Here is a 72,089-nt window from a genome sequence, read left to right as displayed (position 1 = left end):
AATTCCAGATCAGTTCTCAGACCTATAGTGGCTCCCCTTATATGGTATCTCTCATCCTGCCATCTCTCCTCTATTCTTCCGCCAACTCAATATTTCTGCTCCTACATTTCCTTTCCTCCACTCAGCTTCTCCTGCTCTTATTGTGGCAGCTCCCTCTCCTCTACCCTCATGCTCCCAGTTAGCTCAGGAGTTCATGCCACTTCCCATTCCTGGCGTCCATTTATCCCTCAGAGTCCTTCATGTTTCCTAGTTTCTTTGGTGAAGAGGATTATAGGCTGGTAATCATTTGCTCTATTTCTAAAATTCATATATGAGTGAGTACATACCATGTTTGTCTTTTTGTGACTGGGTTACCTCACTCAGCATGGTTTCTTCTAGTTCCATCCATTTGCCTCAGAATTTCAAGATTCCATTGCTTTTTTCTGCTGAGTAGTACTCCATTGTATAAATTTACCACATTTTCTCTATCCATTCTTCAGTTGAGAGGCATCTAGGTTGCTTCCAGGTTCTGGCTATTACAAACAATGCTGATATGAACATGGTTGAACATATGTCCTTGTTATGAACATGCACTATTTGCGTATATACCCAAGAGAGGAATGCCTGGATCTTGAGGTAGACTGATTCCCGTTTTTCTGAGCAACCACCATATTGTTTTCCAGAGTGGTCTTAGAATTCACACTCCCACCAGCAATGGAGGAGTGTTCCTTTTTCTCCACATACTCTCCAGCTTAGATTGTCATTGGTATTTTTTATTTTAGCCATTCTGACAGGTATGAGGTGGGATCGGTGAAGATCTTTTCCCATTATGTGGGTGGTCATTTTGTCTTACTGACTGTGTCCTTTGCCTTGCAGAAGCTTCTCAGTTTCAGGAGGACCCATTTACTAATTGTAGACCTCAAGGTCTGTGCTACTGGCTTAATGTTCAGGAAGTGGTCTCCTATACCAGTTTGTTCAAGGGTAATTCCCAATTTCTCTTCTAGAAGATTCAGTGTGGCTGGATTTATGGAGAGATCTTTGATCCATTTGCACTTAAGTTTTGTTCATGGTGACAGGTATGGATCAATCTGCAATCTTCTGCATGTCTGAATCCAATTGTGCCAGCACCATTTGTTGAAGATGTTATCTTTTTTCCATTGTATAGATTTAGCACCTTTGTCAAAAATAAGGTGTTAGTAGGTGCATGGGTTAATATCAGGGTTTTCGATTCGATTCCATTGGTCTATCTGTCTATTTTTGTGACAATAACAAACTGTTTTCAGAACTATGGCTCTATAGTAAAGCTTAAGTCAGGAATGGTGATGCCTCCAGAAATTCCTTTATTGTAAAGAGTTGTTTTGGCTATCCTGTTTTTTTTTTCAATATAATATTGAATATTGTTCTTTCAATTTCTGTGAAAAACTGTGTTGGGATTTTGACGGGGATTGCGTTGAATCTGTAGATTGCTTTTGGCAGGATTGCCATTTTTACCATGTTAATTCTACCTATCCAAGAGCATGGGGGATCTTTCCATTTTCTGGAATCTTCTTTAATTTCTTTCTTTAAAGTCTCAAAGTTCTTATTGTACAGGTCTTTCACTTTTTTGGTTAGTGTTACACCAAGATATTTTATGTTGTTTGTGATATTGTGAAAGGTGATGTTTCTCTGATTTCTTTCTAATTAGATTTATCATCTGTATATTGTAGGGCTACTGATTTTTTGAGTTAATTTTGTATCCTGCTACCTTAATGAAGGTTTTTATAAGCTGTAGATGTTCCCTGGTAGAGTTTTTTGGGTCACTAATGTACACTACCATGTCATCTGCAAATAGTGAAAGTTTGACTTCTTCCTTTCCAATTTGTATCCATTTGATCCCCTTTTCTTGTCTTATTGCTCTAGCTTGAATTTCAAGTACAATATTAAGAGATATGGAGAGAGTGGACAGCATTGTCTTTTTCCTGATGTTAGAGGAAATGCTTTGAGTTTCTCTCCATTCCGTTTGATGTTGACTATTGGTTTGGTGTATATCATGTTTAGATATGTTCCTGTTATTCCTGTTCTCTCCAAGATCTTTATCATGAAGGGATGATGGATTTTTTCAAAGGCTTTTTCAGCGTCTAGTGAGAAGATCATGTGGTTTTTCTTTTTCAGTTTGTTTATATAATGGATTACATTGATGGATTTTTGTATGTTGATCCTTCCTTGCATCCCTGGGATGAAGCCTACTTGATCGTGGTGGATGATTTTTCTGATATGTTCTGGCATTCGATTCACCAATATTTTATTCAGTATTTTAGCATCGATGTTCATTAGTGATATTGGTCTGTAGTTCTCTTTCTTAGTCATATTTTTGTGTGGCTTGGGTATCAAAGTGATTGTATCCTCATAGAAAGAGTTTGGTTTAAAGTCTAATTTGTTAGTTATTAGGATTGCTACACCAGCTTGTTTCTTGTGCCCATTTGATTGGAAAATCTTTTCCCATCCTTTTAATCTGAGGTATCGCCTGTCTTTGAAGTTGAGATGTTTTTCTTGTAAACAGCAGAAAGATGATTTCTGTCTTCGTATCCATTCTGTTAGCCTATATCTTTTTATCGGTAAGTTAAGATCATTGTCATTTAAGGATATTAATTACTATTGTTTGTTGGTTCTTGTTTGTTTTGGATTTATTGTTGGTATTGTCATTCTGTGTGGATTTTGCCCTCCTGTTTCTTTTTTGTTTGATAAAATTAGATTATCTATTGCCTGTGTTTTTGTTAGTGTAGTTAAGTCAGTAGGGTTGGAGTTTTCCTTCCAGAACCTTCTGTAGTGCTGGATTTGTGGATATGTATTGTTTAAATCTGTTTTTGTGATGGAATATCTTGTTTTCTCCATCTATAGAGATTGAAAGTTTTGCTGGGTACAGTAGTCTGGGTTGACATCCATGCTCCCTTAGTGCTTATAGGGTATCTATCCAAGACCTCCTGGCTTTCAGAGTTTCCGTTGAGAAATCAGGTGTGATTCCGATTGGTTTGCCTTTATATGTTACTTGGCCTTTTCCTTTGCTCCTCTTAATATTTTCTCTTTATTCTGTAGATTTCTTGGTTTGATTATTATGTGTCGGGGGGGGGGGAGACTTCTTTTTGTGGTCCAGTCTGTTTGGTGTTCTGTAAGCTTCTTGTACTTTCATATGCATATCCTTCTGTAGGTTGGCAAAATTTTCTTCTGTTTTTCTTGAATATGTTTTCTGTACCTTTGAGCAATGTTTTTTCACCTTCTTCTATACCTGTTATTCTTAGGTTTGGTCTTTTCACGGTGTCCCATATTTCCTGGATATTTTGTGTTAGGGATTTGTTGGACTTGAGGTTTTCTTTGGTTGATGAATGTATATCCACTAGCGAGTCTTCAATAGCTGAGATTCTCTCTTCCATCTCTTGAATTCTAATAGTTATACTCACATCTTTAATCCTTTTCATTTATCCAGCCTTTGCATTTCCAGCATCCACTCATTCTGTATTTTCTTTATTGTGTCTATTTCAGCTTTCATGCTTTGAACTGTTTCAAGAGCTTCCTTCACTTGTTTGGTTGTTTTTTCTTGGGATTCTTTAGATTTTTAAGAGATTTGTTTATTTCTTGAATTTTTTGGTTTGTCTTTTTCTCCATTATGGGTAATTTTTTGCTTGCTTTTTCTTCTATTTCTTTAGTAGATTTTCTTGTTTCCTCTTTAAAGGTCTCTATCATCTTGCAGAGATAATTTTTGAGGTTCATCTCTTCTTCGTGCTCTGTGTTGGGCTTTTCAGATCTTGCTTGAGTGGAGACCCTAGATTCTGGTGGTTTCATATTGGTCTTTCTGTTGTTGAGCGAGTTCTTATTCTGTCTTCTTCCCATATCTTCTTCCAGTGGCTGCAGATGGGTACTCTCTATCTTGTCTTGTGACCCAGTGGTGTGTGTGTGTCAGGAATTCAGTGTCTACAGCTCTGGATGGTCTTGCTTCTCCTGGTAGTCTCCTCACTCTGAAGGAGTTAGGCCTCCATAGGGGTCAGGTCAGCAAGATGGAAAGGAAGAGTGTGTTGTTTCCAGATTCAGGGAGCTCCTCCCTGCCTGGATGTGTCTACCCCAAGCAGACACAGGCCAGGGGATATCGGAGTGAATTGGACTCATTATGGATCAGGTCAGCAGAAAAGCAGGCTTTAGTTTTCCTAGTGTTTATTTTAAGTTCACCTTGATTGTTTCATTATTGTGGATGATAAAATATTGGATATAATACTGGAAGAAGAGTAGTATTATAAGAAAAATAATACAATTATAGTGTGAACATTTCATATTCTGGGGAATCCACTGCCTCCAGCTTCTGCTGGTACCTACATAAATGTTCACCCCCTCCACATGAAAGACACATTACAGATAATTATAAATAATAAAAAATAAATTTAGAATAAAGCAGAATCAGTTAAATTTTAGACAGTCAAAGTCTGTATATTAGGACAATCCTACCTGGTGGCCTATGTCTGGTAAGTACTTCATAACTTTATATTTAAAATTTCTTTTTCTGTTGCCAATACATACAGAAATTTTGGGTAGAGATAGTAAATGCCAAATGTGGACAAGAATGACATTTCCACTCTGATTATAATTTCTCCTTAAATGATTTCTCCAATAGTTATGAAAAGCATTGTGATTCATATTTTTGACTGGTGCTTAATTTGTAGAAATGCAACAGCCTTGCCAGAATTAAAATGAGAGTAAAGAATAACTTTGAATTGTTAAGCATGGTGTATAGAACATTATTTATTGCTTTAAATGTATTCTAGTTTGACAAAGAATAAAAAGTAGTGAAAATTATTATCCATGATTTGAATATTTAAATCAGAAATTCTGAATATTTCATTGACATCTGAAGCAGTTACTTAGTAATTTAGTGACTTATTAAATTTAAGAACTTATGCATTTTAATTTGGGCTTCTTTAGTGAGAGAAACACTTAATTGTCATTATAAGAAATAGCCGAAACCTGAAAATTTAATGGTACTCTTTTATTTATCACACCCTATTGGGTACTTAGGAAAGAAAATATTTTCATTCATTAATAAATAAATAAGTTTTATAACAATATCATTATCTAAAGAATTGTTTGAAAAAAAAAAAAACAAAAAACCCGGGCAGTTGCGGTGCACACCTCTATTCCCAGCAGTAGGGAGGCAGAGGCAGGTGGATCTCTGTGAGTTCAAGACCAGACAGGTCTACAAGAGCTAGTTTAAGGACAGACTCCAAAGCCACAGAAAAACCCTGTCTCAAAAAACCAAAAAAAAAAAAAAAGAAAAGAAAAGAAGAAGAATTGTTTCATGCAATGTCTGCATAGCAATTTACTATCAGCTACATTTTAAATTTCCAAGTTGATACTTGGTGACACTTTACCCTTGCTGGTCATGATGTAGAGCTGGTCTGTAACATGTGGTAGTTTTACTATCTAAAATGAGTGTACAAACACCAATATTCCATATTCTAAAGAAAATAAAGGGTACAGGTCCTTGGTGTAAAGTGCACTTTATACTTGTCAAAATCTACTTATTTAGTATTACTAATCTGTAATTTTGAACTTCAGTTTACTTTATGTTAGAATTTTACACATCAGGTTTTTAATATATTCCATGGGGTGCTTTTGTCAAGTGTCAATCAACTTTAGAAACTCACAATAGAATTGGATGAAAATAATTGGGGGAAGATTAAATACCAACAAATGAATAGGTATATATTCTGGCTTCAGTTTAAATGAAAAAAAATTAGTCTTCAATAATTTTCTTTTATATTTTAAGTGAAAGATTTTATTTCATATACAAAATTAGAAATGTTAATTACTAACACATTTAAGAGAAATAAAATGTAATTATTTCTTGTCCTACTGCACTAAGATTTGTTAAATGAAAGACCTTGTTAATTTAAAAGCTATTACAAGTTATGGCTAATCTTAATAGCTATAATTTTTATAGAGAATAAGTTACTTAAACCTGTTATTAAAAGTTGAATAATCATTAAAACTATGTAATTTGGAAAGAAAAGGGCACCAAGTTCAAATACTTTCTGATTTAACAGTAATCCTGTCAAAATATAAGCATCACTATCTTCCAGTGTACCATTTTCAAGTATCAGTTGCAATACGGTTCTGATTTTCCTACTTACATACTGAAGAAAATCAAGCCAAGAATGATCTTTAGGTAAATGATACCTGTAAACTGCAATGATGGGAACTTACCTGTGTTCAACAGAAACACATTTCCTGGTCCTAGGTGGGTCCTTGGTAAGATTTTCTTTGGATGGGGTGGAAGTAAAGAAGGAATATTCATGCTTAAGGAAATATCCCATAACAAAGACCAGCAGTTAGAACATCAAAGAGTCTTCAAAATCAATATAGTGTTTACCAGAACTCAAGCAAGAGCTGTATTAAACTGAAGCCCTGTTTGCTTCCAGGTTCTCCTCCTCTGTTATCCTCAATTGGTTCATCTTTCTGAGTGTCTGTGCTGTATCCTAAATGATGGTGTAACTTTGAGTTTGAAGACTAGCAGATAAAATGAAATGTACAGTATAAATTAGGAATTTGATATTTCCATATATCCCTTCTTTTTATGGGTTGTGTTGCATATCACAGAAAATTTAATTAGGGACCATATTAGAGGTCCTTGCTAATCTCTGTAGCAACTGTGATCCAATTTAATTTTTAGTAGTCACACAAACACAACCTCTTTCAAGCTACTGTCATCCTCACATCATGCTTATGATCTCATCTTTCTCAGGATTCCAACACACTATTCTATCAGGAGTTTGAATTTTTTACTCTAGGAATTTAAGAATTATTTTTAAAGTTAATTTTAATTATAATTCAGAAAGATTGTCAAGGTGTATACTTGTAAACACATTAAAATATTTTTTTTAGATTTTTCTTTGGAGACCCTGGCATAATATTAATTTACCCCTTATGGCTAAGATGGTAAAACAAATTGTAATCTGTTCTTTAAAATTACAATATAAATAAAAATCAGTCACGTTTTGTAGAATTTGAACCTACAATATGATATTAAATTTGAAGTTAATTACTCAGAAAGTAAAATACTAAATTATTTCTGAATATGACTATTAGGTGGGTAAATGACCATGATACTGAGTTCTTCTCAAAACCATTTACAAAGAATTCTAGAGGCAAAAACCAAAAATGTGTATATCAAAGATCTCAAACAAATCCTACAGACATGTGTTAACCTGTGAGATTCAGAGTTATATCTCATTCATATAGATTTGATGGACAGACACAGTAAATGGGGCAAACCCTCAACAGACTGTGACCAGGAAGAAGACAGTTAATAATAATGGAAATATTCAGAGCTGTCTACTTTGCCTTAATATTTTCTTTAAGCTCTATACAAATATATTTTAGGAAATCCTAAGGTGACATTCTGTAGCCTGGTTGCCCAGTGACTTCTCTGGCTCACAGTGGCTCACATGCTTATCTAATTTATAAGCCTTCCATAGTCCATACTGCCTAAAAAGAGTTGCCTTGGCATTTCCCTGGGCAGAGCAGGGAGTGTGTACGAAATCACGAGGCTGTTGGTATAGTCAATGCTGCTAAAAGCAGCTGGCTGGCTAATTGTTAGCACTTCAGCTGGAATATATACAACACTGGTGACCTTTTTCTTCTAGGGAATGCACCTACATGCTGATGGACACCTCATACTGTGAGAAGAACTTGGAAGGACGATAGGTACCTTTGGAAGTGAAGAATCTGTACAGTGGGTGAAGAATGCCAGGGGCCCTTTGCTTTCCTTGTCCCTAATGACCAAATTGTATTATGGTTCAGTATTGAATCTGAGAGGAAGGACAAAGAGTTTCTCTGTCTTTTGTTTCTTCTATATGCAGCTGTCCTGTTGCTTTACATACTGTCATGTTTGCCATATCCCTACTACACTTCAGTTATCAGATTCAAATGTTCTAGAGAAATTTCTGTTGCTTCTTTTTTTCTTATTTTGGGACCTTTTCTGGGGCAGGAAGCTAAACACATATCTATAGCCATCTAACGTACTCTTCTCATAGATTTCGCCAACCAAAATGCAGTGGTGGCATTGCTTCTTCAGTGGGAGGGGTGTAGTAAAAAGGGGCAACAGAAGAGTAAAAGGTAAAGAAAATAGAGATTATCGAAAGTGCTAGAGTTCTGAGGAGTCATTTAGGAATATAGGATTTTTAGTTAATAGTCTTTGGATATATTTGTGCTCTTTCCTTAAAAGCCCTTCAAAAATTAGCATGTGTCTTATGCCTGTGGTTTTTGTACTTAAAACACTTAGATAGGATGAACATTGTGAGGTGGAGGTAAGCCTAACCTGAATAGTAGACTCTAGGCCAGCTTAGGTTAGAGAGGGCACTATATAAGAAAACAGCTAAAATAACAACAAACACTTTTTAAATTAATCTTTTCAGAAATTACAGCAGTTAAGAGAAGAGATGGCATTAGGCCTAAAGGTCATGAGCAACAATTTGAAAGCCATTCCTGTTCAAGAACAGCTCTTTCCAATGGGACTTAGAAAGTACAATGCAAAACAAGCCATCCATGGATAATATTTGTGTATTTGACAAGAGTTCATGATGTTGACATTCTATAACCTCTATGGTATAATTATTCTGTCTAGTTCTATAGCTAGACATTTAAAAAGTCTATAAATTTCTTCTAAGAAAAAAATTCATCTTTTTGTACCTTTCAAAACTGCCTTGCTACATATGCAATATATAAGTTCTTTGCAGTTATTCAGTACATTTTTCTTGACTATCTACTACATGCATTTATGTTTACCCTTCTTAGCTTCTTCCACCCTTTCTGAAACTCAGTTCTGTACTTCCTGCTCAGTATCTTTGTCTAGTTACTCACCACAGGACACTGCTTTCCTTTCAGGGCAGATAACATTCACTCGTGAAGAGCCTCCTCCCTCCAGGTCACCTTTGGTCATACTTGCTTAAGTTATAAAATTTCAACCATTCTCCATGACTGGGTGCTATTTTCTTTTAATTCCATGCCATTACTGGCCAGTTTCATTCTGTACTCACAACACTGAACCAGATTGCTTATCTGACTCAGATTCATAGACTACCTCTATCCTCAGCAAAATGCACCATCAGTAAATGTTAAAACATTGCTACATTTAATTTGAAAAGGATATTTTCCTCCAGGAAATTTCCTAGATAAATATCAAATTGATCTCATGCAAACCTTCTGAATGAATGTGTTCCTTCTCACAGTCTGCTCATCATCACTGCCAAGAACTTGGAGAGGTTCAACAGGAATAAATTAATAGCAATTTACCTCAGCCATGCCTTCTGAATCCATGTATAATTAATAAGAACACAACATCTATAAAGAACAGAATCTATAAATGTAGTGGGAAAAGAGATGACACAACCAAGAGAGCTTTCTAGAGCTGGAGTCGATGTTTTAAAAGATTAGGCAAGGCTGTAGAGTGTAAATAAGCAACCATTGCAGAGCTAAAAATAAAAACAAAATGCTGCCCTGACCCCTGAAATCTGAGTATCTTTAGACTTCTTTTATGACTGCATCCCTCTTCTTGCATAGAAATGGCTATTTCCTTCAAATGCCTATACCCTCCCTTGCCTTTAATAATTTGCATGCTGCCTCATCCGTTTATTTTTACATATTCATTTACTAAGTACTTTCTGTTTTGTCTGAGATGTGTAAAGTATTATATAACCATGACAGAAATCATAATGAATATTTCCTAAGGAATCTCAACATTCATTTTGGAGACAGTCCTTTAATGTGTACCGCAAAGCTGTAACTTCTATGTCCTCAATTCCTGATGACTGAACATTCTGGTCACAAGCTTTCACATGCTAAAATATTTAAGTTAAATAAATACTGCCTTCCTAAACTAGAATCATTATGATAAATGATAAATATTTTAAAAGGAAGCACATATATTTATGCTAAATTCAAATACTCATATATACTACATCTCACTCTCATATATACTGCAAAGGCTGAATTGGAAGGCAAGAAATCTGAACAGGCCAATAAGGAGTGATGAGTTGAAATAAATAAGGCTTTATGTAAAAAATTCATGTGTTGATGGATTTATGTCTGAATGTAATGTAAATCAGGGTTCTCTAGAGGAACATAATTGAAAAATGAATATATACATACACACATATGTGTATGAACATATATACATAAATATATACATGTATGCATGTATATACATAGAGATTCACACAAACACACACACACACACACACACACACACACACACACACACACAGAGAGGTGTTATTAGAGTGGCTCCCAGGCTGTGGACCAAGAAGTCCAAGAAGCATTGTTTGCCAACAGAAATTCTAAGAATACAGTTCTTGTTCAGTCCAAGGGGCTCAATGTCTGGGGAAATTATGAAATAGTCTCTATTAAAGTGAACATACTGGGAAGAGTGAGGGCAAGCAGGCAAAAAGAGTAAAGCTTCTTCCTCTCATGCACATTATAAGGCTGCCAGAAGAAAGTGTGGCCTGGATTAAAGTTTGGAATTCTTATATCAAAAGATTTAGATAAAGGGGGAGGGAGGAGTCTTTTCACGAAAAATCATTTAATTAAGAAAATCTCAAAGGTATAACCAGCTTCTTGGGTTTTAATTAATTCCACATGTAGTCAACTGACAACTAACAATAGTCATCACAATCCTGCTATTCATTTAAAAACAGATAATCACTATATTCTCAAAGTTTTCAAACATTTTATAAAAAGAATGAACCATGTCAAACTCATCTTATCAGTCTAGTTTAATAGGAGAATATGATAGACGTAACAAAATAAAAACTGCAGGCCACTTCTTTGATATTGTAAAATACCCAGTAAATTACTAAGAAACAATAGAATATCACAACAAAGAAATCAGTTACTCATCTAAGTAGAATATTCCCCAAAGATGCATGAATGGACCCATATGTAGAAATTAATAAACACAACAGAATTGTGAAGAATAAAACTGCAAGATCATAACAGTTGTTATGGAAAAGGTATAAATAAGATTCAATACATTTGTCCAACAAATTATCAATATATAAAGTATAAAACAGACTGCATACAACCTTGGCTGCACATACTTAACAGCTTCAAGCATAATAAGCACAAAATATGGCAGTGGTTTTTTGAATATTGGAAGGGAGAGGGATGACACTTACCACTCATATTTAGTATAGTTGTATAAGTTTTAGAATGACTAATTGGTCAAGGGATGAAAAGAAGATAAAGGGTCTCCAAGTTGGAAGAAACACAGTGCAGTTATTCATGCTTATCCATCCTGTGCTTTTATGTATAATATAACATTTATCCAACATCAAAATTTGTTAATAAATTCAGAAATGTAAAAAAGTTTTAGGATGCTAAATCATCACAGGAAATACAAACCATTAACAGCACTAACAAATTTCCTTTAAAAAGTAACAGAGATGCAATTCCAATGACAGTAAGAAAAAATGAAACAAAAATTACAAACAAATTTAGCCAAACATAAGGAAATCCATTAAAAATAAAATAAACTTTAAAATAATAATGAAAGAAACCCAAAGGGAATACACAGATATTGAATGATTTCCTAAGATCATTGTTCAGTAGGATAATAATAGAAACTAACATTTTTTTATTTTTTTTCTTCCATTGATTTATTTAGCTCATAAATAAAGTCATGCACAATTATGATACACAATACAGTATGTTCACAATGGCATGGCTAAATTAAACCAATTAACATGTTATATCACACATATTCATCATTTTTATTTTGAGAACACTTAAAGTATACTATCTCACAAGTTTTAAATTATAGCATATTGTTATCAACCATATTTATCATGCCCTCAGTAGACCTCAGGACTTCACAGAGTCTATGCCTCCTGTCCAACTGCAGTTTTATATCCTTAAACCAATTGTTTCCCCATTGTTAAAAGACCCACATTGAAGCCTAATAGCCACAATTCTGCTCTCTCTTCCCATAAGTTCATCATTTCTAGGTTACACATGAAATTGTGTGACATTTGTCTTCCAGTGTGTCACTTATTTTTTTTCTGGCAAGCATATAACTTTACTACTTACTAAAGATTAAATCAAATTTGCATGCACAGGTGAGCACTTACTGAAACACCTTGGATTCATCACATATTTGAGTTTCAATTAGCATATATATATATATATATATATATATATATATAGATAGATAGATAGATAGATAGATAGAGAGAGAGAGCAATAATGCAATATGCATCAATAGAAGCAACAAGTTTTCTAGGTTCTGCAGCCATTGAAACTAGCATTTTTTAAAATCACCATACAACTAAAAGTGGTCTACAAATCCAATGTGATTGGCCAGTGTCATTCTTCAGGAAAGCAGACAAACTGAAGCATTTTAAAATACATATGGAAACACAAATGATTCCTGGTCTTTAGAGAAATACCATTCAATGACAGAAAGCAAATACTAAACTACCTGATCTCAAAAGGACATTCAAGGTATCATATCAGTGCTACCACAAAAAGCAAGGCACAGACTAACTGAACCAACTAGAGTAGCACAGAAATTAACCAATATACACATAAAAAAGTAAAAGTTGACTGGCTGGTAGTTAGACAGGAAGTATTGGCAGGACAGCCAGACACAGAGGAGGCTAGGAAGGAGGAGGGTGGAGTCATAGAGAGATGCCAGCCAGATTAATAGTAAGTAAGACATGCCAGAGAGGTAAATTCCACAAGCCTTAGGGAAACACACATAGATTAATAGAAATTGGTTAATTTAAGTTCTAAGAGCTAGTTAGTAACAAGCATGAGTTATTGGCTAATCACTGATCATTTGTAGTTAATATTAAGTCTCTGTGTGGTTATTTGGGAGCTGGCATTTGGGACAGAAATTTCCTACTAAATGTACTCCTCAGAAGTCATTTATTGATAAGTGAATGTGTCCCCAGGCCCCTTGCTACATTTATGCTACTGTAAAAACTGTTTGCTCTGCTTGTCTCTATAGACGACATACACTGTATGCACTTTTATTTTCCATTGTTTTTCTTTTTCTCCAGATCGTCATACTTAAGCCCCTGTTAAGAAGTCATTAATAAAAATTTCCAATTCAGCTTTACAAAATGGCTAATATTGAAATTATTTTTACTCCTAAAGCATCAGTACTGGTTTGTTTAGAATTGTGTTCTAAAATTCAGGCGAAACTCTGTAGGATGCTTAATGTGACACTAAGGAGCTGTTCTTCATCTACATATACAACAAAATATTGACATTAACTAGATTGGCGTGTAGATATAAAGAAAAGAAATAAATTCTTACACACTTTATTTAGAACTTAAATTAGTGTGTTTTCTTGTGGTAAATGGCACGAGTACTTCTTTGAAAGCTGGAAATGTAAGTGTCCTCAGACCAAACCCCACCACCTAATTTCAGAAATTGAAAGCAAATGATCTTACACAATAATGAAATACTAAAACTTATACTGAAAACAGGATGGGATAAGGTTGTCAAGAGGTCTAATAATGTAAAACAATATGGAGGAATTAGTTCTGCTGCTCTGTAATATACTAGGATAGCTATGTTCTGTAAGGATTTAAAATATAATTGAAAACAAGTAGAAAAACTTGTAAGCTTTCAAACAAATACAAATGATTAATGTTCAAGGAGACAAATATATTAATATTCTAATTTGATCAATATATGTAGAGTATGCATCTAGTAAATTATTGTAGTGTACACTAAATATGTGCAAAGAATGCATATCAAACATATATAAATTTAAAACATTATTTTAAATCCATTAATTAAATCAAATAATTTTATTTATTGTATGAAAATAGTAGCATAATTGAAGCATTTTTGCAAGACATTTCAAGAGAGGTTTGAACAATATACAGCTAGTTCCTGTTTCTATTTAATTTCTTTTCTCAAATATAAATGTGGATCTTAGAACTGTGCCAGTAGTGGTTTTGAGAGATGACTCTCCTCACATATGTTCCACTATATTTGTTGATGCCATTTAAGCTTCTTCTTTATATCATGTAGTAAGTTCACCTCAGTCTTCTGATCCTCTGAAACACTGTTAAGTTTTTGAACCTCAATTTGGTTGTCACTAAGGTAAAGAAGTAGCCTCTTGTGCCCTGAATGCTTACTACTCCCTACATTCATCTGTTATTATTTTTTCAAACATTATTTTACTTTATTTATGTGTGTAAGAGAGAGTAGGGGAATGGTATAGAGGTAGGGAGAAATGAATGTACACACATACACACGCACACACACACACACACACACACACACACACACACACACACACAAGTGCGCAAGCCATGGCAATTGTATGAAGGTCAGGGACAACTTGCAAGAGTTGGTTCTCTTCTTCTACCATGTGGAGCCTAGGGATCTAACTCAGGTCATGAGGCTTAGATTTGATGAGATATCTAGGCTGTCCTACCTTTTATTATTTTTTATCATTACCTTAAAATGTAGAATATTTTCAAATCTGTGCCACTTGTCATTGTCATGTTCTCCTGGGTCACACAGCCAATTATAAGTCAATTTTGGCTTAGATAGGATAGAGAGGCCTTTATTAACCTCTTTATCCAAGTTGACCAGAACTTTGAATGGGGTTGTCATAAGCTGAATTACTTTAAGATAAAGCAATAATTTAAGTCTGTTTCTTCTATTTTTTTCTCCTGTACCTTATCCATTTATCTGATGAGATCTGTGGGTAGAAGCAACCAGAACCAATGCATTCTATAATATTGTAAAACTCAGTATCACCATGCTGTACAATAAGCCGTTAACACTACTATACACATAATTTCAAAATCATGTTTGCTAAAACTAGAGTTATTCAAGAAAGTCTATGTATATCTTTGATGTCTAGCCACTATATAAATGTTTTCCAAATTCAGATATATGTGCTATTGTGAGAAAATGCAATAATATGAGAAACAAATCAGTTTTTCATTAACTATATTAACTGATTTATTAACAAATTTTTAATTTGCAGAAGGTCTTAAATATTTTGGTTACATCTTCCTTATAGTTGTATATGAATTGTGACTAATCTCACTATGGAACATTGTTTGCTGATCAGTCATTATTACATTTAATAAAGGTTATTTCATTTTTTTATGGTTCCTAGTTCTTTGTGACTGGATTAGAGGCTCTCCTTGCTTAAATTCAGTGATATTTTAATTTTTTCATAGCTATTTAGAACAATGTTCTATCCTAAATCAACCTTATATCTGAATTAGACTAATTTTCAAGAACGTATTATTCCTACACTAGTAACTAGTTGCTCAAATTTAATTTCCTAAAACTCCAATTTTCTTAATGTCATGCTAAAACAATCTGTGGATAACCTGTATTCTATACTAAATTTTACTTGTCAAATACCGATCCTTATTCTAAGATCATCTTGTTTTTACTGTTATTTTATCCAGACTAATGTACTTCTTCCAAATTTGTCATTAATTTTTTTTGTTTTTCCAACTCTTTCCATTTTCATGCCATTATGAAATTAAAATGTTAATATCCACACATTTCCTGTATAATTGAGTTTTTAAGAACATTAAGCTTATATGTAACTTTGATCATAGTTAACATCGTTAAATTAGCTATTCTTCCTATCCATAACCAATCTACTTTCTGATTCATTTTATGATTTTTTTCAAGTTTAGATAAAAAAGTTTAATGTGTATTATTTTAAAAGTGTCCTAAGTCATTTAGTAATCTTTATTTTAATAATAATATAAATATTTAAAATATATTTCTTATTTTTTTGTTATAAATTGACTTTATACCAATTTTGTAATTTCCAGTCACTAAATTCACTTACATTTCCCATTGTATTTATTTGCAGATTAATTAAGAATGTATTTGAATTCCATGAATAGAAAATAATAACTGCATCAAGTGTTGTTCCTGCCCTAGTGGACAATCAAGTTGACTCAGAAAAATAATAAGAGGAACTGTTCACCAGTTTCCAACCTTCAATATTTCACATTAAAAGTGCTGTAAAGACTGGGACATTTTTGTAGGACTTAATCAGATTATTTTCTGATTCATATAATTTTCATTCCTTTCCATGCCAGGAAAGCTAGACATAGTTACCAGACTATCTAGGAGAAAGGCAATGGAGCAAGGCAGGTCTTACTGAGTATTAGTGACATTTGATGCATGATTCATCTGCTCTATAGCAGCTTTTCCTTGTCCTTTATTTTCCTTGTGAATGTTTGTTTTATCCAGACTCCCATTACTGAAAGCCCCTCACAAGATACAGGTTAACTCTGGAAATAATTTGTGGGTCAATGACAGTTTTCAGTGTCTTCTGGCTCACACCCTGATTATAAAACTTCATTTGGCATGTATTAGATAAGGCAGTTGCTAAATGTAATTCACAAGAATATGACTTAAGAAAAGGAATTACTCATTAAACAACCAATTGTTCATAGATGTGACAAACTACTTACTGGCATATAGTTTAAATACAGCTCAGCCTTGTTTTGTCCAAAATACCCAAGACAAATTAACAGCCAAGACTCACTCACATGGAGACTCAGCACCTGTCATTCTGTGTTCTTCAAGACAATTAGTTGTTCCTTAAGTTCCTAGCTTTTACAAACTATGAACATTATATTTTGCCTCATAAGGTATCAAACTCTGACTATTTCTTTATATTCTGAATTTCTGGGATTGAATGACTATATTGTTAGGTCTCAGTTTGCATCTTTGGAAAGGTTATAATCTTTCAAATCACAGAGCTTAAGAATTTACCTCTAAGCCTTCACTGATCATAGGCTTACAACAGCCTGTTGAGCTCATATACCTCATCTCTCTGGGAAATTAAAAGGTCATGTTCTGACCAAACCAATAAGAAAAATGACACAACCATTCATATAACCCAGAAATATATTTGAGATCCTTTACAATGCTTGTTTATTCAGCTGATAAGTGTTGCTGGAGGCATTTGTGTATAAATCACAACTAAGCCTGCAGTGTGTCATTGAGCAGAATATTATTCCCAATGATGCCTGTCACTTGGAAATCTATCACTGGTTCTTTTACATGGCATCCCATTTATAATGTCTGTATTCATTAACATTGAACAGTGTTCAGAACCACATAGGGAGGTGATTTTGTCTCCATTTAGAACCATAGAATAATGGAACAGCAGAGCTTTAAGGTTTTTGAATGTAATATTAATGCGTATCTCACATGAATTTTCTTTCAAAGGTAGATAACTTATATGGTCTAGGAAACTGATCACTCAATTACTTTACAGTGAAACATCTTTGGACTACAACCCAGTTCGTATCTGGATCTCAAGATTAGGATTATGACTATATATTAACTTAAAATAATCTTTCCTTTTTCTTTCTAACTCTGTAAATAATGACACACATTTGATAGAATCCAGAAAATGGACACTCCTCATTTCGCATCTCCAAAAAAGATTATATAACATTGGCATAATTTAATCTTTCATTTTATAACAACTGACCAAGGGAACAAAGAACTTAAAAAAATGAGACAAGTCTGATGATTTCCAAGTATGTTGGAAAAAGGCCCCATGCTCTTTGTACTATTTCATGTGTGCTGATTAGGGTAATGTTTATTCACTCATAAAATGGAATCTCAGTTCTAATTCTGTCAATGAGGGGAAAACTACTTAGTTATATCATCAGCAGGTGGCTTCTCCTGGTGGAAGGTTAGAGGACCAGATAATTGTGAGAATACAAGCAGTTTCGAGGATTCAGAAAAATTGGTGCTATTACACAACAGGTGCCGAGCTCCATTTGCACCAAGGATTTGTCAGTGATGAGTGCTCATCATAGATCTCCCAGGGAAAAGGAAATAAATAGTAAAATATAGACATTTTATTTACATTTTGAATTTTCTTACCTCAGCCATCGTTCCTGTGATGGGCTCACAGACAAAAATCAAATGAGGAAATGCAATGCTGTTGCAACTCATGAACTCAGAAGAAGACATCCTACAATCCATTTAAAGTCTTATGACAAGTTATACTCTTATAAATCATTTCCTTAATCAAGACAACAAATATTTCTGCCATATTTTACAATTTTCTTATATCAATTTATAACAGGCTCCTACCCTTACTCAATAGTTAAAGCATTTCCTCCCAAGACTGATTATTTGAGCTTGATAACTGGGATGCCCATGTTGAATGATGAAAACCAATGTCTACGAGTTGTCTTCTGACCTTCACTTTTACTTTGTATCATTTACATGCCCACATAATACATGAATAAATGAATAATAAATAATGATTATACAATACTTACATATTATTAAAATTCATAAGACATACAGTTTATTTGATTTATTCCAATCAATATTAGTAAAAGATTCATTATTTATTTCTATAATTGTGATTTATATTTATTGTTGATGAATATTACATTATATCGGAATAATATTATATTGTGTTCATTTCACTCAATAGTAAGTCCTCCTATGATTAAGCTTCCTATGATGTTCAATCCTTATAACAGTAAATAACATAATATAAAAATAAATCTTTTCTGTAAAATTATATATAATCTCTGCTATGGATGAAAACTGTGGTTTCTTTCCTAAATCTCATGACAGCTAATCTGTATTTTGTTTGAACAAAAGTAAATGGATTTGTGTAATTTGAGTCATTTGTGTTTTCAACAGCAGCATATAAATGATCTAGAATCCATATTATTTCCAATCTTTTAATAATAATTCATTCTTGATTAATCTATAAGATGAATAACATTTTGTGATTATGATGAGAAATTATATTTAGAAAATTTTTGTATACTTGGTAGACACCAACATTTGGAGTATCCAAAATCTATTGCCTTTGGTTTGTAAAGATACTAAAATATCTTTGATAATTAAAATTTTGATAATTAAAAGATAGTGTGCTTATCTTCTTGTGTAATTAGAATAAGTCAGGTGGTCTAGATGCAGTGTTCTAAATAACAAGATTATTTTTTCTTTTCCCATTATATTGTCATATCTTACAACTTGATCATAACTGGCTGGAATGAAAGCAGATACCATGCCTTACTTCGTGTCACAAATTCAATATTTTTAGCTTCTATATTGTGGCCATAGAATTTTTAGTTGCTTTATTTGTTTTGAACATACTTCCTAGTGTTCCTCTACAGCATGCTTGAGGTCTGTAACTTCAATTTAAAATACACTATGCTCTTGGTGGAGGTTGCATTTCACGGTCAAATTCACATGATCTAGAGTAGCATGGCAAGAGATTTACACTGAGGTTAGCCTACTCCCTTGATTCCGGTTAATTATCTATTTTAAAGTGGCTGATATGAAACATGCCTGTCTACTGATGGAAGCACCATTTCCTAGGCAACTGAGCTGTAAGTATGAATGCATTAATTTTCTTTTCTCTTTTATTCTGGATGTGATATAACTAGCTATTTTCAGTTCCAGCTACTCAATTTCCCCCAATGATGATTGGAACTTAGGTTTGTGATCTAAAATAAACCATTACTCCCAGAATCTGTTTTTGTCTTTTGTCAGGGTATTTTATCACAGCAAAAGCAATGAAATTGGGATATTTCACATATTTTTTTTACTCCTGTGAAAATATTTGTTTACATGTCAATTTAAAAATATGCTTTAAATCTTTCTTTTACAAAGGAAACTAACAACTTTGAATTTAAGTCATACTTCATAGGTAACCAGATCCTCCTATGAAGCTTCCAGGATACTTGTGTAGAATAATGGTCTGATCTCTATCATTCCAGTATTTAAAGAAAGATTAGAAGTGTCTTAGAATTCAGTATTTGGTGACTGTAATATCTGTTTTATCCATTTCAGGAATCAGAGATCAGTAATCTGTGTACATTCAAGAAATGTAGTTTTTAATTGATGATCTGGATCCCCATGATGTCAAACCATTTTGACACAGCCTTTGGGATTTGTCTCCTGTTTTTATTTTATACTCTTTATTTCTGAGTGTTTTAAAAGAGATTATCTGTTGTTTCTAGTCAGTTTGAAGAGACCAATATATTGTATCCATTTCACTGGTAAATTCCCAAATGTGGTCCTGGTATGATGTTCCTGTCCTGTTCTTTCTCTGTGTTTACAACATTAGCAAGAATTTCCTTGTCGTGGTGTTTTGCAAGCATGTTAATACTGAAATGCATGAGCAAGCTTTAGAGTATAAAACATCAATATCAAATATTCCCAATTGAGGCTTTGGGATGTAAATTGGAATTTTTGAATCTGCAATTTTTCCTTATTTTAATAGGTTTTATTTAAATTAGAAACAATCTTATGTTACATATAAATACCAGTTCCCACTCAGTACCATATGCCCATGCCCCACCACTGAACCCTCCACCCCATTCACCATTCACCACTCAGAGAGGGTGAGGCCTTCCCTTAGGGATCATCAAAATCTGGTAAGTCATTTGTGGCAGGGCCTAGGCCCTTCCCTGTGTATCCAGGCTAAGAAAGTATCCTTCCACAGGAAACGGGCTCCTGAAGACTGCTCCTTCACTAGGGATACATCCTGTTTCCAATGCCAGAGGCCCCATAGACTTCCCAGTGCTCTTATTGGACACCCACATTCAGGTTTGGTTCTATATTGGTTCCCCAGCTGTCAGACCAGGGTCCATGTGTTCCCACTTATTCAGCTCATCTGTTTCTGTGGGTTTTCCCAGCATGGTCTTGATCACCTTGTTCATCACTCCTCCCTTCCGGAAACTGGATTCCAGGAAATTGGCTCAGTGCTTGGCTCTGGATCTATATTCCTGATTCCATCAGCTAATGGATGAAGGCTCTACAATGCTATTTAAGGTAGTCATAATTCTCATTAAAGGGGAAGGGCATTTAAGGTAGCCTCTCCACTATTGCTTAGGTTTCTGGTTGGGGTCACCCTTGTGGATCTCTGTACAATTCTCTAGTGCCAGATTTCTCTTTATACCTATAGTGGTTCACTCTATTGACGTGTTTCTTTTCTTGCTCTCCTCTATTCCTCTTCCCACTCAATCTTCCTGATCCCTCATGTTCTACTCCCCTCTTCCTCTTCTCTCTTCCTCTTTTTCCTACCTCCCTCCCCCTTCCCTATATTCCCCATTTTTCAGGGGCTCTTGTTCTTTTGTGCTTCACTGGGTAACTGTGTATGTCTCTCTTATCCTTTGCCTTGTTTCCTAGCTTCCTTGGCAGTGTGGATTGTAGGTTGGTAATCTTTTTCTCTATATCTATTTTCCATATAAGAGTGAGTAGATACCATGTTTGTCTTTCTGTGACTGGGTTACCTCACTTTGGATGGTTTCTTCTAGTTCCATCCATTTGCCTGCAAAATTTAGAAATCCAATGTTTTTTCTCACTAAATAGTACTCAATGGGTAAATGTAATAAATTTCTCAACATCCTTAGCCATCAAGGAAATGAAAATCAAAACAACTCTGAGATACCATCTTACACCTTTCAGAGTGGCTAAAATTAAAAAACACCAATGACAGTTTATGTTGGAGTGGATGTGGAAAAAGGGGAAACACTTCTCCATTGTGGGTGGGAGTGAAAACTTATGCAGCCACTTTGGAAATCAGTATGGCAATTTCTGTTAAAAATGGGAATCAATCTACCACAAGATCCAGCAATTCCACTCTTAGGCATATACCCAAAGGATGCACACTCATACAACAAGGACATCTGTTCAACTATCTTCATAGCAGCATCATTTGTAATAGCCAGAACCTGGAAGTGACCTATATGCCCCTCAACCAAAGAATGGATATAGAAAATATGGTATATTTACACATTGAAACTGCATTTTCAATTAATGCCTTATATTCTCCTTTTAAACAAATAACATCTACCTCATTTGGGGAAAATAACCCAATAAAATTTTACTAAAATTGAACAACCTCCTCACAAATTATACATCATTTAAATGACAGAAACAATTTCTTATAATTCATGTAAACAAACAACACAAGTCCTAAATTTAGATGAGGCCAAATATTCTCTTTTTCTTCAGTTTTTTTTTTTTTGGTGTGCTGTGTGCTGTGTGTGTGTGTGTGTGTGTGTGTGTGTGTGTGTGTGTGTGTGTGTGTTGGCATACTTGTGTCTGGGTACTTGTGTACTCATATGTCTAGAAGGTAAGCTTGCTGTCAGGAATTATGTTTGTTAGTCCTTCTACCCTATTCATTGTGGCAGGGTCTTTAACAAAACTGGAGCCTGTTTCTTTGACTACTCTTTTTAGCCAGGTCTTGCTGGCCAGTTCATAGTCTCACCATACTTGAGCTGAAAATACAAGTGGGCCACCATGTCAAGCAGGCAAGACTGGAGACTCAAATTCCAGCTCTCATAGTTGTATAGTAGTCACATAACCCAGTCCTTTGTTATTTGTGTAGTGTTGACCCTGTCTTGGCTGAAACAACAGAGGTCATTAATAAGATATTTTCTTAAAAATGATTTCCAAACTGGGCCATAAGTCATATTTCTCTGTACCTCTTTTAAAATAATGTTTCTGCTCAACTTTGATCAGGAATTTTACCCCTGATTTATTACTTGAAAATGAGAGTCATTTGTTCCTAATACAGGGTCTGGATATCTGACAAAAGGTATTATGATAAAATTGGATCTTGCAATATGATCCCATATGATCTGGCCTACATGACAGGAGTCTAACAATTTTTAGGCAGCCACAAATTCACAGAAGTTTCTTCTTTTTTCCCTAAGTGCAATTGGCACAATACTTATGTGAGAATTATTTTCTAATTTAATGAGGATGTAGTTTGAAAGAAACAGTATTGTAAATAAGACTAAAAATGAGTATAGGTGTATTTAAAAATCAAAGCAGTGCCATGGACTTACAATTTGTTTCACATAATGTTTTTATGTACCTGTCATAGGGACAAAAAAACCCTCTTTACCAGAGTGTGTGAAAGTCAACCCCTACCCATCTCATACTTGCTCCTAATGCATGTACACACATCTGACCCCCAGGTAGATGCATTTTTCACAAAATAACTCTTGCAGAAGTCAAATAATGAATACCTGCTTGAACTACCTGAATGATAAATAAAAAAGCAAGGGAAATATTGAATGTTTATAAGAAAAAAATAGTACATAGAAATGTCACCTCTAAATACAACTGATTCCCATCAAAAATTTTGAAGTAAGGAAAGAAAGGAGACACATCTTTAAGATAATGAGAAAAAAATTAGATGCCAACCCAGATTTTATGTGCAAAATAATAAAAATGCATTCTTCTAGAATAAGGGAACTATTGCAAAGTTGTTTAGATAAGGTAAACTGAATATGTCATGTTAGGAATGTTAGGAATGTCTTTCTTTAAAAAATGCTAATGGAAATTTTTTTCAGGCTAACTAGCAGATATAAAAGGAAACCTTGGATTTTCATCAGCATGAGATTCTGGAAACTAAGGAAAAAAAATCCTACACAGGGCAAAAATGGTTTGCAGAAAGAAAAGCTGTCCAGCAATATGTCTGACAGAGTATAAGTATACAAAGTATTTTTTTAAAAAATCTCCAAAAAGCCATCCTGTATACCAGGGACAGATCCTGCTCTCACTGCTAGAGGCCCCACAAACAGACCAAGGTACACAACTTGAGCTGGCTCTTTGGAACACATTCTCTATGGCAGGATGCCTTGCTTAACCTTGATGCAGCAGGGAGGATCTTGGCCCTGCCTCTACATTAGATGCTTGTTGACTCCCCATGGGAGGCCTTACTTTTTGAGAAATAGATGGTTGGTGTAGAAAGGAGGTGGTAGGGAGGGAACAAAAGAAGAGGGAGGGGAAACTGTGGTTGATATGTAAAATAAAAAAACCTCCAAAATAAAACAAAACTAAATACCCAAACCTCAAACAACCTAATGAACCTAATGAGCAGTCTTTATAAGGTGAAGTGTAAATGGCCAGCACACACATGAAAATATATATTTCTCTTTGTCTTTTCCAATTTTCTTTTTTTAATGGTACCAGTCTCTCAAGGAGTATATATTAATTTTTAGTCAATTCTCTATACTATCCTCCAGAAAGTTTTAACTGCTTTAAAAATATTACTTACAGATGGAGAGACAACACAACCACTAGGAAAACCAGCTGCCCTTTCAGGGGAACCAGGTTCAATTCTCAGCACCATTATAGTGGTTAATAACCGTCTTTAATTCCAGTTCCAGGGGATTGATCACCTCCTTCTGGCTTTCACGGGCTGCAGATGTGTACATGGGACAGAGACACACAAGCAGGCAAAACACACGCACACACACACACACACACACACACACACACACACACACATTAATTAAAATATAATAAAAAATTGATAAATGTAATAAAAAATTTGCTATCTTAGAGGCTAGAGACATAGCTTGGTGGTTAAGAGTAGATATTGTTCTGCAGAGACCCTGGGTTTCCTTCCCAGAACCCATGTCAGGTGACTCATAATCTCTGGTAACTCCATCTACAGGAAACCAGACACTCTGCTGGCCTTCTAGGGTACATGAAGACACACACACACACACACACACACACACACACACACACACACACACACACACACACAACTGAAAATGTAATGTTTCTTTTAAAATATTAGCTTAATATATGCAAATTTACAATTCCATTATGCTGTTGTTATAAATGCATGTAATGTACTTTGATTATATTCACACTCTTCCCCAATTCTCATTTCTTCCCATCCATCCACTCTTCATGATTCCCTTTTAACATAATTTTTCTACTTCTATGTCTGTTTTGTTTTGCTTTGGTTTCTTTTATCTTAAGGTGGAATGTTGTTCACTGGACATGAAATGACTGCTGCACATATGAACTCACAGCAGTTCTCCTTATTAAATATTTGTCCTTCCATCTCTTGTTTATTATGCATAATATGAGTATCTCCAATGACATCCATTTTTCTGAGGACTTTATAACTTCATTATTGTTCATAGCTATAAAATATCCTATTATGGTCTGCTTTGAGATTCCTTGCAATGAACACTTTCAAGTTATATGGACAAAAGATTTTACTGTATGACTCACTGTGTCACACTACAGCTTCCATGATGAGATTTTTTTCTTCTTTATTCCTTTTCTTTTTATTTTTTTCTCTTAAATGTTATCTGTGGGGCTTCAAGTCTAGAGGAAATATACAGAGGGACAGGAGATGAAAGAGATCAATATGCATGATATAAAAGACACAAAGAATAAATGAAAGTTAAAAATATTCTATTATCTATAAATGACATATATTCCCTATCTGTTCATTCAGTGAATCTTTGTTGTATGCAGACTTTGATCATGTATATCAATGATCATATTTTATCATGTAGCAGTTATACTTTAGCTTTGAAAGGACTGCCATACTGATGCCCACAGCGGCTATGCTATTTACCTTTACAACACAATGTGACCAATCTTCTTTGTTCCTCTAGGATTACCAGAATTTGTTAATTATTTTTGTTGGGTCATTTCCTTAATGTTTTCACCATTTATTCCCCCTTTTTATCATCTTCTTTTATTTTTTTATGTTCTGGTTTTGTTTGTCTGTTTTCTTTTTTGGAGCTGGGGGAACACTCCTCACAACTAAATTCATGCTCAAACCTTGGCCTATTCCTCTAAACCTAGTTTTCAAACTTGATGTCCAAGGAAAATACAGGCATCTGGAGATACAGGGAAATTTGATGTGTGACTGTTTTCTGTTTTTAAGGTCCTCAAAGGCAAAGACATGAGTTGATTAAAATTATCCAGAAAACTGCTTCATATTTATTATTGTTGTTATTCCCAGCTCTGTGTCTCTCTCTTTTCCCAGAAAGGCTCACTCCAGAGAAAAACTGAGCTGTTCTTCTCAAGTTCATTGGCAGATCTTCTAATTCATTTACAAAGGCTGAGAATTTCCTATTGAAGAATGTCACTGTAGTGGCAGTAAAAGAGTAGCTTACTTCCAGTGTCATACATATGGAAAAGTGTCATTGACAAGTATGAAGCCTGAGATTCTATCTTGACATCAATGCAGAAAGAAGCAATGACATTACTGTATTCATTGTATTCACATATTAAGGAAAAAGCATCTTCTCTTTTCCATTTGGTTTCAAAGCCATATAAGCTGTCTTATAATTTTTAAGCTTAACACTCTATGCTAACTCTATGTCAAAATATCTATGGAAACCTTATTTCTCTGTAAGTTCAGTGAAGATGACTGTAACATAGGCATTGTTTTTTGTCTCTCTTTCCTCATAGCATTTCCTCTGAACTGAGATTTTTTTATCACATTATAACTTGCAGCAATTATAACTTGCCATACGGCAGCTGAAATGCAGACATTGGTGTGAAACATACCCATATTCATATGTACTTGGCTGCCTATTCTTCTCGTAATTTACAGACTTTGTTCTTAGAGACTGTGTCCTGCTAATCTAAATGCTAATATTTGGTAAGTACTCAGAAATCATAGATAACATAGATGGGAAAATGAGCCAATGAGTGAATGCTAATTTCAAAGTACTATCAATTTGCAAAGAAACTATAAATATAACTAGTTACCTTTATAAGAGGTTCCATCTTTAATTTACATCATTTGGGAAACAGCAACTTGTCCAGTGTTGTCTTGTGTCACAGCCAGGAGCATTCCTAAAAGAACTCCTCTGTCTGTGTCTGTCTCTGTCTCTGTTTCCTTCCTCTTCTCTCTCCACCTCCCTTACACCACTCCCATTTAAAGCAGTTCTGAAAAATCTTCAATAAGGCCACTTGTGGTGGCACACACTGGTAGGATTTGCTGAAGAAGGCAGAGACAGGAAGATCACGAGTTCAATGCCAGCTTGAGCTACATATTTAGCTGGCATTGGTGGCTCATGCCTTTAATTCCAGCACTCAGGAGACAAAGGCAAAAGGATCCCTGTGAGTTCAAGGCCAGCCTGGTCTACAGAGCTAGTTCCAGGACAAGGGTCCAAAGCAATACTGAAAAAAAACCCACTGTCTTGAAAAATCAAAAAAAAATCAAACAAACAAAATTTCAATATTGATATGAAGTATAATCAATAGCATTTTCCTCAAATAACAACTTTCAGGGCATTTACTATATTTTAAACTCCAGAGGATAGAATTGTCCTATAGTGTTATTGAAATGCTTGGAGAAATATATATATATATATATATATATATATATATATATATATATATATATATATTCCACTTTGAGCTTTGGAGGAAGCATAAAATTTTATAATGTTGAATTTGAAAATCAATTTTCTTTACTACTTTATGTACCTGGAATTTCTTTCCAGCCTGGTCCCACAGCCCAAATAAGCACACAGAGACCAAGACCTTTATTAATTATAAAATGTTTGGCCTATGGCTTAGGCTTCTTACTGGCTAACTCTCTCTTAATTATTCACCCATTTCTAATAAACTATATATTGACATGAAGTGATGGCTTACCCATAATCTGGCATGTTACACTTTTGGCAATGTGGCATCTACCTGGCAGGTTCCTTTCCTCCTTTTCCTTGAATTCTTTTTGTCTGATAGCCCCACCTATCCTTCCTGCCTCACTAATTGCCAATCAGTGTTTTATTCATCAACCAATAAGAGAAACATATATAAAGAAGAACATCCCTCATCATCTCCTTTTTTATGTTTAAATACAAAGAAGGGTTTTAACTTTAACATAGTGAATTACCCAAATTACAGGTAAGTCACAGCCTCGTGGCAATACATAGTTTAGTAGAAATGAGTAAATAATTAAAGGAAAGATAGCCAGTTAGAAGCCTGAGCCATTGGCCAACAGTTTGCAATTGATAAATATCTCTGTTTGCTTATTTGGGGCTAATCAGCTATGGGACCAGGCTGGAAAGAAACTCCAGCTATACTTCTGTGTTATATAAATAAATAAATAAATAAATAAATAAATAAATAAATAAAGTTTACAAAACTCAAATGCATAAACTACTACTTCTCCTTCCCTCCCAAACCCCATATTTAAATGACTAATTCATTCTGAAATATTGATACAGATTTGGCATGTTTCTTATAATCATTTCCACTTAAAGTATTTGAAGAGAGATTCATACTAATGTTTTTATATTTATCCTAAATAGATAAATAAAAAAGACAAAAATATAAAGGGTAAACTTAATAGTGACACTCCTCTGTAACTACTGAGAAAAAAATGCAATTGTCCTAAAGAATAGCAGTGTATTTATAAGAGCCTCACATATTGAATAAAAAAATAGCAAAGTGTCTGTATTCGCACTGTGAGCCAATGAATAATCCATCTCAAACATATACTTGGCTAAGGGAGAATTGTAGAATGGTATTAAGATATATGAATTGATTTTGTTAATTAAGAAGAGAAAGATGGAAAAGGGAATTCCTGTGTGAAGATGCTGCGATATGGTTCCACTGTTGCTTTATGAAGTCACAGAGTGGGAAAAAGCAGATGCTGTGACCTTGGCCCTCAGCCTTCTTCAATCTCTGCTTGCTTACTGCTTTCTGCATTGACCTTAAGAGACTCCATCGGCTTTCTGCTGTGAGCTATGGGCAAACTGCTGGCAAGGTGCTGTCAATGTTCCTTCTGAAAAATCAACAGTGACAACCTTCCCTAGTCTTTCCTGTGCTCATTATCCATGTCTCCATGGCAAAAATACCTACTGCAAATTGAACACCCTTTTTGGACAGTGTACCTTAGCTATAGGATGAAAATTATGCTTATGGGAGATATTTGGCTTCTGTGTGGCTATACATACACAAGTATATTGTCATCAATTAGGAAGATTGAGAGATGGCTCAGCAGTTAAAAGCTTACTGATTTTTCAGACGTCTGGAAATCAGTTCCTAGAATCCATGTCAGAGAGCTTGCAGGTGTCCAGTACCTTCTTCTAACATCCATGGAATACATACACACATGCACAGACATATACATATAAGTACACATATATAAATTAATATTTTCAGCTCCTCTACTAGGGTTAATGTTTTGGGGACCAATCTAGAAATTTTTAACTGACTTGGTCTTTCACAGCCCACATGACCACAGCTGTTGTGACTTAATTTGTGCATCATCTATGTAATATTCAGAGGACAACATTCCACAGTATTTCACCTATCCCCAAGTATAACAAGAGCTGATCTGTAGTCCCTAAGGTTAAGATATCTTTATTCAGATAAATACCAGCCAAACTCAAGCCAGAGCGTGCCAGGGACCACAAGGCAGGCAAGTCAGAGAGAATTGCTCCCATGTGCCTTGCAGACCCTTAAAAACCTATCATGTGTCATCCTGACCTTACCTAGACCATGCCCTGACAGGTGTGGTCAGGCACATCTGTAGCCAGCCTTTAGGAGGCATGGTTACGGTGTCTTGCTACAATTCCCCTTTTAGTCTAAAAGACGATTAAAACTTAACAGTGTAAAGTATCCAAAATTAACAATCATAATGGTGAAATAAAAAAAGATACAATAATCTGTTATGACATATCCTAACTATGTCTATTTCAGCTAAACCCTGAAGTCATCTGCAAGAGGTGTCCAAACCTGAGCATCTCCTTTCAATACCAACCCTAAACAATAGTAAGTTATCGCTAAGTGGGCTTATACTACCCTAATAGACAATAATGGGGGACAGGGTCATAGCATCCTCCAAGTTACTTCCTGCTGAAATGGGACAATGGTAGCCTCATGGGGTCCTGTGGGAAGAAAATGTTAGTATGGTGAAAGTTGCTAATGGATTATATCCAGTCCATGTTAGATAGGATTTGCTTGATTGAAGATCTAGGTTGAAATCCTCAACTTGATTGAAGTCAGTACTCAAAGCTCTGGTTGGAGTGTGAGTTGAAATGGAGTAAGTTGTATCCAGTGCAGTCTAGGAGGTATGGCCCAATTTCCTTCTGTAGTGTGCAGGGATTGCTGTCAGGCAGGGCTTCATTGTCTGTGTGGGACTCAAACATAAGTGTTAGCAGATGAATGTTTGCTTGTACATGTATGCAAGCTGGAAAAGGCAATCATGGAAAAATAATGATTATGAGACAGTGTACGCCTTGTAGAAAAGAGCCAAGAAAGACAAAGACAGTCCCTAAATTCTCCTCTTACTCTGTATTACATCATTGATTCTTGATAGAATACAGAAACTCTAAAGTTTAGATAAACAACATGCTTGGATTTTAGAGGAAACCAAATCCAACTCTAAATCCAGCATTGATTTACTTGAATAGGGACTAGAAAAATAAAGAGAAATAGAGTTATTTGAGAGACAGCTGTAAATACTACTGTATGGCATGTTCCTTTTGTTTGATGGTTATAGCTACCTTCTCTTCTTAAGCATCTGCAGTGTTCTTGGACTTCTGGAGATGAATGTTCCTGTGAAGATAGAAGCAAAGCACTTCCCTTTCCTTTGGGAGGTTTCTATTTAGTTCATGAGCATCAGTAAATACCTGTCACTTGTCCTTGTCGAGAGGTTTGTCTTTTTCAACTCGAATCTTGATCAAATTTGATGGTATCCAAAATTTTTCTTCTCCTGTGGAAACAAATGCAAAACCCTTACTCCAATGTAACACATGTCCAGGATTCCATATGGAGGGTAGTACATCTTTGAAGTATACTGGGTGATTCTGTTCAGCAATTTTTTCCATAGTCCAGTGTCTTTCTGTAGCTGTTTGTCCTTTTTCATTGTCATTAAGAAAGTTTAGAGTCAATATAGCATTATGCAACCTATGTATGGGGGGTTTTGGCTTCCCAGCCTGTCTATGGAACATTTCCTTAAGTGTTTTATTAGATCTCTCAACCACTGCTTTTCCTGTTGGATTGTGTGATATACTGGTGACATGCGTTATGTTTTAATATTTGAAAACCTGTTCCAATTGTGGAGACATATTCCAGATTATTGTCAGGTTTTATTTGAGCAGGTATACCCATAAATGCCATCACCTCTAACAGGTGTGTAATAACAGAATCAGATTTTTTCAGAGTTGAGAGCAGTAGGCCATTTGAACCCTGAGAATGTGTCTATAGTATGATGCACATACTTCAAATTTCCAAATTCTGGAAAATGAAAGACATCCATCTGCCAGATTTCATTCCTCCAAATGCCTTTAGGATTACAGCCTGCTGGCAGCAGAGTTTGGTTATAAAAAGAACAAGTAGGACAGTTTCTCACTCTCTTCTTGGTTTGTTGCCAAGTGATGGAGAAGTCCTTTTTTAAACCCTTTCTATTTACATGATGTTTCTTACGAAATTCTGAGGCTTCTAGCACACTTCCGATTAAAAAATGATCAATCTCATCATTGACTTGTGCTTGTGGGCCTGGCAGACCAGTATGGTATCTGATATGTGTAATGTATAGAGGAATACTTCTGTTTCTGATTGTTTCCTGTCATTGTAGAAACAAAAAGTTTATTTCTGTATTATCAAGAATGAATTCTGCACTCTCAATGTGTAAGATGACTCTCTCTGTATATTGGGAATCAGTAACTATATTCAGAGGTTCTGTAAAATTCATAAGCACCATGATAATTGCATATAATTTTGCCTTCTGTACAGATGTATATGGACTTTGAACTACTTTACTTACTTCACCTCCTTTATAACCTTCCTTACCTCATTTGTTGGAATCAGTGTAGAGGTAAGAACTCCAGAAATGGAAGTTTGTCTTATAATATGTGGAAGAATCCAGACATATTTTTATTAAGTTAATTCTGTCAATTTTGGAATATTTGTTGCTAATCATTCCCAAAACATCAGTTAGAGCTATTTGCCAATATTCATTATCATTCCATAAGGAGGAAATATCCTCATTAGTTAAAGGTACTTTAATTTCTGCTGGATCTTTTCCAGTGAGTTGACCAAGTCTTAATTCACCCTTTAAAATCAAATCTGAAATATTTTCTATATATACATTAACTTTTTATTCGGTTTATGTTGTAGTAATATCCACTCCAATATGGGTCTTCTTTCTGCATCAGAATTCCAGAAGGATATTCTCTGAATGGCAAGATAACCAGAATAGAGTCTAAATCAATGTTTATTCAATCTACATGCTCATCCAATATTCTGTTTTCTACCCATTGTAATTCTTTTTCTGCCTCAGCTGATAATATTCATGGACTGTTTAGGTCCTTATCACCTTTAAGGGACATTTTTAATTAAGTCATTACCTTCCACCCCAATAATCATCTGTAATTATGAAATTTCTCCTAGCAGCTTCTGAAGAGTATTAAGTGTTTGATAACGATCCCTTCTAATTTGTACCTTCTGTGGCCTGATTCTGTGTAAGTCTATCTTATAAACTAAATAGACTCTCCTCTTTGTGTCTTTTCTGGGGCAATCTGTAACACCATCTGGGCAGAACTTCCTTCACCATGTCAAAAATACGTTCCAAAGTTTCCTTTTTGGAATCTGATAAAAGAATATCATCCATGTAAGGATAAATGAAGGATTGTGAAATTTTATTATGAATTATTTCCAAAGGTTGTTATACAAAGTGTTGACATAAAGTATGACTATTTAGCATCCCTTGAGCAGAACCATCCATTGATATCCTCGAACTGGCTGTGAGTTATTAAGAGCTGTCACAGTAAATGCAAATTTCTCTCTATCACTTTCTTGTAATGGTGTGGTAAAAAACAGTCTTTCAGGTCAACTACTATGATTGGCCATCCTTTAGGTATTAAGGAAGGCAATGGCATTCCAGGCTGTAGAATACCCATAGGCTGAATTACATTTTTTATGGCTCTCAGGTCTGTCAGCATTCTCAAGTTACCTGACTTCTTTTTTATAACAAATACAGGAGAATTCCAAGGGCTGGTAGTCTCCTCTATGTGTTCAGCCTCTAGCTGTTCCTGTACTAATTTCTCTTGAGCCTCTAGCTTCTCAGAGATACAAATGTCATTCTCTTACCCAGGTTCATGTGTAAGCCATTTTAATTGCAGGGTCTTTGGCTCCTCTGAAGTTCTATCATTTGTATTTAGTTTTTGTACAGCCTGGAGGGTTGGTAACTGTTTCCCATAGCATCTTACCAGGTCTTTTCTACAATCCAGCTATTTTACATAATTCGTATCTGACACTGGATGGATGTTAATTTGAGTTTTCCATTTATGTAAGGGATAACAACCCCAGAGGTTTATAGCTATATTTGCCACGTATGGTTTTAGTCTCCCTTTCTGTCCTTCCAGTCCAATGCAGACGACTGAGTTAACACTCGTTGAACTCTAGATAGAGTTCCAATTCCTAAAAATTGTACATTTGCCTCTCTAAGAGGCCATTTCTGAGTCCAAGACTTTGGAGTAATAATAGTTACATCTGCCCCAGTGTCTACTATACATTTAATAATTTTATTATTGATTTTTACCTTTAAATGAGGTCTTTTATCTTTGACTGAGGTCTGCCAAAATATGTGCTTTTCATCTTGTCCAGTCTTATCTGATTCTTCATCGCTAGTCAAACTACAATCTATAGCAGTGTCATCTTTCACAAGAGACAAATAAATATCTATTAGTCCTGTGAGATATTGTCTTCCATTGCTACTGGATATGACCCGACTTTTTGCGATGTGGGGGAATTCTTGAGGCCCCCTTCGGATTTTCCCAGTCTTAATGGATTCCCTTGCGTGTCGCTGGTCGATCTACACTCATTAGTTCAGTGTCTGCCCTTACCACATCTCCTACACAATCCAGAAGGCAGTGGCCTTTTGTGTGAGGGATCATTAGAATTTCTTTGTCTACAATTTCTCCTTACATGTCCCATTCTACCACAGCTGAAACATCTAGTTTCCTGATATCTTTGTGGGCTCCTGGAGTGGGCTCTTCCTACATGAGGTTCTGGTTCATAGTAGTGATGGTCCCTGGCTTCTTGGTACCTATATCGAGCCCTGTAAGGTGTTTCTCCTTCATAATGCCTTCTGTCATTACCTCTGGAACTCTTAATCTCCTGTAGCCTTTTGAAACCTCTTGGGATAACTTCTGCCCAGACTCCAGCATCTTGTATATTATAATCAATGTGGGCTGTATGCAAAACCCATTCTTCTAGCAGTGTTGATCTGATTTTTAAAGACAAAAGTATTCTTTTGCATACTGTGTTTACATTGTCATAAGCTACTGTATAGACAATCTAATGTCTTACTGCCAGATCTGTTACTTGTAATTCTACCTCCCTGGTCAACCAGTCTAAGAAGTCCTGGAATAGGTCTGTTGGTCCCTGTTCCATTTTGGTATAAGCTTCCCGTCATTCCCCTGGCTCACAAACCTCATCCCAGGCGTTTAGTGTTGCTTTCTTGCATAGGGACAGTATATGGGCATCATATTCAGCCTGAACCTATGTGTCAGCATAAATACCCTCACCCAGAATCTTCTCCAGAGCAGCTTCATAACTGTCCTTAATGACTTGACATTCAAAAAGCTTCCTTTCCTCCCTTATTAATGACTTCCACTGTATTTGACAAGAATTCTCAAGTACAGCTGAAACCAGTTCTACCCAATCTGTGGGCATCATCCTGTTAAAATTTGCCCATGAATGTAATAGCTGTTTTACCTATGGGCTATGAAGACCATATGAGACAACTGATTCTTTAATATGCTTAAGATACTTCAGCTGTATAGATTGCCAAAAATAAGCCACCTGTCACTGGGGGTGTTTTTTGTTGGTTACTTTTCTACCATTGTTGCTGGGCAGACCAACAGTGTACGTGTAATGACTTTAGAATGTTTAAGATACCTGTGTGGATTAGGTGCCTCAGATTGGAGTGATTCTGTCTCCGAGTCATCCCAATGATCCTTGAGTCCAGTAATGATATCCTCACAAAAAGTTTCAATCTCCTTAATCATAAAAGATTCTAGGCATGATAGAGAATCCATAAATTGCTGTGACTGCTCTTCTATAAAGTTTTTTAGGTGTTTAATATTTTCGTCTCTAGATAGCATCTGGGTGGCACGGAAACTACCATCCAGGAATTGAAGTTTTTAGCCTTGAGGTCATGATTTGACTCAGCAATCGACTTGATGGACCTTTCTAATTTGTCCTCCCTGGTCTGTATATAATCTTGCAAACATTCAAACCTAGACTCAACTCTATTATCTACCCTCTCATATTTTTCAGCCATTGATTTATTGGCATAATCCAATTGTTTAAACCTGTCCTGGGTATCTTGCATCTTGGTATCCAGATTACAGGACAGAGAGCCTATCTGAGTTTCCAGTCAGCTATATATTTTCTTTAGTTCATCACAGTCCTCTGACTGCTCTGCCTGTATCATATAAGACATAGAGCAAAGCCTATCATCTAGCTTCTGTTCTACATGCTGCATAAATGTATCATGTTTTAATCTGATCTCCAAAACCTCATTAAGTAAAGCTTGCATGTCCTGTAGGCAGGTGTTGAAATTAACTTTATCCCTGTTACTCAGGCCTAGTGATAATGTGTGCATTAGCACACTAACAGCTAGTAGATATAGAGGCCAATTATTGGCAGATCAACATCTTCCTTGAACATTGAATTCACATAAGAAGTGAAAATGTTACCAATTGAGGAGAATGATAAATATTCTGCCATATTAACTAGTCAGCTTCTACTTCAGATGCAGTAGGATGTTTTCAGCTAGATGAATCAGGCTGCTTCCACTCCAGTTGCAGTAACCACTTTTGACCAGCGGGAGGCATGGGTGGCACAAGTGTTCAGTTGCGGTTGTTTTGAGTTGGAACAGAAATTTCCTGAAAAATCCTTACAAAGTGTGTTAAGAACGGATTGGGGGTGTGTTTAGTAGGTATGGGAAAATCTTCGCATGGAGACCAAGTTTGGGAGATGTGGCTGGGCTCAAACAGAATCAGTATGGTGGGCAGTGCAGCTGTAGAGCAGCTTTGGAACCTAGACCTGGGAATGTTAGCGTGGGAAGACTCTTGTGCATGGACGTTCAGTTTTTCTGCCAGTGGCTGCTGGCCACAGAAACTACGGTGGCCCATACAGAAAGGAAAACTTTCTCAGTTTGGTTTAGGCTGGACAAAATCAGACAAACTGTTTTGCTTGCAGCTCAGGGCTGCTGGCATGCACACATGAATGAGAGCTGTGGTATTGCTGCCTGGGGCATATTTAAACTCTCCCGGCTGGGTGGATGGCAGGTGGGAACTGAGTGCAAGGTTTAACTCACTGATTTCACTGTGACTTTGGTAGCAGCGGGTCAAGGCGCAAACATGTAGGATTTTGTGTACAGGCAGATTGGAGCAATACGGAGACCTGAAACACAGCTGTATCTTAGGGCCCTCTCCAGTCACGGGTTTCTGGGCTGTGCCCAGTGGGCTCACAGGAAGCTGGAATGGGTCATGGATTTCAGGATTCCAGGTATAATGAGAGCCAATCCATAGTCACTAAGGTTAAGATATCTTTATTCAAATGAACACCAGCCAAATGTCAGCTAGAGCATGCCAGGGACCACAGGGCAGGAAAGCAGGCCAGAGAGAAGGGCTCCCATTTGTCTTGAAGCCCCTTAAATACCTATCACGCCCCATCCTGAACTCACTTTGACCACACCCTGACAGTCATGGTCACGCATGCCTGTAGCCAGCCCTTAGGAGGCTTGGTTACAGTGTCTCCCTATTCCTGAGCTCTTATATTTTTCAACACCCTTTTCCATGATGTTTTTTGAGACTTCAGAGGTGGGTCATTGTAGAGAAATCCCACATGTGACTGAGGCCTGAAAGTCACTTGAGCCAAGAGCTAAAGAAGCAATGGTTTTCTACATTAATCACTAGCCAATGAAACTAGAAGCTTCTGTGACCAAGGTTTAGAGGAGCCCAAATCTATGGAAATAAATATTTAGATAACAGTTTGACAAAATCTTCACTTAGGTAAAAATAATCAAGAGATCTTCTCATGGGTTTATGTTCTCCTTAATAAATGCCATTTCATTGTTCCTTTCTTTGAGGCAGGCCTCAAGTTAAATTAAGAGAGTTGTTGTTTACCCTTATTTTAATTGTTTTTTAAAAAAATTATTGCATCAATAGGTACATAATGCCTAGATAGTTGGCATCGTAGCACACAAGGTCCACTGCTGGATAATACTGTTGTGTTTTCTCCCTCAAAAGCCTGTATAGTACTTTCAAGCACTGTGAAATCAAGTAATCAGGGAGAGTTTTATGATTAGGTTAAGAATGATTTCTGTGGGACTCAAGATGTTTATCCCATGCATTGCCTCACAGTCTGGAGATAAGCTCAGTGAATAAGCAATATGCAGGATGTTGCAATGTTTGAAATTAGGTGCTGGGTCTTATGAAAGAACATGCAAAGAAAATACCTGAGCAGTCTTTAAAGAACAGGGAGGTAAAGCAAACTTTAAAGGCAAATGAGAAATATAGTATTAAAATAAATCACTGAGACTTCATCAGACAGTGAGAAGTCTATCCTGTCCCCAATAGGACAGTATCATGATGGAATCTCCTTCAGCTCATCCTCCTCTGCCTCTGACCCCAGATGACTTCCAGATGCATCAGCAGTCCCAGTACACATGGTGCTTTTGAGAAAACCAAGCAAAGAAGGTTGAGAAATATAATTCCTTCCTGTAGGTCAACAGCTCAGAAACATCAGTGTGTCTCAAAGGGAACTGAAGACATGTGCAAGCAAGCAAGTTAGCACCTCAAATTTCCTAAGTGTTCTCTGCTGTAGAGGCTGTTAGAAGACATACAGTTATGATACAGGAAGTCCTTCTGGGTATATATGTTTTCCTTACTGGTTGATAAATAAAATACTGTTGGCCAATAGGAAAGCAAGATCAGTGGGGATAGGACTCCAAGATGATTCTGGGAAATGGAATAAAGAGAGGAGTTGCCATGTGATCCTGGGAAGACAGGACACATAAGGCCAGTGTCCTTGATGAGCTAAGTCTTTATAAAATATATAGATTATAAAGCAGTCATCAGTCTCATTATAGGGGAAGGGCATTTAGGGTAGCCTCTCCACAATTGCCTAGATTGTCAATTGGTGTCATACTTGTAGATCTCTGGAAATCTCCCTAGTGCCAGATCTCTTCTCCAACTTATACTGGCTCCCTCTGTTATGGTATCTCTCATCCTGCTCTCCTCTGATTTTCCCCCAACTCAACCTTTCTGCTCCTTCCTTTCCTCCTCTCTCCCCCTCTTCTCCTCCTCACATTCTGCCAGCCCCCTCTTGCCTTGTCATCCTAGAGCCCTCACCCAGTGGCTGATGGAAGCAGTTGGAGACACCCACAGCAATACACTGAACTGAACTCTGGAACCCAGTTGCAGAAAGGGAAGAAAGAAGATCAAAGGGATTGGGAACAGTCTGGTGAATCCCACAGAAACAGCTGGCCTGAACAAGGGAGAGCACATAGACCTCAGACTGCTGTCTGAGAGGCCAGCACAGGACTGATCCAGACCCCTGAAAGTGGATGTCAACAAGGAGGCCTTGAACTCTATGGGGCCCTTAGTAGTAGATCAGTATTTTTCTCTGGTGTAAGAAGGGACTTTGAGAGCCCATCCCACATGAAGGGATGCTCTCTCAGCCTGGACACACAAGGGCCTAGGCCCAGCCCAGGATGTTGTGTAATTTGGGGAGCCCGCATGGAGGGCCCTACCCTCCATGAGGAATGGAAGGGGGAGGAGATGGGGTACTGGTGGGGGTGGGGGGAGAGGGGAGGGAGAGGAAAAAGAGATTGACATGTGAAGCAAGCTTTTTTTCTAATTTGAACTAACATATATATATATATATATATATATATATATATATATATATAGTTATGTTTGATAATTAAGACTGAGCTAGCAGATAAGAAACCCTGGTCATTGGCTAGCAGAATTGTAAATAATATAAGACTCATTGTGCTATTTGTGGGCCCTAACATGGTGGCAGAAGCAGGCGGGTGGTAGAAACAGATCCTTACAAATGGCACCCCTAGTTGTTTCATGAATTTCCACATAAAAACTTCGCAAAAAATTAAAAAGGGATTTTAGAAGCAAAAGAACAGAGAAAAGCACAACTTCTTGGTAGCAGCATTTTCTCTGGTGGTCTCTGTTTTCTAGAGACAATCAGAGACTCGAGAGGCTCCCTTAAGGCAGGTTTCCTGACTCAGCATAAGTGGGAAAAAATGCTTTTAAGAGGCCCTGATAACAATTGAATGTTGTGTACAAGCATCTGGCATTGGCAGTGACCACATCTTCAAGCCGGCAGCATACTCTTTGATATCTGCATAGACCAAGACAGTGAGCACAGTTCTCAGTGCTGGCAATAAACATACACCCTGCCATCTTGGAAAGACAGATTCTAAAACAGCCATAGCTTTAGTTTTAGCAATGTTGTTTAGGAGATAAAAGATCATGTGGCCAGAAAAAGGTAAAGATTTACAGTAAAGACAGATTCTTATGAACAAAAACCTCTAAAGATTGACAGTGTATTTGAAAATATACATAGGCTTGTGAGAGAAAAAGAAACAGGATAAAGTGGAGAAGGAGAAGAAGAAGAAGAAGAAGAAGAAGAAGAAGAAGAAGAAGAAGAAGAAGAAGAAGAAGAAGAAGAAGAAGAAGAAGAAGAAATAGAGTAGCTGTGTGGGGTGGCACACACCTTTAATCCTAGCACTCCAGAAGCAGAGTAAAAAGCCAGGTAAAGGAGTAAAATACACAGTCTGGATACTGTATGCTATTGTGTTGTCTTTGAATTATTTAATTTGGGGGAAGATGCAACAACTGCTAAAAGACATTTGATATATATATCTGCTGATATTATAAATGCTGCTGAATTAATCCAACTCACACATTTTAAAAATGCTTTGACTTCTAAATTTAAATATGAGGATAGGATACTTGGGAAATGAATTTTTGCTTGTGTGTCAACAGAAAATGAAAAGCTGTGGATTCCTTCCAGACTAATATGGTTTGATCAATAAAGACCCCTTGAAGCAATGGTCCAATTGAACTTATATCCAAGGAAGCAGAGATAATACAGTCATAGACCACTACAGCAAGGATTTCTGTGTTTTATCATGATCCTCGTGGTGTGGACATCACCCACAACCAGCAGAAAGCAGTTGGAATGAACGACGCCCAAATATTTTTTATAGATGTTTGTTTTCATTTAAATGTGGTTGGTTATAAATGTTAATGATCAGGTCAATCTCCTTTTAAAGGAAAAATGGAAAATAGGATATAGAAATGAATACTTGTAGGGTATGGATTTTCATTTGTTGATACAAATTTAAGGTCAAGTTTTTGTGTGTCTCCTCTTGTTTAGGTATTGTGTTAATACTGTTCTTTTAAAATGTAATGCATAAATAAATACATATTATATAGTCACCTATAATAGTCAGAACTTACAGTTAGGTTAATTAGGTTTTCTAGATATACAGAGATATATTTGAGATGGATAGATATTCTTCAAACCTTTCAAAGACCTAGAGAATATATGGCATTTAAGTGGTTTAGGGTTTTTCATGACAGTGAGACACAACTTATTGGCACACCAATTACATTAGAAAGGATGATGGGCATCGAAGAAACTCAATATTGAGTTTGCCTTCAACATGGTAAGACTGGACATTTTGGGCAAAAAAACTGCTCTTGCATGGATTGTTTGATAAACTGGACATGCAGGACACACAGGAAAGTAACTGCTGTACTTGCTGTTCCTGCTTTGTGGAGAAGTCTGCCAGACACACTGTGGCCTATAGGCTGAAGATGGATTCTCCAATGTTGCAGAGGAACTTTGAGTGACTGTCCAGGTAGCAAGATGTTTCTGTCATATCTAGAGTTTATATGTTATCATTCTGTGGTCTTTGATGGAGTTGAAGACAGATAGTTATGGTTATAGTTTTCTTTAGTTATTATAAAAGATAAGTTGCATATAAGACCTTAGACTCACAAAGATAGGATAGATGATTGAATATTTTCTTTTAAATCTTGCTAAATGTTAATGGACTAAATATTGTACCTATAGTTCTTACTTGATAAATGTTTTGTTACATATTTTACTATGTTAATGCTAAAGCCCTTCTTTTTATTTAGACAGAAAAGAGGAGACAATGGGGGAAGTCATGTATATATATTTGTCTTATTGGTTGATAAATAAAGCACTGTTGGCCAATAGGAAAGCAAGATACGTGGGGATAGGAGTCGAGGAGGATTCTGGGAAATGTAGTAAACAGAAGAGTTTCCATTTGATCTCCGGAAGACAGGACACAGTGTCCTTCATTAGCTAAGTCTTTATAAATTATATAGACTAATTGATATGGTTGATAATTAAGACTGATCTAGCCTTTAAAAAAATCTAATCATTGGCCAGCAGCACTGTAAATAATATGAGACTTTGTGTGCTATTTGGGGGCCCTAACATGGCGGCAGAAGCAGGAGACTGGCAGAAAGAGTTATCCTTACACGGTTATCTTATAGATGGATCTTTGTTGGTTTTTTTTTGCTTGCTTTGTTTTTGTTTTATGTTTGAAGTCTATCTGTATAATATTACCATTTCTAAAAACAAGGAATCAGTTTCATTTCTGAAACCCATTTCTTCTCTCTGAAAATGCATCACCTCACTTGGTTATATGCTAAGGTATTTATGTGGCAGATTTTCAAAATAATGCATCAGAATATCAAGGAAAGAGCTTCATGTGCAATTTTGGCTGTGTTTAATATGGGATAATACATTGTTATTACAAGTATAGTTTTCTGACTATAAATTAACATGCCCTTACATTTTGGCATTTGTTCAGAAAATTGTTCTGAAATATATTTTTTGTTGTTTTGTGTATATACCTTCAAGGAAACAAGAATAGTGTATTGATGTGCTTCAGTAAAACTTACAGGGGTTGTTTTCTCTGTCCCTTACAGCCAGACTTTAGAGTGTGTGGTGTGTTTAGCAATAGGGTCTTAGCATCTAGTTATGATGGGCAACCAACAGAAGCTAAAAGTCCTGTTCTGTGTTTCTCTGGGACCTTTCTGAGCAACAGCTTCTAAGAAGTTAACATATGTGTAGCACTGAAATTTTCATTTAATATCAAAATATTTCTTCTTTTTAAATTCCCTTAAAACACACAAGCACACACACAGTCTTACAAATTAGTGTGGCTTAATGCATCCTTATAATAAATTCTTAGCTCTGTTTAATTCATTGCATATCCTCCTTTTCCAAACTCCTGTCCATATTGCCACTTAAATCTTGATCTCAAGTCATCTGCTCTCTTTTTTTGTATCAAGTGCATCCATCCATCTCTTTTTACACATATTTTAACTTGGATTTCAAGAATATACATTCTCCCATAGCTCTTCATGTATACTTCATTTTTCCTTTCTACTTGACCTCACTTCCACCTCACCATCATTCCACTACATGCTTGAACCCTTCTTGATCATATAGCACTCCTTCTACATTCATTTGATCTATATTCTAATATCACCTCTCCTTAAATCCATTCCCACTTTCTAGATTGGTACATATCACATATACTCAATGCTAAAAATAGAAATAATTTGACAGTTTACCAGAAAGATGCCAAAAGCATACTGCATACTTGAATTTATATATGATAAAAGGGAACATAAGAGTTTATGTGGGTCCATATTTTCTTAGGGATAATCTATAATTTTGGAAGTCATGGCAACAATCAACTATAGCAGGAAGCTGAGAGGTGATATCTTCAGGAGCAAACCCAAATCAGAAAGGAAATGAGACACAGCTATAAACTCTCAAAGTTCACTCCCAGTGATATCAGCAACACTGTATTTCCCTATTCAGTGCAACCAACCAAGGACCAAATATTTGGAAACTGTTTTATATATGTTTCAAATAAAAGTATACTTCTAAAATTCAAGGTTATGATGAATTTTCCTGTTGAAATAATTTTTGAAATATTCAACTTCTGGTTTTATGTAAATTACAAATTATTGTAAGTATATCCTATAGTACAACTGAACAAGAGCAATATTTTTATTATAAAATAAATTATTTGCTGTTGAACAATACAAATTCTTGGTCATTTTTTCTTCCTTTCAATTGACAACAGCTTTTTTTCTGATATACTATAACTTCATTAAGGTTTCCCATTCCCCTACTCCTAAATCCTTACCATTTCAACTTCCATCCTATTTACCACCTTTCTGTATCTCTTTAAAATATAAACATACATCTATTTGATAATAATGAAATTAGAAAATAGGTAAAACAAAACTAACATGTTATAATAGGATAAAACAAACAAACAGAAAGAAAAGTGTCCAAGAAAAAGCATGGGATAACAGAGATATTCAGGAATCCCACAAAAAAGTATGTAAGAGGAAGCCATATTAAATACCAAAAAAAGAACCTGTAGTGTCAAAAGAAAATGAAAACATATAAATAAAATAAAAACAAAACAGGCCATAATCCCACATTATGGGAAAGTAATCTCCAAACAAGCCTTTGAGTTCATATGCTGTTGACCACCTACTCCTGGGCATGCTATTTACTGAGACTTCCTTATAAAAATTTTAATTTTTATTTGCAAATAATTATGAATTGAAAATAGCTTCTGGGTTTGGGTGGGGATATATGGTACTTCTCCTTCTAGCTTTACTATCTCATCTAGTGTAGACCTGTGCAGGCCCTATATCTGCTGCCCAGTCTCACTCTGTTCATGTGTACCAATCCTGTTGAATTGGAAGTTCTTGTTTCCTTGATGTTGTCCACACTTTCTGACTCTTACACTCTTTCCACCTCTTAGCAATATTTCCTGAAGCCTTGCAAAAGGGATTTTATGGAGACACTCTACTTAGCAGTGAGCATTCCAATGTCTATTACTCTCTGCATATTGCCTGGCTGTGGATATATATATATATATATATATATATATATATATATATATATATATATCATCATCCCCTACAGGAGGAAGTTTCTCTGATTATGAGTGAGCAAGGCACTAATATGAGTATAGCAGAAAGCCTTTAAGAGACATTTCATTGCTACAGTATTCTAGGAGAAGAGAAATATTCAACTTTACTCTAGACCCCTAGTCCATTTGCTGTCAGGTTATTGTTCAATCAAAGAGTGTTGGGTATGGGTTCAATTTCATGAAGTGGATCTACAATCAAATCAGATATTGATTGGTTACTCCAATAAGCTTTGTGCCACAATTCCAGTAACATATCATGCAGGAAGGACATCACTGTCAATCAAAAGGTTTGTAACTTAGTTGGTGTTTGTATTTCTCCTTTGGGACATCTCATCCTCTGCTAGAGCAATAAGTGCTCTTAACTGCTGAGCCAGCTGTCCAGGTCCTACGATGTTTATTGCTAAAGCCCAGTATGATGGCTGACTGGTTTCCTCTGCTATAGAAATAAAATTTTCTTATGCAGCATGCATAAGGCTGGTAAAAGACAACCTTCCTGTACCAAAGATGCTTGTATATTGGTGAAGGCCCTGCGTAGTCACAAGCTCAATTTTTATGTGTTCAATGAGTTATGTAGCTGTTTTCTTTATCAATGAGGCATTGCTATCAGTTTAAGAGAGTAATCTGTAGCCTTGGCAACAGCTTGAATTGTTTGGGGGTTTCAGTGGAACCCCACTGGCAATCAAGTAAATTTGATGACAAGAGGTGTCTAGGTGGGGCCATAACTCTCCCCTTATTTGGTCATTTCATTTTGACACCTTCATACAAGTATATATTTTGGGAAACTTCTTTTGTATTAAGTATCCATATTACCTCTTAAATGGACCTAAATGTTAGCTTTTACTTCTTGTATTTCTGCCATGTTCCTCACTTATCTCTTTCTCCCCACTTAATCTTCCCATTTCAATGCCTCCATCTATGCATACCTATTTTATTTTCTTTACTTAGGGAGATCTTTATTTTCCACTTAGTCCTTTAAACTATTACTAACCTCTGTAATTATATGATTGTGGTATGGTTATCATTGACTTAACATCTAATATCTTAACATCTAAAAGGTATGGCAATTGGATCCCCAACCTCTACAGAATGTTTTATCATGAAGGATGTTGAATTTTGGTCAGAAAATTTTGATTCATATGAGATGATGAAGCAACATCTGTAGGATATAGCTATATTGATGATGGTGGCTGATTTTTGATGTGTTCTTAGATTTTGTTTGCAAGTATTAAGAATTTTTAATTTATATTAATAAGTGAAATGAGTTTGTAAATTTCTTTGTTGCATCTTTGGGTGGCTTGGGTATCAGGGTAAATATGGCCTATAAAATATTGGGTAATGTTCTTTCTATTTATATTTTGAGGTATAGTTTTAGTAGTATTTGTATTAAATCTTTGAAAGTTTAGTATAAAGTCTGTGATAAAACTTGCCCTGTTCAATATTGGTTGGTAGATTTTTAGCTATTGCTTCAATTTCATAGGAAATTTAGGTCTGTCTAAATTGCTTGTCTGATATTGATTTAACTTTGGCAAGGGGTATATATTTACAAATATTTCCATTTCTTTTAGATTTTCTAATTTCTCTGAGTAAAGATTTATAAAATATATCCTTATAATTCTCTGGACATCCTCTGTGTTTCATTATGCCTGCTTTTTATTCCTATTTTCCTTTTTAACATTTATAACTTTTCTCTCTGCATGTAGTGAAGTTGGATAAGGTTTTATAAATTTTACTTATTTTCTTAAAGAAGAAGCTCTTTGTTTCATTGATTCTTTTTTATAAATTTTATTTAAATGAGAAACAATCTTATTTTACATATCAATCCGAGTTCCCTCTCCTTCCATCCTCCCATGCCTTCCATCAACCCCTCCCATACCATCCCCCATCCAATCTCCTGGGAGGGTGAGTCCTTCCATTAGGGATCATAAAAATTTGTGAAGTCATTTGAGGCAGGGCCTAGGCCCTCCCCTGTATATCTAGGCTGAGATTATCCCTCCATGGGAAATGGACTGCTGAAGTCCATTCATGCACTAGGGATACATCCTGTTTCCACTGCCCGAGGCCCCATAGACTGCCCAGTGCTCCTAGCTGACACACATTCAGCAGACCTGGTTTAGTACTATGTTGGTTCCCAGCATCAGACTTGGGTCGCTGTGTTCCGACTTGCTAAGTTCAGCTGGTTTTGTGGGATTTCCCAGTGTGGTCTTGACCCCTTTTTTCTTTATTCTTTCCTCTTTGTAACTGGATTCCAGAAGTTTGGCTCAATACTTAGCTCGGGATCAATGCTTTTATTTCCATTAGCTACTGAATGAAGGCTCTATGATGGCATTTAAGGTAGTTATCATTCTCATTTTAGGGGAAGAACATTTAAGGTAGCCTCTCCACTATTGCTTAGGTTCCTAGTAGGTGTCATCTGTGTGGATCTCTATACAATTACCCCATGCCAGATTTCTCTTTACACCTATAGCACCTCCCTCTATTGATGTGTTTCTTTTCTTGCTCTCCTCTATACCTCTCCCCAGTGTTTTGTTGTTGTTTTGTTTTGTTTTTCTGCTGAGTTGTACTCCATTGTGTAAATGTACCTCATTTTTGATATCCATTCTTCAGTTGAGGGACATTTAGGCTGCTTGCAGGTTCTGGCTATTAAAAATAATGCTGCTATGAACATAATTGAACAGATGTCCTTGTTGTTTGTATGTGCATTCTTTGGGTGTATGCCTAAGAGTGGAATGGCTGAATCTTGAGGCAGACCTGTTCCCATTTTTCATAGAAACTGACATACTGATTTCCAAAGTGGCGCTACAAGTTTGCACTCCCACCATCAATGGAGAAGCATTCCCCTTTCTCCATATCCTCTTCAGCATAAACTGTCATTGGTATTTTTGATTGTAGCCATTCTGATGGGTGTACATTGTATTTCAGCGTTGTTTTGATTTGCTTTTCCTGATGGCAAAGGATTTTGAGCACTTTCTGATGTGTGTTTCAGCCATGTTAGATTCCTCTACTGAGAATTCTCTGTTTAGTTCTGTACCCCACATTTTAATTGAATTTGTTGGCATTTTGATGACTAGCTTCTTGAGTTCTTTGTATAATTTGGAGATTAGTCCTCTGACTGATGGGACCTGGAGGTAAAAAAAATCAGTTGTTTCATTGATTCTTTGGATTTTTTTGTTCATTTGTTTCCATTTTACTGATTTCAGTTGTGGGTTTCACTATTTCTTGTCCATGACTCCTTTTGATGTGATTTCTTTTATTTGTTCTAAAATGTTTTGATGAACTGCTAACTTACTAACATCAAATTGCTTCAATATTTTTTATGAATATACTTAGTGCTATAAACTTGCCTCTTAATACCACCTTCATTGTGTCTTGTACGCTTGGATATAGCATGTTTCCTAATAATTCTAGAAAGTATTTAACTTCTTTCTTAATTTCTATCATGGAAGTGTTTTCAATTTCTATGAGCTTTTAACCTTTCTGTCATTATTTATATATATTTTAACCTATGGTTATCAGATAGGATAGGGTATACTGTGAATTTTCCTGTGTCTTTTGAGACTTATTTTGTATCCAAAGAAGTAATTTTGGGGAATGTAATGTGACATGCTGAGAAGAATGTATATCACTTTGTGTTCTCATGAGATGTCCTGAAAATATCTATTAGAATGTGGTTTATAACCTCAGTTAGTTGTAGCATTTCTCTTTTTATGTTTTATAAGCATGACTTGTTATAGACTATCAGCGTGTAAGAGTCAATATGTGATTTAACCTATAGTAATATTTCTTTTTTAAAGCATGCTTGAACATAGAGCAAGGAAGGTTAAATTTATAATGGAGAAATCTACAGAGGCAGCTGAGCCAAGCCCCTGGAAACTCTAGACATACAACTGTGGAGACTCCAGGGGACTGAACTAGGCCTTCCATATGTGGGAGACAGTTGTGAAGCTAGGATTATCAGAGGGATCCATGACTGTAGGACCATGGTACAAACCTGATTCTAGTGTTAGTCTGTTGGAGCCCATTCTTTAGGGTGATATGCCATGCTCAGTGGCAGTAGTACCATGATATAATCCTAGTACATGAGTTAGCTTGATGGAGTTCATTCTATATGGTGGGATGCCATACTGAGTCTCAAAGCATGGTAGAGGCAGGGCCCTGCCGCAACCTATTGTGTCAGATTTTGTTGACTTCTCTTGTAACCCCTTATCTGTGAGGAGGAGTGGACTGAGGGGGAGATACCAGATAGGTAAGGGAGGGTGTGAGAAGGTGATGGGAGTGGGAAGAGGAGTGGGAGGAATAACTGTGGTCAGAATGTAAAATGAAATAAATTAAAAAGTAGGAAAATATTTTTAACATTTCAAATATACTAGAATTATAGAAATTAAATTGCTGCAAGATTGGTTATGAAGGATCTGTCTTTCAGTATTTATCTAGTTTTATAAAAGATGACTGCCATGTCCTTGTTGTAAAGACATACATTTTATCAAACTTTAATGCTGTGTTCTTAGCACATAAAACTTCCTGATTCCAAAATCTAGTTCAGTTTCAAATTATGTAGCCCACAAAATAATAATCTAATTAAACAAATAATCATCTCAGATTTGAAAGAACATTGTTAAAATTAAAACATAATTTTATATAAATTAAATTATATCCTCATAGTTTTGCAACTATGGACTTTTTTATATGTTAGATACCAGTCTAAGTAAGTAAAGTGGTCTTTCACTTTTGAAGGCATGTCTCCATCACCTAGCTGTACTTTCATGTTGTATTTTGCACCTTATACATTTCACTGCAACTATTTCAGGATATAGCCATTTCATCCATTGGTTATTATTTTAGTAGATTAAGTTGCATCCTTGTGGATTTGTGCCAACCAATAACATCTCAAAAGTCAATGCATCACAGTTATCTACTCTTGCTTGTATTCCATAGGCAGTAAAAGAATGCTCTTATCTTTTTTGTGTACTTCCTTAAGTTTTCTGGCCCTATTGTTGTCTTTTATGGTATACCTGTGGTATGTGGCACATTATTTATTCTAGCATTAAAGTAAAGGATGAAGATACTATCTCTGTCATGCTGGCCTTGTGGATAATAACAATATTTTCAGGGGAAAGAGGGTGTTGGAGAAAGATGTGTCAAACCACAAGGTGCATTTAATTTTTCCTACTTGTGACAGAACATTGGGTATCTGTGATGTGAAATCTAAAGTTAATGCAACAGAAGATGGACATTGCACATTGTAGTTGTAGCATGATAAGAAAAAACAGGCAGCTAATGAAACAGCAGTTCTTCAGAATAGAATTTCTGGTTCTAGTTTTGTATATTTGAGAGCTTTTTCTTCCTCTCTTAAAACAGTATCCAAATGAACCCATTAAAATAGAAGTCATATTATATTCCCATTCTGCCTAAACCTTCCCAGTAACCATTATATAATTACAAGTCATAACATTGTGTGTTGTGACGAGTTGAGGGGAGGCTTCTCTCCCACTTCTCTTATACTGGCACACTTGGTGAAATGGGCTCCTTTTTAGCTGGAGGCCACAGCAGGCACATTATGTTTTAGATACAATGTGATCTCCCAAACATTCTTTTAGCTTCCTCCCTTAGCTTCTTCATGTGTTTATTGAAACATCTGTTTCTCAAAGAGGCCAGTTCATCACTGTTTGAATATTAATATTATCCAAGAATTTTCTTTGGTTCAACTCCAAATGTCATTTTTTATTTGTTAACTTATGGAAATTTTGAGTTTTACGTTAACAATGATTGTCTATAGTAGGTATATAGTATTCAGGAGCATTCTAAATAGGGAAGCACAGAGAAAAGCTGGACAACCACCTATTCTGGAAAATATATGAGCTGCATTATACCTAGTTTTAATCTGTGATGTAATGAAAGCCAATTCTATACAAATAAACAGTTTCTATAAAATGAAAAGTATTAGCCCCAACACAGATCTTCACAGAAATTGAAACAATACTTAACGTTATATGGAAAAACAAAAAACCCATGATATCCAAAACAACCCTGTACAATAAACAAACATCTGGAGGCATCAACATCCCTTACTTCAAGCTCTATTATAAAGCCATAGTCTTGAAAACATTTTGGTATTGGCACAAAAATAGACAGATAGAGCAATGGAATCAAATTGAAAAACCTGATATTAACTGACATACCTATGAAGACCTGATTTTTGATAAAGATGCTAAATCTATACAATGGAAAAAAGATAGCATAAGAATCTAGCCACCAAAACACCATTCAATGAAATTAAAAGTGGGGCATAGAACTAAATAGAGAATTCTGAACAAAAGAACGTAAAATGGTTGAGAGACATTTAAGAAAGTGCTCAAAATCCTTGGCCATCATGAAATGCAACTCAAAATAACTCTGAGATACCATTTTACACTGACCAGAATGGCTAAAATCAAAAACACCAAAGACAACCTATGCCTGAGAGGATGTGGAGGAAAAGGAAAACTACATTACTGGTGGGAGTGCAAACTTGTAAGACCACTCTGGGAATCAGTATGGTATTTGCTCAGAAAAATAGAAATCAGGCTACCTCAAGATCCAGCAATTCCTCTCTTAGGCATATACCCAAATAATGCACTTTCATACAACAAGGACATATGTTCAATCATTTTCATAGCAGAGTTGTTCATAATAGCCAGAACCTGGAAGCAACCTAGGTGCCCCTCAACTGAAGAATGGATAGAGAAAATGTCGTACATTCATACGATGGCTTACTACACAGCAGATAAAAAGCAATGGAATCTTGAAATTTTAAGGCAAATGGATGGAACTGGAAGAAAACATTATGAGCGAAGTAACTCAGTCACACAAAAGACAAACATGGTATGTACTCACTCATATATGAATTTTAGACATAGAACAAAGGATTACCAGCCGACAATCCTCTTCACCAAAGGAAATACAAAACAAGAAGTACTCTAAGAGAAAAATGCATGGTCCCTGGAGAATGAGAAGGTCCAGGATCTCCTAAGCTAATTCAGAGCATCAGAGTAGGGCAGAGGGAGCTGGCAGAATGTGAGGAAGAGAAAAGGAGGGGAGAGGAGGGAATGGAGGAGCAGAAAGGATGGGTTGAGGGAAGAATAGAGGAGAGCAGGATGAGAGATACCATATCAGAGGGAGCCCTTATAGGTCTGAGGAGAGATCTGGCACTAGAGAGACTTCCAGAGAGCTACAAGGATGACACCAACTGACAATCTAGGCAATGATGGAGAGGCTACCCTAAATGCCCTTCCCCCATAATGAGACTGATGACTACTTTATATGCCATCCTAGAGCCCTCATCCAGTGGTTGATGGAAGCAAAGGCAGACACCCAAAGCTATACACTGAACTGAACTCTAGAACCCAGTTGCAGAGAGGGAAAAATGAAGATCAAAGGTTTCAGGACCAGGACCACAGAAACAGCTGACCTGAACAAGGGGCAACACATAGACCCCAGTCTGCCGTCTGGGAGGCCATCATGGGACTGATCCAGACCCCTGAAAGTGGATGTCAATGAGGAGGCCTGGGCTCCCTATGAGGCCTATGGTAGTGGATCAGTATTTTTCACTGGTGTAATAAGGGACTTTGAAAGCCCAGCCCATGCGAAGGGATGCTCTCTCGGCTTGGACACATGGGAGAGGGCCTTTGCCCGGCCCAGGATGATGTGGAATTTGGGAAGCCACCATGGAGGGCCTTATCCTCTATGGGGAATGGAGGGAGAAGGGACAGAGGGTTTGTGGGGGGTCGGGGGAAAGAGGGAAGGGGGAGATGGCGAAGGGATTTACATGTGAAATTATAATTTTGTAAAAATAAAAATATAAAAAACATTCATTTAATATTTGACTCTTAACAATGTCCATATATCAGAGAACATAATAATGAAAATCATTTCCTAAGGCTTGTAAATTTTGAGACACTGATGAAGATGGAAGTTCAACTAAACCTCCTTTTCTAGACACTTTGTATAAGGGAGTGTGACAACGATATCAGATCTAGATTGACATGGATGAAGGAATATGTCTCTTTGCTCTATGTAGGAATGTGTGATAATTCACAAGAAACTCGTTTAAACAGCTTGAGTACTTTGGTTCATTTATTTAAATTTCTCTTGGTTAAATAGCAATAAATCATCACATTCAAGGAATGTTGCATATGACTAATCAATAAAGTGTGATACTTGGAAGAAGCTTCATGCTACATCAGCATGTCTGTCTTGGTTTTCATCTTCCTTCCTGTCCCTTACTTCAAAAGTTCCTGATTTTCAGGGACTCTTAAAACAATATGGTATGGTCAAGAATTACTTTGAATTTTTAACTAAATTATAGACACCATGGATGAAAAAAATTGTATACTTTTAACAACTCTATCATAAGAGAATTAATGAAAAGTAAAGATTACTAAGAAAATCATCATGTAGAAGCAGTTGGTGCAATAGTAGCTTTGACAGCTATAAAAGACTGATTCTCAGAAGTGCCTATCAAAGTCCACTCATATGGCATTGCATTTATATGCAATGAAAGCTCAGCACTTCCTCATGATGGCCAGAGTAGAACAAAAATGTGAGAGCAGAAAGTGCTTAGGAAAACCCAGCCCATATTTAACAAATAAAAAATAATGAATAAGTAATAGAAGAACTAAGACAATTGCTCATATCATATTTTATTCTAGGAAACTGATCAGTGAGTTGATTAAAATATGTTCAGGTAAATTGATGCTACCTAATAAATAGCCATGTTGTCTAACATCTTTGGTGATTTATATCAAGTGTCTCTTTTATTATATTAAGCAAGAAAAATTAATAAAGTTGGAATCAATTTTGTCCTGACAAGTATAGGTTAGAAAACATTTCAATTTTAATAAGTGCTATGGTTAAGTCATACATTGACTTAAAAGGAGGACTAAGGTTACAAATAAATAAAAAATAAAAATTTTTACTGTGCTTTGCTAAATTTTCTTGGTATGTCAGCTGACAAAGAGAAATGTTAATAATGATGGGGATGGTTTCTGGAAGTTTGGTACTGATGAGAGGATGGTGATTGTTTTCCTAACTAAAACACAGAATGTTGAATCCTTTTTAAGTTTAATGTTGTTGACTTAAAATCTTAAACTGAGAAATAAAAAAAAAACAATAAAAATGTTATTTTCTGACTGAAATCTTTCAAAAAATATTAAGAATAGGAGCCGTGGATTCTCAATGCGATTTGCTTTGCACCTTCAGCGTTGCCAAATAACTGTTTTGTTAACGCTGTCTGCTTAGCCTGATGAACCTGAATAACTGCAATACATTGTTAACTGGATTGTAGGAAGTACTGGTGCTTGAAGCTAATGCACTCTCAGAGCTTCACAGAATGAACACAAGGGGTGTAAAGTGAAAAGCAATAACAAAAAATTGAATAGATCTTAAGTACTATAATTATTACTGTAGGCCAGTTTTTATCACCCATTTTGAAAATCTACTTCCTGTGTCTAAAGTACTCATAGCAATATGAGTGTTATGTTTTCTTTTGTAGGAGCTCACTATGTAACATACATGTGTTTAAAGAACAAAATGTGCAAATAGAATTTTATAAAAATTCTGAGAAAAATTTATTCAGTAATGTTAGAACTGACTCACAAATTTCAATACAACCACCATTCTTAATGTCAACTTCACAGAGTAGATACCCCATGATCAGTTGAATATATCATTATACAGTCAAAGGAAGAAAAGAGTTTTTGTTACTTACATGAATGTTGGAGATTACAAAGGAATCTTCTTTGATGTAAAGTGAAGAAAATGACAGGAATTAAACACAAATCTCAACAAACATTAGAAAACATACAGCACAACTATATGTTTAGAGATTAGACTGGAGTATAGATACATCACTTAAAAATAGAGTACAAGTATGAGCTAAAAGAAACTTAATAGCAGATCATTCCAAGATAATAATACCTTCTATTTCAATCCAAAATATTTTCAAAAATGAGTGTGAACTTGTTCCTCTTTGAGTAAACAGTTAAGGGATAGAACTTCTCAAATATGGAAATCTTTTAAGTGCCTGAGTGTTTTACACAAAGATGCCCACATATAAAGTTCCACTTTGCAATTCAGTAACCAATATCATTCCTCTGAATATCATTTTCTGTTGTGACATTACACTGTATTCAGACCCTTATGAATATTTGCCCTTTTATTACAGCCTCTATGTTCCAAACTACTAGAACTAACAGATTTCTACATGTTACCCTTGATTGCTGCTCTGGACTCAAACTTATATGTGCTTGGTAGTACTTAGTATATACAGAACAGCTGTAGTTAAAGCTTTGATAATCCCAGTTCTGTCTTCAAATAGTTCTCATAGTTTTGATTTGACTTAAGGTTAAGGCTGCCTTTAAAATGACCTATAAAGGGTGACTAGGTCTTGTCACTTTGATCATATGTTATCCCAGCACTTAATTTAGGCTTGCTTAAAACTTGAGGCCTTCTACGTAAAACCACAACCAATCGAAATTCAGAGTTGTGGAGTTTCCCCATTGGATATATCTATGAAATTTGCCTGCACAGAACGCTCAGGAAACATTTTGGAAGAGGGGGTAGAAAGATTGTAAGAGCCAGAGGATCAAGGACTCTGCTGTGAGATTGTATCTCCTAGTAACATCTGAAAATATACTAGGGTCTCACCAACATGACAGTCCAAAAATGAGGTAAACAATGAGAACATGAATGAATATGTAAAAATGGATGGGGAAAAGTACATGAGGTCTTAACTCTGAAAGTAGAACTCCTGGCCACAAAGTAAAGCTGGTAGTTGGAATAGTTTGGTCTTCATGGAAGAGGAAACCAATTTGTTGTCTGGTGTCAAACAGTGATCCCTGATTACATACATAAAAGTAGCCTTATATGGACTCAATAGATTATGTTAAGAAATATATATGTATATACCAATACATATATTATGCAATACCATAATGAAAAAATGACCATGAATTTGAAGGAGAGTTGGAAAGAGTATATTGGAGAGTTTGGAGGAAGGAAAGGGGATGGATAAATGTAGCAAAAATGAACATTAACAACAACAGAAACTGTAGAATCCTTTCAGACTTAACTTCTTCAGTCCTGTAATTACAGATATGGACAACAATACTCATTATATTGAGTATTTTAAAAACTTGTAAATTAAATTAATTCTTCTATGCATAATTAGTCTCTCTAGTGCTGGAGTTACAGTTATGGACATTATTCCCACATATGTTTAATGGACATCCTAATAGTTGAAACTACATTTCTGTAAATCCCAAGAATTAGGAAATATTGAAATCGTAGATCTCTCATCTTTTATCATTTTATAGGAAGAATATAAAGAATAAAAATATATGACCCTTTCAAAGTCAAGTGGTTAAAGCCAGAAACTTTTACAGAAAAATTTTCATTATCGGAGTGACTATTTTTTTCATAACACCAATACCAAGATATACATTATAAATTTAAAAGCTGAAAAATAAGTTTAAGAAAAATAAGCACATATGGTTTCCTTCTAAGAAATTGTGAAATATATTACCAGTGCAGAAAATAATCTACAATTAAGATTCAAAAGAGGCATAGTCACAGAGCATCACAGGTTAATTATGAGTTAGAATTAGAAATACTACACTCTGAATGGGGAAGTACACAGGACAAAGGTATCTTACACAGGGTAGCACTGTTACTGAAAAACACTTTCCTCATTATTCTCAATGCTGACCAGACCTTTATTAGAATAATATCTTCAAATCTGAACCCAGGAGAAAAATGGGGATGTGGTCAAATTGAAGTGTGCACAGTGAGAGCCACAGAGATAATTAAAGTGTAGGGAAATTTGACCTTTGGGAATGGGTTAGAGTAACTTGTATTATTGAGACTGAATCAAAGGTGCTTGAGAGGAGATTGCATAATAGTTGCCAAGTATAAAAACAGTTCTATTTTAAGGGAGAGGAGCAGTTTGTCCAGAGGGATTAAGGGGAGGGTCAATGATAATTCTCTGCAGAATCGTGAAATTAGGTTAACTTTAATGAAACCTTTCCTTAAATGGGAGAGTTATTAAGTGAGATGTCTCTGAGAAAAAGACCCTTTTTTCCATGGTATTCTAACTCTTTCCAAAGTGTTGACAATATTCAAGAATGTATCTGTCCATTGCTGAGGGGATAGTAAGTTAACAAATGAGGTCTGCTTCAGTCATTTCATATCTGTTCCTCAGTGATTGCTATGAATCTTCTTGAAAATAAAATGTCATAATTTAATTACAATCTCATTTGACATAGATATTTTGGTCACTTTTATAAGATTCAAATTTAATATCATTGTATAGTGTTTCAGTAAAAAATGTTATAAGTCTTCACTGTCACTAATATATGAGGGGCATATATCGATAACTAGTGTCATCCTTCCTTTGTCAGCTCCTCTTTTAATCCAAGTCTTTTATGAAAAACTTTTATGAACCTATAGAAATAGTAATTCCTTCTAGCAGATATGCAATTCTAATTGTTTCTTAAATGTGGCAAGTATGCATTTGCTACTTGCAATTCTTTATGAAGAATAAGGTTCAGCTTCTGTGCTTCAATTATATTGTAAGCCATTATCTTAAGTTAGATATTGTTTTCCTTTTATAACCTGTCTTATACTTCATCCTGGCTTCATTTTTCCTCATGAACTTTTACAGACATCACTATGAATCAGCATAAAACCCATCGTCTCATTGATCATTATTTTGTATTTTCAGAGCCCCTTGAACTAACACTGAAGAATACTATCTTAAAGCCCATTAATTTCTATTTGTGAATCCAAATACTCTTATAATGGAGTGTCATCCCCTGGAGCATGGTCAGCATATGGAGATCACATTCTTAAAATAAATTAAAAGAAACATGCCACTCTGGTTGGGTATGGAGGTGGGGTGGCTTTGTTAGGAGTTTAAAACAGAGAAGTGAAAATGATCAAAATACATTGTATTGTATTCTCAAAAAATTAATAAAAATTTTAAAGCACAAATAATGCAATCTTATTAGATCCAGATATTTCGAGTGTGGGCATATTTGTAAGCATTTTGAAATTTCTGTTTAAAATCTTACGTCCATTTATCAGAAAGTTTTGAAGAATATTTATGCATTTGATAACAATTCAGAGCTTTAAGTAGCCAACTCGAGTTACTTGTATCCTAGATAATAGTTATAGAAATATAAGGTGGATATAGACTCTGATACTTCAGTGTGCTTAACACAGGAGACACCAATAGATTTTTACATACTATGTGGGCAGGTTAATCTACAGTGAGGTTTTTATGAGAATGGACATGCAGAAATCATCACTTAGATATTTTTTAGATTAAAACCTATGCATAGATCTAATTCCTAGCAAAAAGTTTTACGTGTTGTCCTCTGAAATAGCATGCAGTAGGCAAACTTTATAAGTTGTTTTCTCTTTTTTTGTAATTTTATTTATTAGTTCAAATTAGGAACAAGCTTGTTTCACATTCCAAACCCTTGTCCCTCTCCCTCATCTCCCTCCACTGCCTCCACATTATCCCCGACCTACCCCCCACCCATCCACCCTCCATTCCCCAGGAAGGGTAGGGCCCAGGAGAGGGGCTCTCCAATGTCAACCACATCATTCTGGGCTGGGCCTAGGGCCTCACCCCATGTGTCCAGGCTGAGAGTGCATCCCTTCACTTGGGATGGGCTCTCAAAGAACCTTCTGAAACCAGGGAAAAATACTAATCCACTACCAGGGGTCCCTAGAGTGCAGAGGCCTCCTAATGACATCCATGTACAGAGGTCTGGATCAGTCCTCTACTGGCCTCCCAGACAGCAGTCTCAGGTCCATGTGCTCCCCCTTGTACAGGCCAGCTGTTTCTGTGGGTTTCACCAGCCTGGTACCGAACATTTTTATCTTCATTCCTCCCTCTCTGCAACTAAATTTGAGAGTTCAGTTCAGTGTATATCTGTGCGTGTCTGCCTCTGTTTCCATCAGCCACAAGATGAGGGCTCTAGGATGGCATAAAAAGTAGTCATCAGTCTCATTATAGGGGAAGGGCATTTAGGGTAGCCTCTCCCTCATTGCCTAGATTGTCAGTTGGTGTCATACTTGTAGGTCTCTGGAAATCTCCCTAGTACCAGATCTCTCCTCAGACCTATAATGGCTCCCTCTAATATGGTATGTCTCATCGTGCTCTATTCTATTCTTCTCCCAACTCAATATTTCTGCTCCTCCATTTCCTTCTGTCCTGTCCTCTCCTGTCCTATCCTGTTGTCTCCTGTCCTGTCCTGTCCTGTCCTGTCCTGTCTTGTCCTCTCCTCCTCCTCTTATTCTGGCAGCTCCATCTGCCATACCCTCATGCTCTGAATTAGCTCAGTAGTTCCTGTCCATTCCTGGAGTCCATGCATTTTTCCTTTAGAGTCCTTGTTTTCTAATTTCTTTGATGAAGAGGATGGTAGGCTGGTAATCTATTGCTCTATGTCTAAAATTTATATATGAGTGAGTACATACCATGTTTGTCTTTTTGTGCCTGGGATACCTCACCAGGGTGGTTTCTTCTAGTTCCATTGATTTGCCAGCAAATTTCAATACACCATTGCTTTTTTCTGCTGAGTAGTACTCCATTGTATATATGTACTACATTTTCTCTGTCCGTTCAGAAGTTGAGGGTCATCTAGCTTGCTTCCAAGTTCTGGCCATTACAAAAAATGCTCCCATGAACATGGTTGAACATATGTCTTTGTTGTATGGACATGAATTATTTGGGTATATGCCCAAGTGAGGAATTGCAGGATCTTGAGGTAGACTGATTCCCATTTTTCTGAGTAAATGCCATACTGCTTTCTAGAGTGGTCTTACAAGTTCACACTCTTATCAACAATGGAGGAGTTTTCCTTTTTCTCCACATCCTCTCCAGCATAGATTGTCATTGGTATTGTTGATTTTAGCCATTCTGGTCAGTGTAAGATGGTATCTCAGAGTTGTTTTGAGTTGCATTTCTCTGATGGTAAGTATTTTGAGCACTTTCTTATGTGTCTTTCAGCCATTTCACATTCCTCTGTTGAAAACTCTCTATTTAGTTCTGAATACCACTTTTTAAATTTCATTGTTTGGTGTTTTGGTGACTAGCTTTTTGAGTTTATTACATATTTTGGAAATCAGCCCTCTGTTCAGATGTGGGGTTGGTGAAGACCTTTTCCCATTCTGTGGGCTGTCGTTTTGTCTTACTGACTGTCTCCTTTGCCTTATGGAAATGTCTAAGTTTCAGGAGGTCCCATTTATTAATTGAAGATCTCAAAGTCTGTGCTACTGGTGTAATGTTCAGGAAGCAGGATCCTGTTCCAATTAATTCAAGGGTATCTCCCACTTTCTCTCCTAGAATATTCAGTGTGGCTGGATTTATGTTGAGATCATTGATCCATTTGGACTTGAGTTTTGTGCATGGTGACATATATGAATTTATCTGCCTTCTTCTGCATGTCTGAATCCAGTTGTGCCAGCAACATTTGTTGAAGATGCTATCTTTCTCCCATTCTATAGGTTTAGCACCTTTGTCAAAAATAAGGTGTTCATAGGTGTATGGGTTATTATCAGGATTTTCAATTTGATTCCTTTGGTCTATCTATCTCTTTTAGTGCCAATACCAAGCTGTTTTCAGAACTAAGGATCTATAATAGCACTTTAAGTCAGGCATTGTTATGCCTCCAGAAAATCCATTATTGTACAGAGTTGTTTTTCCTGCTGCGGTTTTGCTTTTCCATATTAAGTTTAGTATTGTTCTTTCAATGTCCATAAAGAACTGTGCTGGGATTTTGATAGGGATTGCTTTTAATCTGTAGATTAATTTTTGGCAAGATTGCCATTTTTACTATCCAAGATCATGGGAGATTTTTCCATTTTCTGTTATCTTCTTTAATTTCTTTCTTTAAATACTCAAAGTTCTTACTGTAAAGGTCTTTCACTTTTTTGGTTAGTGTCACTACAAGATATTTCATGTTGCTTGTGGATATTGTTAAGAGTGATGTTTCTCTGATTTCTTTCTCATTTGATTTATCATCTTCTTATAGTAGGGCTACTGATTTTTTTGAGTTAATTTTGTATCCTGCTTCTTTGCTGAAGGGGTTTATCAGCAGTAGGAGTTCCCTGTTGGAGTTTTTTGGGTCACTTATGTAGACTATCATATCATCTGCAAATATGAAAATTTGACTTCTTCCATTCTGATTTGTATTCCCTTGATCTCCTTTTGTTGTCTTATTGCTCTAGCTAGAACTTCAAGGACAATATTGAAGAGTTATGGAGAGAGTGGACAGCCTTATCTTGTCCCTGATTTTAAAGGAATTGCTTTGGGTTTGTCTCCATTTAATTGGATGTTGGCTGTTGGCTTGCTGCATATTGCATCTATTATATTAAGGTATGTTCCTGTTATACCTGATTTCTCTGAGACCTTTGTCTTGAAGGGGTCTTGGATTTTGTCAAAGTCCTTCCCTGCATCTAGTGAGATGATCATGTGATTTTTCCCCTCAGGCTATCTATAAGGTGGATTGCAATGATGAGTTTTTGTATGTTGAACCATTCTTACATCCATGGGATGGAGCCTACTTGGTTATAGTGGGTGATTTTTCTGATGTGTTCTTGGATTTGATTCACCAATATTTTGTTGACTATTTTTGCATCAATGTTCATGAAGGATATTAGACTGTAGTTTTCTATTTTAGTTGTATCTTTTTGTGGTTGGGTATAAAAGTGATTGTAGCCTGGTAAAAAGAGTTTGACAATATCCTTCTGCTTCTATTGTATGGAACAATTTGATTAGTACTGGTGTTATTTCTTATTTGAATTTCTGGTAGAATTCTGCAGTGAAGCCATCTTCCCCTGGGATTTTTTTTGGTTGGGAGGTTTTTGATTATTGCTTCTATTTCATTTGGGATTATAGGTTGATTTAAACTGCTTATCTGTTCTTGGTTTAATTTTGGGAAGGTATATCTATCCAGAAAATTGTCCATTTCCTTTAGTTTTTTTTTAATTTTGTGGAATACAGGTCTTCAAAATATGACCTGATGATTATCTGGATTTCCTCAGTGTTCGTTGTTATATCCCCCTTTTCATTGCTGATTTTGTTAATTAGCATGCTCTCTCTCTGCTTTTTGGTTGGTATGGATAGAGGTTTGTCTATCTTATTGATCTTCTCAAAGAACCAACTATTTGCTTTATTGATACTTTGTAATGTTTTCCTAGTTTCTACTTTATTGATTTGAGCCCTCAGTTTGATTATTTCCTGGCATCTACTCCTCAAACCTTTACTCTGAGGTAATTCATGCGTGTCTTTTAAGTTGAGATGTGTTTCTTGTATACAGCAGAAGGATGGACACTGGCTTTGTATACATTCTGTTAGCCTTTATCTTTTTATGGGCAAGTCAAGGTCATTGACATTGAGGAATATTAATGTCCATTGATTATTGGTTTTTCTTTATTTTGGATTTATTTTTGGTGATGCCATTGTGTGTGTATTTCGCCCTCCTATTTCTTTTTGTGTTTGGTAAAATTTGATTATCTATTGCCTATGTTTTTGTGAGTGTAATTATCTTCATTGGGTTGGAGTTTTCATTCCAGAACTTTCTATAGCACTGGATTTGTGGACATGTATTGTTTAAGTCTGGTTTTGTCATGGAATATCTTGTTTTCTCCATCTATAGTGATTGAAAGTTTTGCTGAGTACAGTAGTCTGGGTTGGCATCCATGCTCCCTTAGTGTTTGTAGGATATCTATCCAGAACCTTATGGCTTTCAAAGTTTCCATTGAGATGTCGGGTGTGATTCTGTTAAAACTGCCTTTATATGTTACTTGGTCTTTTCCCTCTGCTGCTCTTAATATTTTCTCTTTATTCTGTAGGTTTGGTGTTTTGTGGTCCAGTCTATTTGGTGTTCTGTAAGCTTCTTGTATTTTCGTAGGCACATCCTTCTGTACTTTTGGGAAGTTTTCTATTATTTTGTTGAATATGTTTTCTGTACCTTTAAGCTGTATTTCTCCACCTTTTTCCATAACTATTATTCTTAGGTTTGGCCTTTACACAGTGTTACATATTTCCTAAATGTTTTGTGTTAGAGATTTGTTGGACTTGAGATTTTCCATGGTCGATGACTGTATATCCTCTAACAGGTCTTCAACAATTGGGATTCTCTTTTCCATGTCTTAAATTCTACTGGTTATACTCACATCTTTAGTTCCTGATTGTTTATCCAGCCTTTATATTTCCAGCATCCCCTCATTAAGTGTTTTCTTTATTGTGTCTATTTCAGTTTTCCTGCCTTGAACTATTTTGTGTGCTTCCTTCACTTGTTTGTTTTTTCTTGGCTTACTTTAGATTCTTTAAGAGATTTGTTTACTTCTTGAATTTTTTGTTTTGTCTTTTCCTCCATTTCCTGTAAATTTTTGCTTGCTTTTTCTTCTATTTCTTTAAGGGATTTTTTTGTTTTCTCTTTAAAGGCCTCTATCATCCTCCTAAGATAATTTTTGTGGTCCATCTCTTCTTCATGCTCTGTGTTGGGCTTTTCAGATCTTGCTGGTATGGAGTCCCTGGATTCAGGTGGTGTCTTATTAGTTTTTCTGTTGTTGAGTGTGTTCTTACTCTGTCTTCTTCCCATCCCTTCTTCCAGTGAGTGCAGTTGGGGTCTCTTCCTCTCTCTGATGGCAGGTAGAAGGCTTAGCCTCTAGCAATAGCCAGATGGCAGAAGTTGATGGGTAGACAAGGTTTAGTGTGTCTGGACTCAGAGTGGGCCTTCTGGGTCTGGGCAGATCCACTTTTGCCTCAGTGGGCACAGGCAGAAGTGAACAGGGGTTAATGGGTGAGGTTGGAGACCATAGCAGTGCCTAGACTCACCTGCGGTTGGGCACCTACTGCAGGACAGAGGGCAGAGTGTGGAAGGGGGTGAGGTGTGTGCAGACTCAGGGTGGGCCTTGTGGTCTGAGCAGGTCCACTCTTGTCCGGGGGAGTGTTCAGGCAGAAGTGAGCAGGGGTTGATGGGAAGGTTTGGGGGCAGAGCAGCACCCAGACTCACCTGATGCTCAGGCACCCACCACAGGACCTATAAGTTGTTTTCTAATAGTGTTAGGAGGACTAGTAGATGCAATTTAAATTGCTTAGTACAGTGCTTGATTCAGAGATGACATCAAGAAATTATTGTTTTTTGTTGTTTTATTATTAATATTTTATTAATGTAGTTTCAGGAGGCCCAAGCTATGACCATTATTTGGAAAATATTTAGAAAACAATGGACATATTTTGCTTTCTCATAACTCCCTATCCTATCCCCCCATGTCCCCAATTTGCTCAGGAGATCTTGTCCCTTCCCCTTCCCCGGGGACCATGTATGTCTTAGGGTCCTCCTTGTTTCCTATTTTCTTTGGTAGTATAGGAAGTAGGCTGGTAATCCTTTACTCTAATTCTAATATCCATATATGAGTCAGTACATACCATGTTTGTCTTTTTGTGACTAGGTTATCTAATTCAGGATGGTTTCTTCTAGTTCCATCAATTTGCCTGAGAATTTAAAGATTGCATTGTTTTTTTTCAGGGAGCTCATGCACCCTAGACTGAAAGCTCAGAAGCCAGCGTAGGACAGAACTTGGTCCAATTAACATGGGTGTCATTTAGGAGACCTGGGAAATCTATGGGGCCTCTAGTAGTAGAAAAGTCTTTATTCTTGGTGTATGAATGGACATTGGGAACCCATTCCCCATAGAGGAATATTCTTTCAGCCTAGAGCAGTCTCATGTTGTAGTATGCCTAGAGGAATAAGTTGTAGCTTCTAGTTTTTACATATATTAGTCATTTTTTTAAACAAGAAAACTTGCATACAGTGTCAAAAAGCATACTTGTATAAGAGGAAGTATTTGCCATCATCCTGACCCTCACCCTGAGAAAACTTTGCCAATTAAATTGGGTTTTTGAAATTGGGTCTTTAGTATGTATATGGCTATGTCAAATTAAGTACATTTATTAAAAGCTTTCCATACTACATACATACATATATACAGACACACAGAACAAGCATATATAAAACCCACTTTAAGAGACATCATATTTAAGCAGTATGTTTGTTGTTTCTAATATCATGTTTCAGTCCAATTAAAATAATGAAAATAAAATTTCATTATATAATGTTTAATTGATTCTATTATACTTGCTAACAAGTACATTGAAACCATTTTATCAATTACATTTCCCTAAAAATGGAAAGCTGGTCAAATATTATTTTAGTGACTTGAGCATAAGCACTGAAGAAATCTGGATCATAAATGCATTTTAATGCCTTAGATACCAAGTCTAATTCTTATCTTTCAGGGCAACAGGCAGAAATGATATGCATGAACAGATCCAGCCGTGGATGCTTATAGAAAACCATATTCTGTAACACCACAAGCTTTTTAAATACAATTTTTATCTACACTAATATGAACAACAAAGAGAACATGGGCTCAAGTCCCATGAGTGTCATGTTTTGCAATGTTTCTATTAGAAACAAACTCTGCCTTCAATTCCCTATAGCAGCATTATTACCATAGCTTTATGTAGATAAATTACTAATATACTTTAGCTCTACTGTAGGTTAAATAGTCCTCTGGGGGTTGCATTATATATGTTGCTAAATCACTTAGTATTGCTGCTATGGAAAAATGAGTTCTGAGTCCAAGTTAGAAAGAGTTTTCAAAATTATTTTAAGGACATTATACTTTGGTAAAATAATTTTAATTACTCAAGGTTTAAGTCTTATCTACTACTGTTTTGAGTTAGAAATGATAATATACTTCCATTAAGTGTCCTTCATAGGTATATGCCAACATAATTAATCTGTTAAAATTTCTCCCCATCATGTTACATTAAAATATATAAATTTTCTAATACTTGATAAATTTGCATTATGAAAACAACAGCCAATACCATGCAATTTGATACATAGATACACATGAGTTCAACTGTCTTTTACATTAGAAGCTTTTTACTTTGATCTTCTATACTACATAAATACTTAACCATATATACTTGAATTTACTTACTTTGAAATTTTTGATTACTTTCCTTTGCATTAATGTTATTTATACAGAATAGCTTAGAATATACTAGATAATTAATTTTGTATCCTGAAAATGTTACACATTTCTAAAATCTATTGAACAAATTACAAAAGGACATTCTTACCCATCCACCCAATGAGGACAGTATTTACCATTATGAATCTTGCTGGTTGATAGAGGACATGTGTTAAACTCTGGTGCAGCATATTCATGAGACTTTAGCCATGCCCATCTACCTGGTGAGAACAGTACAATTGTTAGTTTCCTGTTAAGCCCATCACCTCAGTGAGATCAATGAATTTGGTTAGGCTCCAGATCCACTGGAAAACCTATGAGGATTCTGTGTTTAGTAAGATGTGGATAGTATGATAGTCAGTCCTTATAAACTCTCAATCTGCAAGATCTTCTATGTGCCATGCTCCTGTAATAGTCAGATCTGGGGCAATGTGATGACTCTGATTTATTTATGGATAAGTGTGCTCACAGCTGATGGACAGCATTCAGGGTTTTTGGAAAGAATGGGATTCAGGGTGATGATCATAAAGATGGAAATAACTGGGTTTAAGCCTCATGACTCAAAACACCATCACAACTCTACAACAACCTGTCCATTTTGAAAAGTGCAAATGTGGCAGAGACATCTATCTGCTCTCTCAGATGTATTTATGCAGAAGTTGTGGAAACATCCATGTAGACTGTGACAAAGGCTAAGATTCCCATTGTGGACCCAGGAAACTGGAAATCTCACTAGAAAAAATCCAGGATGCTGACATTGTAAAGGTGGCAATTGGAGCAGGGTAGTGGGTGGAAGAAGCCATCCTAGAGAATACCCAAGAGAAGCCTATGTACCAGGAAGACTTCTTCCTTCTTTATTAGCAAGCTGTGGTTCACCTTCTTGGAAAGGAAACTGCTGAAGGAAGCTGTTCAGAATATTCTTCCAGTTCTAAATCTGAGTTGTTTGTATCTGTTTCTTATTTACTAGTCATGTGGCTTCAGCCTATGAATGAATTATTCTCCAAAGACAATAAAGGCTATGTTATCACCAGAAAAAATACCTGGGTTGTCATAAAAGAACTTGTGACTAGAGGTTAGTGAAAGCCTTGAGCATCTCCACCTTTAACCCCTTTTAGATTGAAAGGTTCTTGATTAAGCCTGGATTGAAACATAAACCAGTGACTAATCAGTTCAATTATCATCTAGACCTCATTCTGCACAAACTGATCTTGTACAGCCACTCCAAGGGGATCATCTGTACAGCCTATATCCCCTGAAATCTCCAGATAAACATGGGACAATTTCAGAGATAACTTCACTACTAGATGATTCCAAGAATAGCAATATCCTTATAAAGTAACAGAAGACCTCCTCTCAAGCTCTTATTCTTTTAATTGAGTTCTGTATGAGGAATGAGATAGTTGTCCCTGTTTCTGTAACACCAGCATGTGTGCAAGAGAACTTTCAGGTCAAGTTGAATGACAAGGACATGGCCACCACTTTCAGTTTCAACAAAAACCTGGAGGACCTTCCTGCTTCCTGAGAAAGTGCATATGTAAGAAAATCCTTCAGTGCCACATACTGAAACTGAATCTATTGAGATGATGAATGTAGAATAGCATCTTTATAGTGTATCACACTAAAGGTAACCTATTGAAGATGCCTGATACACAGCCTCCTTGTTTGCCTCTGACTCATTCCTCCCAAGCGTTTTTTGTAGACAGATCTATCAGACATCATTCAATACTGGCCTTGATGTGGGACAGAATCTGTTCAATGTTATATAGAAATCCTTGTCTTGTACTAGCTGTCACTGGGAACTATGAGCAACAAAAATATTTTTTCACTAATTAAATCCGAGCATATATTTCTCAAACACCAGTAACAATGGTAAAACTGATGATATAAAGATAAAAATAAGAATAACAACAATATCAAACATTGAAAAGAAGTGCAAACACTTGTTCTGAAATTAAAAATGTGAGCTAAAATAAACAAATATTAAAGAAATTAAACATCAAGCTTCATCAAACTCCAAATGCACAAGTCCTAATAGAAAAACATAAATGAGATGACAACATAACACAACCAATTAATAACACTACAGTATTTCTTTTCCATGAGAGTGTATTATGTAAAATCCTAGAAAGATATCTCAAAAGGATGAACTCAAAGGAAAAAACTGAATAAATTTAAAAAGAACATTGATATCTGTATGAAATAAGGAAGAAAAGTTCAATAAAGTAATAAGAAAACAAAACTGAAAAACTAGAACAAATACCAAAATATAATGCAAAACAACAAATAGAAACCTCTTTGAAAATCATTGCCAAGATAATGTATCAACATGAGGCCTGTATATACAAAAAGATTAGTGGAAAGAAATAATTAAAATTAGGTCAGAAATTAATGAAAGGAAATTAAGAAATAATATAAGAAGCTAACCATCACAACATTACCAAGGAAAGCCAGTAGAGTATACCTCATAAACATGTTCCACTAAATTAGAATACCTAAAAAAAAGGATGAATTTTCAATGCATGTAACCTACCAAAATTAAACAAATGAGATCAATAATTCTAAATGATCTGTGACAAGAAATGAGTTTGAAACTTCAAATATATAATTCTTCAGAAAAACAAACAAACAAAACTGGTCCATACTATGAATTCTACCAGAATTTCAAAAAATAATTACTTTTGATGCTTCTTAGATTGTTCAATAATTATGGAAGGAATAAACACTATAAAACTCTTTAATCTAGGATTATTTTGATAACCAAACCAAGGTATATAACAAAAGAGAAAGAAAGGAAAAAATTAGACCAATATCTTTGATGAACATATATGTAAATATTCTCTAAAATAATTGTAAACTGAATTCTAGAAAATATCAAATATACAAAGTTGCTTGCTATATAAAGCCTATACACATTACTATATTAAATGGAAAAAGATAACCACTCCTTTCTACTCAAATCAGGAAATGACAAGGGAACCCACTTTTACTGGCATTCAATATAATTCTGTTATCTTAGAAAAAGCAGTAGGACAAGAAAAGCAAATAAAAGGACCCATATCAGGAAGGGAGAAGTGAAAATATTCTTATTACCAAATAAATAATTCTCTATTTAACAGATGCCTTAGAATCTACCATGAACATTCAAAGTGAGAATCAGATTCATCAAAGCAGCAACACATAAACTTAACATACAAATATTAAAAGCCTTTGTATAAACTTACAACAAGCATGCCTGGCATTCAATTGGAGAAACAATCTCACTCACAATTGCCTTACAAGAAACAAAATCTGAAAGAAACTTAACTAAGGAACTCAGTGAGCAAGACTATTCAATAAATTCTTTAAAACACAAGAAAAAATTGAAAAAGGCATTAGAAAATGGAAAAATGTCTCATACTCATGAAATGGCAGAATCAATATCATGAAAATAGCACTCTTACCTAAAGCAATCTACAGATTCAATAGAATCCCTATAAAAATTCAAGTGCTATTCTAAACGAAATACTAAAAGCAATATGTAATCTTAAATTTCATTTGGAATCAAAATGACCCTGCATAGCCCAAGGAATAATAAACAAAAAATAAAGCAGAAAACATCCCCACACATGATTTCAAGTTGTAGAGCCATGAGGTGGGAACATGCTGGTACTGGAGTACTCACTCAGAGATATGTATATACATATCCACAGAATAAAATAGAAGACCAGAAACAAACCAAAACACTAACCCAAACAACCTTTGACAAATATGTCAAAAACACGTTTCTCTGGTGAAAATATAGCTTCTTTGTCACTATGAAAGCTGTGCGTGCGCATTTAGAAGAATAAATTTAGGTCCTCTTCTCTTCTTATAATACTAAAAACAAGAGCATAGGTCAGTCCAGCAAAGAAGCAGACACATAATTCTCTCAGGTCTGAAGTTCATTAGAATGAACAGGTCTCCATGCTGTAATCAAGCCAGGAGCAGGGATATAGAATTTTCAGAAGCAATACGATACAGGAGAGATAAATATACATGGACTTGAAGGAAAGAGGAATCTTTTCTTTAAAGCCCAAAGAAAAGCCTCATTAAGAGTGAAAATAAGGGCCTGGCATTGTTGGCACATGCCTTTAATCCCAGCACTCGGGAGTCAGAGGCGGATGATTCTCTGAGATTTTGAGGTCAGCCTGGTCTACAGAGTGAGTACCATGACAGTTTCCAAAAACAGTGGAGAGAAACCCTGTCTTGAGAAACCAAAAAAAAAAAAAAAAAAAAAAAAAAAAAAAAGACTGAGAATAAGGGTTATTAGATGATATCTACTGGTTGAACTGGGGGTGGAGTGCAGTAAAGGGGGGGATTTGGAAGAGTACATGAGGGAACAGGATGGTAGATTTGGGGGAGTGTTGGAGTGAGAGAACAAGAAAAGAGATATCTGAATAGAGGGAGCTAATTTGGGACTAGGTAAAATGATGCAAGGGAAAGTCCCAGGAATCCAAAAGGATGACTGCAGCTAAGACCCCTAGTAGTATTGGAAATGGTACCTAAATTTACCTTCCCCTGTATTCAGATAGGTGTCTACTCTAACTGCCATCATGGAACCTTCATGCAGTGATTGACAGAAACAGATGCAAAGATCCAAAGCAAAGTGACAGGCCGAACTGCTGAGAAAGAGAGAGAGAGGGGGGGATTATAAGAACAAGTGTGGGGAGGCCAAATCATCATGGAGAAACCCACAGAGACATCTAACCTGAAGTTGTCGGACCTCAGCGACTCTAGACCAACAGTTGGGGAGCCTGCATGTGACCAAACCAGGCCTTCGGAATGTGGGCAACAGTTTGGTAAAAGTCTGTCCGTGGGACCCCTGGCAGTGAGACTAAGATTTATCCCTGGTACATGAGCTGGCTTTTTGAAACCCATTCCATATTGTGGAATGCCTTTCTCAACCTTGATTGGGTGTGCAGAGGGTGGGGTGGGGGGCTTGGTGCTGCCTCAACTGAGTATTCCAGGCTTTGTTGATTCTCCATAGGAGGCCTTAACTTTTCTGAGGAGTGGATGGGGCTGGATAGCAGAGTTGAGAAGAAGGAGGGTAGGGTAGAAAAACTGTGGTTGGTATTTAAAATGAATAAAAATATATTTAATATAAAAAGAGTGAAGGGGAGAGGAAGAGGGAGACAGACGTGGGGAAATAAGAATGCTAGGTGCCACGGAGAGGTACACAAATTTCCCTACAGAATCTTGTATCTAAGTGCTTTCAGGTATTTTTTGCTTCATCTCAGCATCATCTCTTAGTTGAGTGGTGTGACATGTGAAAGATCCACCCATGCAAAATTTTCTTCTGTTCCCCGAGCTCCCTTATTCTTATTTTGTGTATAAAACTCTCTACTGCCCCTGCAAATGACACTGTGTTCTGGAGAATCCCAGGCTTTCTGGGGGAGTGGAAAAGAAAGTTTCAACAATGCTAAATATAGGGCCTGATAATGTGGCTCACCTTTCAGCTTTCCTAAGCAAACATTCATGAAGATATGGGTTCTATCTGAAGCACTGCAACCTTGAGCATATCATGAAAATACATTTACTTACTTCTAAGGGAGGTCTGAGAGTTTTCTTTTCTGTGTATCTTTAGCACAAAGAAGGCTAAACCTGAGAAGCTCATGAGAATTTGCAGCAACCCAGGGCCAGGCAATAAACAAGCTATTACCTATAACAGGTAGAAGCAAAAAGAACCATCATCCAGCTTGGATACTAGCACAGAGATGAGCACTCTGCCAGATCCTAATGTCTGCTCTTCGTACCCATCTTATCCAATCCTGTTATGCTCTAAGGGAAATAAAATATTCTTTTCCTTCTCAGTGGCTGCTTTGTTTTTTCTTTCAACACTGCTTGGACACCCTAAAATTTGTCTTCATTTCCCAGTTGCTGTGATGTAAACAGGCAAAGACATAAACTGGAAAAAGAATGTTCCAGTTTTCTCCAGATAAATGGTACACGTACATGTGGTTAATTAATTATTTAACTTGGGTACTTATCACTTTTTCTTACAGATTATAAACAGGAAGACAAAAATGTTAAAGAAAAATTTACTCCAGATGTTTTCTTTTTCTTTTGTTTGTTTTAATGGTAGATAAAGTACAAGTAAGATAATTTTAAGATTTCATTAATTTCATAGGGTATGGAATTAGTGTTGTTTCACATTGGAAAGAGCAAATCACTGTACAGGGACCTCCTTCTTTATGATTGCCAATCAGGAAGAATTGGAGGTCCCCAGGTAGCCAGGTTCCCATCAGGAATAAAGGAAGTACATTTCTACATGAAACTAAGAGAGGAAGACAAAGACAAAGTGGAAGATGCCCCAATATATCTTCCTTTGTCTTACATCTGAGTCAGAAAGGGCTCCTCAAATTTAATCCTTCACTATATGGATCTCTTTGATCCATAGGCTTCAAGAAAGGAAAGCCTGATATTTTTATCCAAGTCTAAATATAAAGTAGAATTTAAAAAAATGGTCTATGGTAAAAAATATGAGTCTGAATATTCCACCTCCAACAGGACAGTTTACAGCTGTGAATAGGTCATAACATAGGTTGCTAACTTGGTGCACTGGTTTCTAGCAAGGTGAATTTTAATAGGTTGCATGGGACTTCCCATGTTTCTTAAACAGTGCAGTTTCTGTTGAGTGTTTTCAATGTAGAAAGCAAATACAAGCTAAAGGACACAGTAGGCAGAAACCACTAACTTCTGTAGTGTTAGGAGAAAAAAGGGGTCAAGTATTGGGGATATGAAGTCAGAAGATTATGTTCTGAAAACCTGGGTGTTTTTTCTTTCTTCCTAGGGTTAAGAGTAGGGGTACAGTATCAAGATTCAGTTTCTACCTTATTTCCCCACACTAATTTCTACCATATACAAGACTCCCTTATCCTACCTCTGTCTGGGATCCTACAAACAGGATATCTGTAGATGTTAGAAGACATTGTTACTATAGCTGCCAAGATGTGTTCAAGTTGCAAGATGGACCCTTCTATCTTGATGATACTTAGGACGTGATGACTTTTGTTTTTAATTAGACACCTCCTTCTCCACAAGTGATGAATTTTGGATTCTCCTTGTAGAGGGCCCATCCAGACTTTGATAATTGCTTTCTGTAAGCATTATAGCCCAAATAGAAATATAT

This window comes from Cricetulus griseus, chromosome 2 (assembly GCF_003668045.3).
Source record: "Cricetulus griseus strain 17A/GY chromosome 2, alternate assembly CriGri-PICRH-1.0, whole genome shotgun sequence".
NCBI lineage: Eukaryota > Metazoa > Chordata > Mammalia > Rodentia > Cricetidae > Cricetulus > Cricetulus griseus.
The sequence above is the reverse complement of the archived record's forward strand: the minus strand, read 5'-3'. Positions refer to the sequence as shown.